Source organism: Piliocolobus tephrosceles, chromosome 6 (assembly GCF_002776525.5).
Source record: "Piliocolobus tephrosceles isolate RC106 chromosome 6, ASM277652v3, whole genome shotgun sequence".
Taxonomy (NCBI): domain Eukaryota; kingdom Metazoa; phylum Chordata; class Mammalia; order Primates; family Cercopithecidae; genus Piliocolobus; species Piliocolobus tephrosceles.
Genome location: NC_045439.1, coordinates 111,628,410 through 111,694,825, shown reverse-complemented (window position 1 = coordinate 111,694,825; position 66,416 = coordinate 111,628,410). Strand labels below are relative to the sequence as shown.

Below are 66,416 nucleotides of genomic sequence, written 5' to 3'. Positions count from 1 at the left end.
TTGAGCCACCGCGTCCTGCCAACTTTTTTTTTTTTTTTTTTTTTTTGAGACGGAATCTCGCTCTGCCCCCAGGCTGGAGTGCAGTGGCGCGATCTCGGCTCACTGCAAACTCTGCCTCCCCAGTTTATGCCATTCTCCTGCCTCAGCCTCCTGAGTAGCTGGGACTACAGGCACGTGCCGCTACGCCCGGCTAATTTTTTTGTATTTTTAGTAGAGATGGGGTTTCACTGTGTTAGCCAGGATGGTCTCGATCTCCTGACCTCGTGATCTGCCCACCTCGGCCTCCCAAAGTGCTGGGATTACAGGTGTGAGCCATCGCGCCCGGCCCAAAAAAAATAAACTTTTAATATGAGTTTCAGTTTTGTTTTTTTTTTCTTTTGAGACAGAGTCTCGCTGGGTGGCCCCCAGGCTGGAGTGCAGTGGCACAATCTGGGCTCACTGCAACCTCCGCCTCCTGGGTTCAAGCTATTCTCCTGCCTCAGCCTCCCGCGTAGCCAGGATTACAGGCACACACCACCATGCCCAGCTAATTTTTGTATTTTTAGTAGAGATGAGGTTTCATCATGTTAGTCAGGCTGGTCTCGAACTCCTGACCTGGTGATCCACTCACCTTGGCTTCCCAAAGTCTTGGGATTACAGGCATGAGCCACCCCACCTGGCTCAATTTTGTTTAAACTTTAAAAATGTATTTAGACTTGAAGCCATTATTCTCAACAAACTAACACTGGAGCAGAAAACCAAATACCTCATGTTCTTATAAGTGGGAGCTGAATGATGAGAACATGTGGACACATGGGGTTGAACAACACACACTGGGGCCTGTTGGACGGTGGAGGGTGTGAGGACAGAGAGCACCAGGATGAACAGCTAATGAATGCTGGGCTTTTTCTAGGTGATGGAATAACCTGTGCAGCAAACCACCATGGCACACGTTTACCTATATAACAAACCTGCACATCTTGCACATGTACCTCTGAACTTAAAATAAAAGTTGGAAATTTAAAAACATGTATTTAGACTTGCTTTATGACCCAGAAAATAGTCAATTTTGATAAATGTTCTGCGTGCCCTTAAAAAAAGAATATGAGAATATGAATATGTACTCTGAGAAGAATATGTATAGAATACAGAGTGTTCTGTAAGTGTCAGTTAGGTCACATTGGTTAATAATGTTGTTCAGTCTTGTCTACTTATTCTTTTAATCATTGAAAGAGGTGTTCAGATCTGTGACTATCATTGTGGATTTATCTGTTTCTCATTGCAGTTCTATCAGTTTTTGCTTCATGTATTTTGAAACTTTGCTGCTAAGTGTATAAACACTTAGAATTACGTCTTCTTGAGGAATTTGACCCCTTTTCCATTATAAAGTGAACCTCTTTATACCTGTTAATATTCTTTGCTCTGAAATCTACTTTGTCTGATATTGATGTAGCCCTTGAAGCTTTCTTTCAAATAGTGTTAGCATGGTATATATTTTACCATCCTTTTCTTTTAACCTGTCTGTATCTTCATATTTGAAATGGCTTTCTCGTTGGATCATATAGTTGGTTCTTGCTTTTGTATCCAACCAATCTTATCCAACCAATTGGTATCCAACCAATCTCTTCCTTTTAATTGGGATGTTTGAACCATTTATATCTAATGTGACTACTGATATGGGATATGTTTGTAATTAAATAAACCATCTTGCTATTTGTTTTCTATTTGTCCTACCTGTTGTCTTTTTCCTTTGTCTCCCTTTTCTGACTTCTTTAGGATCAATTCAGTATTTTTATGAGTCCATCTTAAATCCTTTATTGACTTATTAGTCTTTGTTTTATTTTTTTCTTAGTAGTTGCTTCAGGGTTTGCTACAGTGTGAATGTTTATGTTCCCCCAAACTTCATATGTTGAAATCCTTATCCCCGAAGTGATGGTATTAGGAGATGGGAACTTTGGGAGGTAAGTGACTGAGGCCGAGCTCTCATGAATGGGATTAGTGCCCTTATAAGAGAGACTGGAAGCCGGGCACAGTGGCTCATGCCTGTAATCCCAGCACTTTGGGAGGCTGAGGCAAGTGGATTGCTTAGAGTTCAGGAGTTCGAGACCACCCTGGGCAACATGGTGAGACCTGGACTTTACCAAAAATACGAAAAATTAGCCAGGCATGATGGTGTGTGCTTGTGGTCCCAGCTACTTGGGAGACTGAGGTGGGAGGATCTCTTGAGCTTGGGAGGTAGAGGCTGCAGCGAGCCAAGATCATGCCACTGCACTCCGGCCTGGCCAACAGAGTCAGACCTTGTCTCAAATAAATAAATAAGTAAACAAACGGACAAATAAATTAAAGAGACTTGAGAGAGACCTCTCACCCCTTCTACCATGTGAGGGTAGGGTGAGAAGACCCTGTAAGGAAGTGGCCCCTTCCTACACCCTGAATCTGCCAGCACTTTGATCTTGGACTTTTCAGCCTTCGGAACAGTGAGAAATAAATTTCTTTTGTTTATAAACCACTCAGCCTATGGTACTTTGTAATAGCAGCTCCAATGGATTAAGACAGGATTTATAATATGCATTTTTAACTTATCAATTTGACTTGAAGCTATAGTATACCACTTCACATCTAGTGTTAGGATCTTACAGCAGTATATCTTCATTTCCTCCCTCCTAGCCGTTGTTGTCATACATTTTATTTCCATTCATTACAAACCTCACAGTACGTAAGGCAAAAATAATAAACATTGTTTATTAAAAATTGGCTGGGTGTGGTGGCTCACTCCTGTAATCCTAGCACTTTGGGAGGCCGAGGTGAGTGGATTGCCTGAGCTCAAGAGTTCGAGACCAGCCTGAGCAACATGGTGAAATCCTATCTTTACTAAAAATACTGTAAAAAAAATATTAGCAGGGCATGGTGGCCCACGCCTGTAGTACCAGCTACTCGGGAGGCTGAGGCACAAGAATCACTTGAATCCGGGAGGCAGAGGTTGTAGTGAGCCAACATCGCGCCACTGCACTCCAGCCTGAGCAACAGAGTGAGACTCTGTCTCAAAAATAAATAAATAAATAAATAAATAAATAAATAAATAAATAAATAATGTCTTTTATGTTTACCCTCGTATTTACCATTTCCCATTTTCTTCATCCCTTTGTGTAGATCCTGGTATCCATCTGGTACAATTTTCCTTCTATCTGAAGAACTTCCTTTAACAATTTTGGTAATACTGGCATTCTGCTTATGAATCCTTTTAGCTGTTGTATGTCTTTAAAAATCTCGGCCACGTATGATGATTCACACCTGTAATCCCAGCACTTCGGGAGGCCAAGGTTGGAGGATCACTTGAGCCCAGGAGTTCAAGACCAGTCTGGGCAATATAGTGAGAACTTGCTTCTACAAATTGTTTTTAAAAAATCAGCTAGGTGTAGTAACAGTACTTGGAAGGCTGAGGTGGGAGGATCAATTGAGCCTGGGAGGCAGAGGTTGCAGTGGGTCAAGATTGCACCACTGCACTCCAGCCTGGGCTGTGGCGCAAGAAAGATCCTGTCTCAAAAATAAATAAATAGGGCCGGGCGCGGTGGCTCACGCCTGTAATCCCAGCACTTTGGGAGGCCGAGACGGGCGGATCACGAGGTCAGGAGATCGAGACCATCCTGGCTAACACGGTGAAACCCTGTCTCTACTAAAAATACAAAAAACTAGCCGGGCGAGGTGGCGGGCGCCTGTAGTCCCAGCTACTCCGGAGGCTGAGGCAGGAGAATGGCCTAAACCCGGAAGGCGGAGCTTGCAGTGAGCTGAGATCCGGCCACTGTACTCCAGCCCGGGTGACAGAGCAAGACTCTGCCTCAAAAAAAAATAAATAAATAAATAAATAAATAAATAAATAAAATAAAATAAAATAAAATAAAAAATAAAGCAAAAACTAAAAATATTTCCCATAGCTCACTGGTGCTCTGTCCAATTTTTTTGGTCTTTTTCTCTGTGTGTTTCATTCTGGATACTATGCCTTCAAATTCACCTCCAAATATTTTTCTTCTTCAGGGCATAATTTGCAGTAATCCCATTTAGTGCATTTTTTATCTTAAATATGATATTTTTCCATTTCCAGAAGTTTGATTTGAGTCTTTTTAATATTTTCCATATTTCTAATGAATATTCTCATACTTTCTTCTACCATTTTGAACATATAGAGTATATGATAGCTGTTTCAATGTCCTTGTTTAATATAATAATTCTCTCGTTTGTTTAATTTATGGATTTATATTGGTTTATTTTTCTCTTCAGTATTGGTTATATTTTTCTTCTTCTTTTTTTTTTGAGATGGAGTCTTGCTCTGTCGCCCAGGCTGGAGTGCAGTGGCCGGATCTCAGCTCACTGCAACCTCCGCCTCCCGGGTTCAGGCCATTCTCCTGCCTCAGCCTCCCGAGTAGCTGGGACCACAGGCGCCCGCCACCTCGCCCGGCTAATTTTTTGTATTTTTAGTAGAGACGGGGTTTCACCGTGTTAGCCAGGATGGTCTCGATCTCCTGACCTCGTGATCCGCCCGTCTCGGCCTCCCAAAGTGCTGGGATTACAGGCTTGAGCCACCGCGCCCGGCCTTTTTCTTCTTCTTTTAATAGTCGATTGGATGTCAGACATTATAAATTTTACCTTATTGAGTGCTGGAATTTTTTTTTTTTTTATTTCAATATTCCTTTAAGTATTTTTTAGCTTTGTTTTTGTTTTGGTACACACCCTTCTTCAAATCTTTAGCTTTCTCTCTCTTCCTCCAGCTCTCTCCCCAGGGCTCGGCTCTGTAAGTTCCAGATGCCTTACTGTTTTCAAATTCTCACTTCTGGCTCCTTAACTCAGAGAGACCTCGGGGCTTCGAGACTCTACCCGGGTTCTCTGCTCTGTGCTGCTACCTGGAAACTCCAGACAGTAAGACAACTGTGAGGCTCATCTCTTTTGTTTCCTTTCAGGGACCACCGTCTCCCGCTACCTGTTATCCAATGTCTGACATTGTTGTTTCAGATATTTCTTTCAGTTTAAATTTTTTTTTTTTTTTTTTTTTTTTGAGACCTAGTCTCTCTCACCCCGTCGTCCAGGCTGGAGTGCAGTGGCGCGATCTCAGCTCACTGCAAGCTCCGCCTCCCGGGTTCACGCCATTCTCCTGCCTCAGCCTACTGAGTAGCTGGGACTACAGGCGCCCGCCACCACACCCAGCTAATTTTTTTGTATTTTTAGTAGAGACGGGTTTCACCGTGTTAGCCAGGATGGTCTCCATCTCCTGACCTCGTGATCCGCCCGCCTTGGCCTCCCAAAGTGCGGGGATTACAGGCGTGAGCCACCGCGCCTGGCCCAGTTTAAAAAATTTAGAGGCAAGATGGCAAATTTTTCTTTTCTTTTTCTTCTTTTTCTTTTCTTTTTTTTGAGATGGAGTCTTGCTCTATTGCCCAGGCTGGAGTGCAGTGGTACGATCTCGGCTCCCTGCAACTTCCACCTCACGGGTTCAAGTGATTCTCCCACCTCAGCCTCCCTAGTAGCTGGGATTATAGGCGCCCACTACCATGCCCGGCTAATTTTTGCATTGTTAGTAGAGACGGGTTTTGCCATATTGACCAGGCTGGTCTCAAACTCCTGACCTCAGATGATTGGCCTACCTCGGCCAAAGTGTTAGGATTACAGGTGTGAGACACCGCACGCAGCCGCGATAGCAAATTTCATTTCTCTTGCTCCATTACGGCAGAAAGCAGAAGTCCCAGGAGCCATATTCCAGTTACAGATACGTTACTTTTTCCCTGAGCAAGTCAGTTAATCTCTCAGACCTTACTTCTTCAAATGATTTAAAATTATATTTATACATGTGTAATACATATGTCAGCTTCATAGAGGTTCCCAAGTCCTTTGGAACTCAAATAACATTTGGTTCAAATACCTGTCCCGTTTTCCCAGAGGATACGCTGGGGTTTAGTTTCCTCTCCGCATTCTGTTTCTGAAATCTTGCTTCCAGCAATGCTAGAGCTCTAGTGCTCCGTGTCTCTCCTCTCCTTTCCTCACCTTGTCCTCTCACTGGCACTGGAGACTGCCTCAATCTCTTCTCTGTGAAGCACCACTCATCCAGACTATATTATTATTGAAGGAAGAGAGCCGCAGAAGGGGATGACATTCTGGGGCAGACTGACCTAATTTGGATTTTAACATTTCTTAACTTAAAAATTCCTGGTCCATTCCCATTTATGGAGAAATCATTCTGTGTCTCTTCCATTCAGGCTGTAGCCTCTAGGCATTGTGCTGGGTCCCTCTTAGGGTCACTACTGGTCTTTATAGTGCCTTTGTGGACGTTTAGAAAAAGGCACCCTAGGCTGGGCACTGTGGCTCATGCCTGTAATCCCAGTACTTTAGGAGGCTGAGGCAAACGGATCACCTGAGGTCAGGAGTTCGAGACCAGCCTGGACAACATGGCGAAACTGTCTCTACTAAAAATGCAAATATTAGTCTGGTGTGGTGGCAGGCGGCTGTAATCTCAGCTACTTGAGGCAGGAGAGTTGCTTGAACCCGGGAGGCGGAGGTTGCAGTGGCTGGGCGACAGAGCAAGGTTCTGTCTCAAAAGAAAAAAATAATGAGCACTACATTTGGGAGGCCTCACAACACACGGCCGGATTGCAGCCCCAGTGCCTCCTCACCTGGGTAACTTACTTGTCTCAATCCCTCAGATTCTAATTTATTTCTTATAGAGTAGCTTAGCTCTTTCTTTACTTGCCCCGAGCCATCAAACTTACTCCCAAAGGGCCCCATTTTTATAATTAATTTTTAAAATGTGCTCCTAAACGAAAATAGTTCTAACTAGCACCGGGATCAGTTTTGATTTTTTTCTTCCCCTGCTAAATGTACACCATGATGATGGCAGTGGTGAGGAAGACAATGACAACAATCCTTAAGCTAATATGTTTAAGTTATTACATGAAGAGAAAAAAATACCTTTTTCCAGGAAAATAAATGGTATTTTCTTTGCCATGTAAGAGATTTCTTGTTATACCCCTATTCACTACAGAATAGAAACCAGAGTTTCTAAAGTACTTTAAGCTCTCAAAAATAAAAATGCTTAACTCTGCAGATGCATTTGATAAATGTATCTGTATGGCAGCAAGCCAGCAAGTTCCTGAATGACAACAGGATGTAAGCCCAGCTTTATGAAACATATTTATTGTCAGAGTCATCATATTCTCTAACAGACTATGGGGAAGTAAGAGACATGGGCCACAATTTTGACATCACATGTTTCTGCAATTTAAAAATGCACCAACAGCATTTGGGAGAAACAAAAAAGGCAGGATGTTAAATGTTCACACCAACCATAAGTTACATACTCATTTCAGAATTTTTATATTTTTTATATTTTTTATTTTTTTTGGGACGGAGTCTCGCTCTATCGCCCAGGCTGGAGTGCAGTGGCTGGATCTCAGCTCACTGCAAGCTCCGCCTCCCGGGTTCACGCCATGCTCCTGCCTCAGCCTCCCAAGTAGCTGGGACTACAGGCGCCCGCCACCTCGCCCGGCTAGCTTTTTGTATTTTTATTTTTTTAGTAGAGATGGGGTTTCACCATGTTAGCCAGGATGGTCTCGATCTCCTGACCTCGTGATCCACCCGTCTCGGCCTCCCAAAGTGCTAGAATTACAGGCTTGAGCCACTGCACCTGGCCCAGAATTTTAAAATGAGAACAATAAAAGCATATCACGGAAGCAGAGAGTGTATCTACTTTTTGTTTAGGTCCTCTACGGCACATTTCTCTGTATCTTGAAGAAAAAGTCATTTTGCTAATATTGTTGCTAAATAACTGCACAGTAGTCTTTAAAATAGAAATGCCATTGAGCCACTGCACTCCAGCCTGGGCAACAGAGCAAGACTCTGTCTCAAAAAAAATAAATAAAATAAAAAGTTTAAAAATCAAAACCTTCATTTTAGAGATGAGAAAAATGAGGCCCTGGGGTAAACTACTGATCTGGAATTCAAACTGAAGTCTCCCAGTTTCAAACCCCCTTCCTCTCTTTGTTGCATTGTGTTGTCTCTCTTTAACTCTGTGAAGATTTATTTGGCTCACTTTTGTAATCCCAGCACTTTGGGAGGCCAAGGCAGGCAGATCACCTGAGGTCAGGCGTTCAAGACCAGCCTAGTCAACATGGCAAAACCCCATCTCTACTAAAAATACAAAAAAATTAGGCGGGTGTGGTGGTGGGTGCCTGTAATCCCAGCTACTTGGGAGGCTGAGGCAAGAGAATCGCTTGAACCAGGAGGTGGAGGTTGCAGTGAGCTGAGATCATGCCACCGCACTCCAGCCTGAGCAAAAGAGCAAAACTCCATCCGTCTTAAAAAATTTTTTTAAAAATTAATTAAAAAATAAATTTCAGTTTAGTAAATCAATTGTCTCTTTAGAATCAGATTATGAGCTGGGGCAGTGGCTCACACCTGTAATCCCTAGCACTTTGGGAGGCCAAGGCAGGAGGACAACTTTAGGCCAGAATCAAGATCAGCCTGGGCAACATAGCAAGATCCTGTCTCTGTATTAAAAAATATATAATAAATAAATAAATAAATAAGTAAAATCAGTCAATGTTGCCGATGTCTTATATATACATATATGTATATATATACTTTTATATATATATACTTTTAAATATAGATACTTTTTTTTTTTTTTTTTGAGACAGAGTCTCTCTCTGTTACCCAGGCTGGAGTGTAGTGGCACGATCTCGGCACACTGCAAGCTCTGCCTCCCGGGTTCACGCCATTCTACTGTCTCAGCCTCCCCAGCAGCTGGGACTACAGGCGCCCTCCACCACGCCCGGCTAATTTTTTTGTATTTTTAGTAGAGACAGCGTTTCACCATGTTAGCCAGGATGGTCTCGATCTCCTGATCTCATGATCCGCCCACCTTGGCCTCCCAAAGTGCTAGGATTACAGGCATGAGCCACCGTGCCTGGCCATATATATATATATATATATTTTATATATGTATACTTTTTTTTTTTTTTGAGATGGGAGTCTTGCTCTGTCACTCAGGCTGGAGTACAGTGGTTTGATCTTGGCTCACTGCAACCTCTGCCTCCTGGGTTCAAGCAATTCTCCTGCCTCAGCCTCCTGAGTAGCTGGGACTACAGGTATGAACAACCACGCCCAGTTAATTTTTGTGTTTTCAGTAGAAACAGAGTTTTACCACGCTGGCCAGGTTGGTCTTAAACTCCCAACCTCAAGTGATCCTCTCACCTCATCCTCTCAGAGTGCTGGGATTACAGGCATGAGCCATCATGCCTGGCCTCAGGTAGAGTTGTTTCTAAATGCAGGTCTATGGCTGGTTGCAGTGTCTCATGTCTGTAATCCCAGCACTTTGGGAGGCCATGGCAGGAGGATCACTGGAGCCCAGGAGGTCAAGACCAGCCCTGGCAACATAACAAGACTCCATCTCTACAAAAATTTTAAAAATTAGCCAAGGGTAGTTGTGTGCACCTGTGCTTCCAGCTACGTGAGAGGCAGACGTGGCAGAATCACCTGAGCCCAGGAAGTCAAGGTTGCAGTGAGCCATAATTGTACCACTGCACTCCAGCCTGGGCGACAAGAGTGAGACCCTGTCAAAAATAATAATAATAATAACAATAAATAAAATAAGTAATTAAAAAAACCCAAAAACAAAACAAAACAAAAATTTCTTGAATGAGTCATATCACTCATTCCCATGTCCCATGAGCTATGGGACATTTGTGTGTGTGTGTGTGTTTAATTTTTTAGAGATGGGGGTCTTGCTATATTGCCCAGCCTGACCTTGAACTCCTAGCTTCAAGCAATCCTCCTGCCTTGGCCTCCCAAGTAGCTGAGATTACAGGGGCAAGCCACTGTGCCTGGCTAATGTGTGCATGTACTAGTCTGTTTTCACACTGCTATAAAGATAGTACCCAAGGCTGGGTAATTTATAAAGGAAAGAAGTTTAATTTACTCAGAGTTCTGCATGTCTGGGGAAGCCTCAAGAAACTTACAAGCATGGCAGAAGGCGAAGGGGAAATAAGGTACCTTCTTCATAATGTGGCAGGAGAGAGAAGGAAGAGGAACTTCCAAACACTTAGAAAATCATCAGATCTCTTGAGAACTCACTATCACAAGAAGAGCATGGGGAAAACTGCCCCTTTGATCCAATCACCTCCCTTCCTCGACACATGGAGATGAGATTTGGGTGGGGACACAGAGCCAAACCGGTTAATTTTTAAATTTTTAGTAGACACGAGGTATCACTATGTTGCCCAGGCTGGTCTTGGACTCCTGGGCTCAAGTGATCCTCCTACCTCTGCCTTCCAAAGCACTGGGATTACAGGTGTGAGCCACCATGCCTGGGCTGGGCTACTTTAATTTATTCATCTAAAATGCTAATTACTTTAGATTTTGGGAACCAACAGACATATTTATCACATTTCAGATGGTATCTGGCCAGGCACAGTGGCTCACACCTGTATTCCCAGGATTTTGGGAGGGTTAGGTGGGAGGATACCTTTAGCCCAGGAGATGGAGGCTGTAGTGAGCTATGATTGCACCACTGCACACCATCCTGGGCAACAAAGCAAATCTCTGTCTCTAAAAAGTAAATAAAATAAAATAAGATAAAATGTATCTTAGGCACACTTAAAAAAATTCTACACATGCTGCAGATGTAGCAGACACACTTTTTTTTCTTTTTCTTTTTCCACAGGCTGGTGGGGTGGAATAAGACACTTCTGACTAAGGAATCAAGTTGTTACTAAAGAATAGTCATTTTTCGGCCGGGCGCGGTGGCTCATGCCTGTAATCCCAGCGCTTTGGGAGGCCGAGACAGGCGGATCACGGGGTCAGGAGATCGAGACTATCCTGGCTAACATGGTGAAAACCCGTCTCTACTAAAATACAAAAAAAAAAAAAAAAAAAAAAAAATTAGCCGGGCGTGGTTGCGGGCGCCTGTAGTCCCAGCTACTCGGGAGGCTGAAGCAGGAGAATGGCGTGAACCCGGAAGGCGGAGCTCGCAGTGAGCCGAGATCGTGGCACTGCACTCCAGTCTGGGCGACAGAGCGAGACTCCATCTCAAAACAAAAACAAACAAACAAACAAACAAGAATAGTCATTTTTCTCTCTTTGAGATAAGCCTTCAGAAGGTCACTTGATAAAGAAATCACAGGAGATTAAGGATTATTATTTATGATGTTTTTTCAAAAATAAATGAGTTGAAACCATCGACTGCCTGGTTTTCAGAAGGTAACCAGCAGAGGGCACTCTAGGCTTTATAGACTGCAGAAAATGCAAGTTGATCCCTCCAGAAGTCGGGGGTCAGTGCCTTAATCTTTATCTCCAGAAAAGTACTTTCAGCTTATTATTACTATTATTATTATTATTATTATTATTATTATTATTATTATTATTATTAGACTGAGTCTCGCTCTGTAGCTCAGGCTGGAGTGCCACCTCTGCCTCCCAGGTTCAAGCAATTCTCCTCCCGAGCAGCTGGCATTACCGGTGCCCGCCCCCACTCCCAGCTAATTTTTGTATTCTTAGTAGAGACCGGGTTTCTCCATGTTGGCCAGGCTGGTTTCGGACTCCTGACCTCAAGTGATCCACCCGCCTCGGCCTCCCAAAGTGCGGAGATTAACAGGTGTGAGCCACCCTGCCCGGCCGATACTTTCAGCTTATTATGAGCTCGCCTGTTGAATGACTGTAGAACATTTTCTTGGTAATGAAAACTGAGGCTTCTGAACTCCCAAATAGCCATGTTAATCAACAGTTACAAATAATTTTAAAATAATTTCAAGAGAATGAGAAGATGAGCCACAGACCGGGAAAAAATATTTGCAAAAGACTAATCTAATAAATGACTGTTATTCAAAATATATAAAGACCTCTTAAAACACAAGAATAAGAAAAATAACCTGATTAAATAATGGGCAAAAGATCAGAACAAACTCACCAAAGAAAATATACAGATGGCAAATAAGCATATGAAAAGATTTTCATATGTCACTAGAGATACGCAAATTAAAACAACAATGAGATAGGACCATATACCTATTAGAATGACAAAAATTCACAACACTGACACCACCAAATGCTGGTGAGGATGTGGAACAACAGGAACTCTCATTCATTGCTGTTGGGAATGCCAAATGATACAGCCCCTTTGGAAAACAGTTTGGCTGTTTCTTACAAAACTCAACATCTTACCACAAGATACAGCAATTGTGTTCGTAGGTATTTTTTTTTTTTTTTTTTGAGACGGAGGAGTCTCCCTCTGTCGCCCAGGCTGGAGTGCAGTGGCGCGATCTCGGCTCACTGCAAGCTCCGCCTCCCAGGTTTACGCCATTCTCCTGCCTCAGCCTCCCGAGTAGCTGGGACTACAGGCGCCCGCCATCTCGCCCGGCTAGTTTTTTGTATTTTATAGTAGAGACGGGGTTTCACCGTGTAGACCAGGATGGTCTCGATCTCCTGACCTCGTGATCCACCCGTCTTGGCCTCCCAAAGTGCTGGGATTACAGGCTTGAGCCACCGCGCCCGGCCGTTCATAGGTATTTACCAAATAAGCTGAACACTTATGTCCCCACAAAAACCTGCACATCAATGTTTATAGCAGCTTTGTCCATAATGATCAAAACATGGAAGCAATATGAAAATGTCCTTAGTAGGTGAATGGATAAACTGTGGTACATCCAGATAGTGGAATACTATTCAGCACTGAAAATAAATGAGTTATCAAGCCATGAAAAGATATGGAGGCACCTTATACATATTACTAAGTGAAAGAAGCCAATCTGAAAAGGCTACCTATTGTATGTTTCCAATTATATGACATTCTAGAAAAGGCGGCCAGGCATAGTAGTGTGTGCCTATAGTCCCAGCTACTTGGTAGGCTGAGGCAGGAGGATCACTTAGGCCCAGGAATTTGAGATCAGCCTGGGCAACCTAGTGAGACTGTCTCTAAAAAAGCGAAAGAAAGAAAGAAAAAAAATTTTTTTTTTTCAGATGGAGTTTCACTCTTGTTGCCCAGGCTGGAGTGCAATGGCATGGTCTCAGCTCACTGCAACCTCCGCCTCCCGAGTTCAAGGGATTCTCTTGCCTCAGACTCCCAAGTAGCTGGGATTACAGGTGCCCGAGACCATGCCTGGCTAATGTTTCTAATTTTGTATTCTTAGTAGAGACAGGGTTTCACCATGTTGGTCAGGCTGGTCTTGAACTTCTGACCTCAGGTGATCCACCCATCTCAGCCTCCCAAAGTGTTGTGATTACAGGCGTGAGCCACTGCGCCCGGCCGAAAATGTTTCAATACTAAAAATAAATAAAAATTTAAACAAAATTAAAAAGACAAAAGGAAAAACCAGACATACAGGGGTTGGGGAAAAATAAGTGATGAATAATCAGAGCCTAGAGGGTTTTTAGGGCAGTGAAACTACACTGTATGATACTATGATGATGAATACATGAATACATGTCATTATACATTTGTTAAAACCTATAGAATGTACAAAACTAAGAGTTAACTTTTTTTTTTTGAGACAGAGTCTTGCTCTGTCACCCAGGCTGGAGTGCAGTGGTGCGATCTTGGCTCATTGCAACCTCCACCTCCCAGGTTCAAGTGATTCTCCTAGTGATACTATGAACTTTCTTTTTTTTTTTTTTTGAGACGGAGTCTTGCTCTGTCACCCAGGCTGGAGTGCAGTGGCTGGATCTCAGCTCACTGCAACCTCCGCCTCCTGGGTTCACGCCATTCTCCTGCCTCAGCCTCCCGAGTAGCTGGGACCACAGGCGCCGGCCACCTCGCCCGGCTAATTTTTTTTTGTATTTTTAGTAGAGACGGGGTTTCACCATGTTAGCCAGGATGGTCTCGATCTCCTGACCTCGTGATCCGCCCGTCTCGGCCTCCCAAAGTGCTGGGATTATAGGCTTGAGCCACCGAGCCCGGCCACTATGAACTTTCATAGTTTATGATAATGATGTGTCAATATAGGTTCGTCAATTGTAACAAAGGTACTGCTTTGGTGCAGGATGTTGCTGGGGGGAGGGCTATGCATGTATGTCTAGGAAAGGAGTATATGGGTTATCTCTGTACTTCTTTGTGTGTATGTGTGACAGGGTCTCACTTTGTTGTCCAGGCTGGGGTGCAATGTCTCGGCTCACTGCAACCTCCGCTTCCTGGGTTCAAGTGATTCTCCTGCTTCAGCCTTCTGAGTAGCTGGGATTACAGGCGTGAACCACCGCAGCTGGCTAAGTTTTGTATTTTTAGTAGAGATGGGGTTTCACTGTTTTGGCCAGACTGGTCTCGAACTCCTGACCTCAAGTGATCTACCAGCCGAGGCATGAGCCACCGCACATGGCCATCTCTGTACTTTCAACTTAACATTGCTATGAACCTAGAACTGCTCTAGACAATAGTCTATTAATGGTAGCTCACATCTGTAATCCCAGAACTTTGGGAGGACAAGGCAGGCAGATTTGCTTTGAGTTCAGGAGTTAGGAACCAGCCTGGGTAACATGGCAAAACCCTGTCTCTACTAAAAAAAATATACAAAAATTAGCCAAGCATGGTGTCTTGTGCCTGTAGTCCGAGCTACTCAGGAGGGTGAGGCTGGAAGATCACTTGAGCCCAGGAGGCAGAGGTTGCAGCGAGTTAAGATCGCGCCACTGCATGCCAGTTTGGGTGACAGAGTGAAACTCTGCCTCAGAAAAAAAGAAAAACAAAAAGAAAAGAAAATAGCCTATTAAAAGCAATAATCCATGCTCACTTTAACAGCATGTATACTAAAAATTGGAACAATACAGAGATTAGCACTGACCCTGCCCAGGCTGACATGCACATTTGTGAAATGTTCCGTATTTAAAATAATAATGAGAATCCGATGTTCTTGTATCTGTGTTCCCCATTATTACATTTGTTCTTTTAATGAGTCACCTAGTGATACAGGTTTCTGGGAGATAATATACCCATGATTATCAGGATTTCTTTCTTTCTTTGTTTTATTTTTATTTTTTTTTTATTTTTTATTTTTAGTTTCCTCTGTTGCCCAGGCTGGAGTGCAGTGGTGTGATCTTGGCTCACTGCAGCTTCTGCCTCCCAAGACAAGCGCTTCTCCTGCCTCAGCCTCCTGAATAGCTGGGACTACAAGCACATGCCACCACACCCAGCTGATTTTTGTATTTTTAGTAGAGACAGGGGTTCACGATGTTAGCCAGGGTGGTCTCAAACTCCTGACCTCAGGTGGTCTGCCCACTTTGGCCTCCCAAAGTGCTGGGATTACAGGTATGAGCCACTGTGCCTGGCCAGGATTTCTTTTATTAATTTTTATTTTTGAGACAGGGCCTTGCTGTTACCCAGGTTCGAGTGCAGTGGCAAAATAATAGCTCACTGCAGCCCCAGGCAATCCTCCCACCTCAGCCTCCTGAGTAGCTGGGAATACAGGTGCACCCTAGCACACCTGGCTAATTTTTAAAAAATTGTTTGTAGAGACTGGGCAGGGGGGTGATTTCTCTACCTTACCCAGGCCGGTCTTGAACTCCATTACCCAGGCTGGCCTTGAACTCCTGGGCTCAAGCGATCCACCCACCTTGGGTGAGCCACCACATCTGGCCTACCAGGATTTACAGGCGTGAGCCACCACATCTGGCCTACCAGGATTTCTTTTCTTTTCTTTTTTTTTTGAGGCAGAGTCTCACTCTGTTCCCCAGGCTGGAGTGCAGTGGCGTGATCTCGGCTCACTGCAAGCTCCGCCTCCCGGGTTCACGCCATTTTCCTGCCTCAGCCTCCCGAGTAGCTGGGACTTTAGGCGCCCACCACTGCGCCCGGCTAATTTTTTGTATTTTTAGTGGAGACGGGGTTTCACCGTGTTAGCCAGGATGGTCTAGATCTCCTGACCTCATGATCCGCCCGTCTCGGCCTCCCAAAGTGCAGGGATTACAGGCGTGAGCCACCGCGCCGGGCTACCAGGATTTCTTAATCCTCAACACTCTTGTCTGAATCCACATTCATTGCCGGAACCCAAATGTAGTGGAGACTTATTTTCACATCAGCCTTTAATTAACCCTGCAAAACACTGACATGCTCTGAGCAGTCTGGCAGGACAGCAAACCATGCTCTTTTTCACCTTTTATAACCAGTGTACAAAATAGGATTATCATTTCCCCACCAACATCCAGAAATAACTAGAACTTTACCAGGAATTAACTGTTAGGTGCCTTACATGCAGCAAAGTTCTTCTGAGGTCAGAGGAAAACTAATATTTGCCGAAGACCTAGTATTCAGGCATTTGACAGGTGTTTTGTACACACAATCTCATTTCATGCCTCTGTGACCATGTCTACCTTATGGCTAGGGAAACTAAAGTTGCCCAAGGATAGCTGGCTAGATAGTGGCAGAGGTAGAAATAAGTAAACCCAGATATTTTTGGCTCCACGTGCCTTTTCTTCAGAGGGGCTACCTCGACCTGCATTCAAACACTGCCACAATTTTCCCTGGCGCTTGCCTGGGGTATGCTCCACAGTGGGGTCCATTTGCAGTGATTTCTGATTTTCCATATTTTAGAATTTTCCTGTTACTTGCAATATGTCTTCTGTTCTTATGAAACTGCCCAAAACCAGGGCAATGGAGGTTTTATTTTCTTGAAAAAAAAGATCTTTTTTGTAGGGCCTTGATGGTGGGGGTGGAGGTTGGGTGAGGGCAATGAAGGGAGACTGGCTTTTTATTCTTCGTACTTCCATAATGTTTGATTATTTTATGGTTAGAATGTATTCATGCATTACCTTTTTTTGAAAAACAGAGAAGGGGCCAGGTGTGGTGGCCGACGCCTATAATCCCAGCACTTTGGAAGGCCGAGGCGGGTGGATCACAAGGTCAGGAGTTCAAGACCAGCCTGATCAACATGGGGAAACCCCGTCTCAATTAAAAATCCAAAAATTAGTCAGGCATGGTGGCGCGCACCTATAATCCCAGCTACTCAGCAGGCTGAGGCAGGAGAATTTCTTTTTCTTTTTTTTTTTTTGAGACAGAGTCTCACTCTGTCGCCGGGGCTGGAGTGCAGTGGCTGGATCTCGGCTCACTGCAAGCTCCGCCTCCCGGGTTTATGCCATTCTCCTGCCTCAGCCTCCCGAGTAGCTGGGACTACAGGCGCCCGCCACCTCGCCTGGCTAACTTTTTGTATTTTTTAGTAGAGACGGGGTTTCACCGTGTTAGCCAGGATGGTCTCGAACTCCTGACCTCGTGATCCGCCCGTCTCGGCCTCCCAAAGTGCTGGGAGTACAGGCTTGAGCCACCGCGCCCGGCCGGCAGCAGAATTTCTTGAACCCAGGAGGCGGAGGTTGCAGTGAGCCTAGATCACACCACTACACTCCAGCCTGGGCAACAGAGCAAGAGAGATTCCATCTCAAAAAAAAAAGAGAGAGAGAAGGAAAACAAGCAGCTTTCTAGGCAAATACATGAAAACAATGTAGAAAAAGCCACAATGCAGTATATATTCTATTTTTATGTTATATTTATAGTAATTTGAAGATAAAGACCGCTGTTGAGAGGGAAAAAAGAGGACCAAAATTTCACTTTATGAATATTTGCTTCTCTTTGTCCCTCACACCCTACACACAGAAACACAAACAAAAGCCTCTCATTGTTTCCCCTGATGGAACAACGATGACTAAGTGGCTGCATAAATCATCCAGAGTTACCAAAACTTCATTCCCAGTCATTTGACACCATTTAGGGAGGACTGTGTTGGAAATGTGCAGCTGTTAAAGTCCCCACAACTCCCACTTAAGAATTAGGAGGCGTAAGAACAGGAAAGTGGTCAATGCTACAGTCTCTAAGTGGAATATGGGTATTTCATTTAAACAGTTATTCTCTCAGTTTGAGGGTGAAAATATACTTCTCCCTTCCTTTGTCATAACTCGGGAACAGACTGTTTTCAAACTAAATTGAAGGCAAAAAGATTGAAAATTTTAGAGTTTGACTTGCAAATTAGAACTCGATGAATTTATTCACAATCCTATAAACAACTCTACAGTAAGGTTTGTACTGGTAAACTGCAGTGCTGTGGGGTTAATTTCACAGAGATGAAGAAGGGGTTAATAATCTCACCCTGATTATTCAGTATCTACTGAGAAGAGTTTACCACAGAGACACAAGACAATAGAGACTGCATGCCACGTCCCCCTCTGCTATGACGTACTCACATTGCTTTCAAACCATATTAATACCATGTATTGTGAATGCACTACTCATTCTAGTTATTCAGGCAAAAAATATCTTGTTAATTGGCAAGAGCACCTCAAACCTCTTTTCAACCATCAGCAGTTAGTACTCTACTTTCCCTTGCTCACACCACCTGAATAATCAGGAATGCCTCCATATTCATCAGTGCCTCCTTCATGGGGCAAATTGTGTATACTATACATACATACATACATATATACACACATATGCCCATATATGTGTATATACATATATAGAGCTATATACTTATATGTGCATGTGTGTGTGCGTGTGTGCACATGTGTGTGCATGTGTGTGTGCGTGTGTGTGTGTGTATATAGTGGCATGCACCATATAACATTTCCGTGAACCACAAACCACATATACAACAGTGGTCCCATAAGATTATAACACCATAGGCTGGGCTCAGTGCCTCACGCCTGTAATCCCAGCACTTTGGGAGGCCGAGGTGGGCGGATCACCTGAGGTCAGAATTTTGAGACCAGCCTGGCCAACATGGTGAAACCCCATCTCTACTAAAAATACAAAAATTAGCTTGGTGTGGTGGCGCATGCCTATAATCCCAGCTACTCGGGAGGCAGGAGAATCGCTTGAACCTGGGAGGCGGAGGTTGCACCGAGCCGAGATCACGCCACTGCACTCCAGCCTGGGCAGCAGAGTGAGACTCCGTCTCTAAAATAAATAAATAAATAGATTATAACACCATATTTTTACTGCACTTTTTCTGTTTTTAGATATGTTTAGATACGCAAATACCATTGTGTGACCACTGCCTACAGTATTTACTACAGTAACATGGTGCACAGGTTTGCGGCCTAGGAGCAATCAGCTGCACTGTATAGCCTAGGTGTGTAGTAGCCATACCATCTAGGTTTGTGGTAAGTACACTTGATGATGCGCGCACAATGATGAAATTGCCTAACGCTTTACTCGGAATGTATTCTCCATGGTTAAGTAATACATGACCGTGTGTGTGTGTGTGTGTGTGTGTGTGTGTATTCATGTGTCTTAAGAAACTGAGAGTTATATACATTTTCTCTCTTTTTTTTGAGACAGAGTCTTGCTCTGTTGCCCAGGCTGGAGTGCAGTGGCAGGATCTCAGCTCACTGCAACCTCTGCCTCCAGGTTCAAGCGATTCTCCTGTGTCAACCTCCCAAGTTGCTGGTAGTACAGACACCTGCCACCATGCCTGGCTAATTTTTGTGTTTTTAGTAGAGACAGGGTTTCACCATGTTGGCCAGTCTGGTCTCGAACTCCTGACCTCAGGTGATCCACCTGCCTTGGCTTCCCAAAGTGTTGGGATTACAGGCGTGAGCCACTGTGTCCGGCCAGATTTTCCTTTTGCCTGCCTTTCTGTTTTTTTATCTGATCTTTTAAAAATCAAATTATTCACTGACAGCCTTGTTCTTTATCAACATTTAAATCTAATTATACATTTAAGATCTGCTCAACAAGTTGAGTAGATTTGCTATAATTATTGTAACTACATTATGTTCACCTATTTGATATTTTTACTTCATTTTCTTGGCTCTTTTTTTTTTTTTTTTTTTTTTTGAGACGGAGTCTCGCTCTGTCGCCCAGGCTGGAGTGCAGTGGCCGGATCTCAGCTCACTGCAAGCTCCGCCTCCTGGGTTTACGCCATTCTCCTGCCTCAGCCTCCCGAGTAGCTGGGACTACAGGCGCCCGCCACCTCGCCCGGCTACTTTTTTGTATTTTTTAGTAGAGACGGGGTTTCACCGTGTTAGCCAGGATGGTCTCGATCGCCTGACCTTGTGATCCGCCCGTCTCGGCCTCCCAAAGTGCTGGGAGTACAGGCTTGAGCCACCGCGCCCGGCCCTTTCTTGGCTCTTAAGACTTTTTTTTTAAAACTGTGCTTTTTTGGGAGTTTCTTAATTTATTGATTTAGTTTGCCTTTTTTTAAAACAATACAGACATTTATTATTTTACATAACAAGAAGTAGTACAGCAGTGGGGCGGTTTTGCAGTTGGTTAACTCAGTGGTTCAGTGTTGTCAAGGACACAGATTCTTTCCATTTGTTCCCTGGTCATCCCAACCGAATTGGCTTTTGTCCTCCAGTTTGTCCCTTCATGTGCTCCTCAGCAACTTCTCTTCCTGATGATTATGCTTGAGTTTCTCCCTCTCTGCAGTTCCCAGTGCCTATTCCTGTTTGCTTACCTAAAGGAGTCTTGCCTCAGGAGATCTGAGGTCTGGTGCTTGAAGCTTCTGGCCTGGCCTCCACCCTGCCTCTCCAGAAGGTTATCTGATCTGACTCCAGCTAGCATAGCGCTGGGCCCCAGTGCCCCTCTCCTGGCCTCGTCTTGATAATTAATTCACATCTTTTTTTTTTCTTTTCTTTTTTTTTTTTTTGTCAGAGTTTCGCTCTTGTTGCCCAGGCTGGAGTGCAATGGCACAATCTTGGCTCACTGGCTCACTGCAGCCTCCGTCTCCTGGGTTCAAGCAATTCTCCTACATGAGCCTCCCAAGTAGCTGAGATTACAGGCATATACCATGGGGTTTCACCATGTTGGCCAGGCTGGTCTTGAACTCCTGACCTCATGTGATCCACCCGCCTCAGCCTCCCAAGGTGTTGGGATTACAGGCGTGAGCCGTGGCACCTGACCTAATTCACATCTTGAATTAAAAACCATAAGCAGCTCAGGGATGAAATTCGTTGTCTATTCCTCATTATCTGTGCACTCCATTCCTTCCTTGCCTCCGAGGACACCCCACTACCCTGGTTTTTCTGGATCTCCAGCATACCCTGCTGCTTCTTTTCTGGCCTGGAAATCTCCCAACATTCAGAAGGTTCTTCTCGCAAAATATTCTCTCCCCTGGGAAAAGTTATCCATTTGTGGCTTCTCCTCTCACTCTTTGTATATCCTTCTTTACCTTACCTAGGGAGAGATTCAGGTCTCATCTCCAACCACAGTTTGTTACCTGAATATTCGGTCATTACTGTGACTTGAATGTGCCCTTAGCTGAATGCCTCCACCTTCCCTGCCCAGATCTGTCATTGTGCACATGCTGTTAACATTACAATTCTATTCAAATATTGTTTAAAGCTAAGAACTGAGAAATGGTGGGATTATATTCATTAAGTCACTTTTTTTAAGTACATGGATCAAAAGTGAAGAAGTAAAATTACTGGGGCTTGCGTTTAGTTATAAGACCCACTGAAGTGGATAAAATTAATGGGAAAACAATAGCTCTAGCTCCAAAAAGGAAAGGGCTGAATTTCAGAAATCGACTGGATAAGACATGACAATTAAATGAAATGTGTGATTTTTTTTCCTTTTTTCTTTTCTTTTTTTTTTTTTTTTTTGAGAAGGAGTCTTGCTCTGTCACCCAGGCTGGAGTGCAGTGGCCGGATCTCAGCTCACTGCAAGCTCCGCCTCCCGGGTTTACGCCATTCTCCTGCCTCAGCCTCCCAAGTAGCTGGGACCACAGGTGCCCGCCACCTTGCCCAGCTAGTTTTTTGTATTTTTTAGTAGAGACGGGGTTTCACCATGTTAGCCAGGATGGTCTCGATCTCCTGACCTCGTGATCCGCCCGTCTCAGCCTCCCAAAGTGCTGGGATTACAGGCTTGAGCCATGGCGCCCGACCTTTCCTTTTTTCTTCTGGATCCTGTATATTAAAAACCTACAAAGGGTATTATTGGAATAACTGGGAAATTCTGAATATGAACTGTATTTTCAATACTACTATTGTATTAATGTAAAATTTCCTGAGTGAGATACTTATTTTATAGTTACATAGGATGAATATTTTTATTCTTAAGAGATACATGCCGAAGTATTTTTGGGTGAAGTGTCACAGTGTCTATAGTTAACTCTTAAATGGTTCAGCAAACGATTTTTTAAAAATAGAATGTAAATGCAGTAAAATTTAATTGATAAATCTGAGTGAACATCTGGTGACATATGGTGTCCACTGTACTACTTACAACTTTTCTATCTTTGAAATTTTTCAAAATAAAAAGTTGTGAAAAAGCCGTGACGGGTGGACAGTCACCACTCTGACATAAGGACTGTGTGTGTGTGTATGTAGGGGGTATCATAGTTTAAGTTTATATTTAGAAACTTTAGCTGTATAATCATTCAAGAAAGAAGATCACGTCATTTTCTATTTAAAACCTCCATTAACAGTCTAGTGGGTGAAAGGGCTGGTGAGTGATGCTGCTTCCTGAAGGCAGAGGCTGCCTCTATCCCCTCCCTGAAGCCTCCACCACTTGCACAGAAGCCTGTTTGCAGGGTACAGGCCCCACAGATGAAGCTGGCCGTGACTCTCACTGCCGTAACTGCTCAGGTACAGGCACAGTTCAGTTACTTGTATCTCTTGGGTTGGGTCATCCTAGGACGTGGGGAGTAACATGTCAGTCCTGCCAGTTGTCAGGCTCTGGTCTAGACTCTCACATATGTTATCACATTCCATCTGCACAGCCTCCTGGTGAGGGAGGAATTATCATCCCCATCTACAAATGAGAAAACGAAGCCCAGGAGTGGTTTTCAGCCAAAGTCACAAAGCTGGTAAGTGGTGGAGCTGGGATTCCACTGGAGTCTTTCCACCAGAGAAAACCTAACAAATACAGTAACAAAGCTGGTCTGTCTCACTCCACATGTCCTAACTGGAACACGACATGTCAATCCCAGATAATTTACAAAGTTATCAACTGGGTTTCAGAACAAATTTGCCCGTTTGCTATGGAGAAGCTGAAGTCCTCTAAGCCTGTGTTCATCAACTAGAGGGTTGTCCAGATCCCACTGCTGCCCACTGTGCTTTTGACACAAGTCAAATCAGTTTGGCTACGTTGTTTGCTGCTGGCTATCACCGTATTGAAGATTTGTGAGGGGCTCTGCTATTGCAGCTGTACTTCAGGGTATGAATCCATTCAGTGTTTGCTTTCTCACCTCTCTCTAGGTTGGCAATGTTAGGTGTTCATTGTGGTTGTTGTTTGGGTTTATTTTTAGAAAGTGACTCAGGAATTAATTTCCTGAATTTCAATTACCTTGCTTCTTACAGTTGGTCCTTCAGGTCCAGTAATGTCAACATTCTGTATATTTTTTCTTTGTGAAAATATAATTGAAACTAGATATGAACTTTATTTTCATTTTTTTTCTTTCCCAAAGAAAGGCTATTTTAAAAATTTAAAGTAATACATTTATTTATTTGTTTTATTTATTTATTTAGTTTATTATTGTTATTATTTTTTGAGATGGAATCTCGCTCTGTGGCCCAGCCTGCAGTGCAGTGGTGCAACCTCGGCTCATTGCAATCTCCGCCTCCTGAGTTCAAGCAATTCTCCTGCCTCAGTCTCCCAAGTAAATGGGATTACAGGCGCCTGCCACAACGCCCAGCTAATTTTTGTATTTTCAGTTTAGATGGGGTTTCACCATGTTGGCCAGGCTGGTCTCGAACTCCTGACCTCAAGTGATCCACCCACCTTGGCTTCCCAAAGTGCTGGGATTATAGGCGTGAGCCGCTGCACCCAGTCTATTTATTTGTTTTAATTTTGATTGACTTATTTTTTTTTTAGAGTGACTGCTCCTTGTGGAGCAGGACTAACCCATAGGCAGTGAGCCCAGAGTTGCCTAAAAGTAACATTATTTTAATCAGATCAAAATCTATAATAAGAGCTACTACTAATGATATGCCAGAAATGGTGCTAAGTGATTTCTATGTATTGTGTCATTTGTTTCTTGCAACAACCTTGTGGGTAGGTATTCTTCTGAGCCTTAGGGGAGGTTAAGGAACTTGCCCAGGTCAGTCAGCTAATACACAGCCGAGGTAGAGCTGAGACTGGAACTCAAATCTAGCTAACACCAAAGTGTAAGTTCTTAATCATAGCTGTCTCCTAATTATAAAAACATATGTGCTCACTGTAAAAATATTTGGAATATATGGAAAGTCTGAAGAAGAAATAAAATTCCTCTGAAATCCTATCTACCAAAAGCAATCACCAGTAACATTGTCGTTCAACCTTTTTCTCTGCACATACATCTTTTGCCTATATATGGTATACATTTTTGCATATAATGTTCAGTCAAAAGCAGGAAACAAGACAACACTGAATAATCCTGCTTCTTAAAAATACGTGGAAATGATATATAAATAAGAATTTTACTCCACATTAATATTTATTTATTTATTTATTTGAGATGGAGTCTCGCTCTGTTGCCCAGGCTGGAGTGCAGTGGCATGATCTTGGCTCACTGCAACCTCTACCTCTTGGGTTCAGGTGATTCTCCTGCCTCAGCCTCCTGAGTAGCTGGGATTACAAGAGCCCGCCACCACACGCAGCTATCTTTTGTATTTTTAGTAGAGATGGGGTTTCACCATCTCGGCCAGGCTGGTCTGGAACTCCTGACCTCAAGTGATCTGCCTGTTTTGGCCTCCCAAAGTGCTGGGCTTACAGGCATGAGCTATCACGCCTGGCCCTTCATCATGTTTTTTAAACTTAACATTTAACATAACATTTAAATTATATATATAATATATTATTTATAGATATATATATATAATATATATATACACACACAGAGAGAGAGAGAGAGAGAGTGCTCCTACTACATGCCAGCTAAAGTGCTAGGCACAAGGAGAGTGGTGAGCAAAAGAGGCACAGTCGCATCCTTCAGTGGGTGAGCAATCTAGTGGGGGAGATAAGCATTAATCCACTGATCACAAAAAAATTAATCCATACTGTGATAAGAAGGGAAGACACATGATGCTGACAGCACACACCACGGGAGAGACCTGTCCTGGTCTGAGAGATTAAGGACAATATCTCTGAGAAAATGATTCTGGGTTTGAGATCTGAGTGAAATGTAGAAGCTAGCTGAGCAAACAGGCTGCATAAGAGCATTGGCAGCAGTGGGAACAATGAGTGCAAAGGTCCTGTGCCAGGAAAGAGCACAAGACATTTGAGGAACAGTCAGTGTTGCTATAGCAGCTGTAGCACAGAAAGCAAGAGGGTATAGGAGCTGGGAGGAAGGAGTTCTGGATTAGCCCCTGCAGACCTCATTGAAGATCTTAATCTTTATGCTAAAATGCAAAGCAATTGAAGGATTGTACACAGGATGAGCTCTGAGCTTGGCAAAGATTTCTCTGTCTACAATGTGGAGAACAAGCACGAGGTGGGCAAGACTATAAGAACTGTAATATCCCTGGTGAGAGATGACAGCAGCCCAGACCAGGGAGATAAAAAAAGTGAACAAGTCTGATATATGCTAGAGGATAAAATTTTGAGGACTGGTGATCAATTGGCTAAGAAAGGGTGAGAATGAAGAAGAAGGAGGTGGCAGGATGCTGCCTGGTTTCTGGCTTGCAGGACTAGAGACCCAGTCTCTGCATCAGGAATACTGGTGGAGAAGCAAGTTTGGAGGAGAGAGTCCAATCATAAAGCTGGGTTAGAACATCTTTTATTTTTATTTTTTTATTTTTAGACAGTCTCGCTCTGTTGCCCAAGCAGGAGTGCAGTGGTGCGACTTCCACTTACTACAACCTCTGCCTACTGAGTTCAAGTGATTCTAATGCCTCAGCCTCTCAAGTAGCTGGGATTACAGGCGTGTGCTAACATGCCTGGCTAATTTTTAGTGGAGACAGGGTTTTGCCATGTTGGCTAGGTTGGTCTCAAACTCCTGGCCTCAAGCCTTCCCAAAGTACTGGGATTACAAGTGTGAGCCACCATGCCTCATCCAATTTTTACAATCTTGTTTATTTGTCTGTTTGTTTCGAAACAGAGTCTTGCTCTGTCCCCCAGGCTGGAATGCAGTGGTGCAATCTTGGGTCATTGTAACCTCCGCCTCCCAAGTTCAAGTGATTCTCCTGCCTCAGTCTCCTGAGTAGCTAGGACTACAGGCATGTGCCACTACACCCAGCTAATTTTTGTATTTTTAGTAGAGATGGAGTTTTATCATGTTGGTCAGGCTGGTCTTGAACTCCTGACCTCAGGTGATCCACTCACCTTGGCCTCCCAAAGTGCTGGAATTACAGGTGTGAGCCACTGCGCCTGGCCTCAATCTTGGCTTAATTAAAAATTAGAAATGTAGGAGTTAGGCCAGGAGCGGAGGCTCACGCGTGTAATCCCAGCACTTTGGGAGGCTGAGGCAGGTGGATCACCTGAAGTCAGGAGTTCGAGGCCAGCCTGGCCAACATGGTGAAACTCGGTTTCTACTAAAACTAACAGAAATTAGCCAGGCGTGGTGGCGGGAGCTTGTAGTCCCAGCTACTCGGGAGGCTGAGGCAGGAGAATCTCTTGAATCCAGGAGGCGGAGGTTGCGGTGAGCCGAGATCGCGCCATTGCACTCCAGCCTGGTCAACAAGAGCAAAACGCTGTCTAAAAAAAAAAAAAGTAGGAGTTAATTTCCAAATATTTGTGAATTTCCTAAATTTCATTCTATTATTCTAATTTCACTCCAGTCAATCAGAGAACATTGTATGATTTCAATCTACTGATTCAAACCAGAAAAGAAAATATAATTATTTATTTAGTTAGTTTTCCCTTTTATCTTCCAGGTTGTAAGCATGGCACATGGTGGTGGTAAATAAAAGGACCAAAGGGCAGTCCACAGATTAATTTACTGGTCAAAGGGGGAAACACAACTTTGTAATGGGAGACATCAGACTGTGACCATTTGACTGCACTGATCAATCTTGGCCTCACTATCAGTAGAGCAACCAGATATTTTGTGCACCTGATATAATTCAGTAAGAAGGACACAGCATAACCTATAAAATTTCTTACCAAAATTGTGTAACCTGAATCTAAGCAACCATTTAGATCTAACTACCAGCTTACAGGAAATACAAGAAATAGAGGAACAGGGCCAGGTCATCACAAGGAAACCATCAGACAAATCCAGAATGTAGGACATTCTACAGGACAAACTGACTTAGTTTCTTCATCAAGTCAATGGCATTAAGAAAAAGTAGGGGGGCTGGGGGTATTTAAGATTGTTCTATTATTATAAGAGACTTAAGAATAAAAAACAAACAGTGTGTGGACTTTGTTGGACTCTAGTTTGAACATACAAGCTGTAAAATGACATTATGGAGACAATTGGGAAAATCTGAATACAGATTAGGTATTAGATTATATTAAGAAATTGTTAATTTAGCTAGAAGTGATAATGGTCTTTCTCGATGCACAGCCGGGGTTCAGAATCTCTGGACTGAATCTAGTAGGACTCAGGCAGCAGAACTGGGTGTTTGCAAGACCAAAAGTATTCATAATCTCGCTAGATTGATCTCGGCAATGGGGAGAAAAACTCTGCTACAGGGATATCTCTGGATAAGAAGTGGCTGCTAGCCGGGCATGGTGGCTCACGCCTGTAATTCCAGCACTTTGGGAGGCTGAGGCAGGCAGATCACGAGGTCAGGAGATCGAGACCATCTTGGCTAACCTGGTGAAACCTCGTCTCGACTAAAAATACAAAAACAATTAGCTGAGTGTGGTGGGCAGGCACCTGTAGTCCCACCTACTCGGGAGGCTGAGGCAGGAGAATGGCGTGAACCTGGGAGGTGAGCTAGCAGTGAGCTGAGATGGCACCACTGCACTCCAGCCTGGGTGACAGAGCGAGACTCTGTCTCAAAAAAAAAAAAAGAGGTGGCTGCTAAAGTTCTGATGCCTGAAAATTAGGATTGGCAGGTTTGGAATTCATAACATTTCCAGCAAGCCCAACAGCTTCTTGTAAGCATGTGGATTTCATGGGAGTGAAAGTTGTTCTGGGGACCCCAAGGATCTAAAGTTATGGTTCTTTTCAAAAATCAGTGAATGAGCTGCCATACTTTTCACCTGCTCAATATCACTGTCCAGAAAGAAACTGACCCTTTCTGTTGGTGTTTTGGTAAAACTTCAGCACTGGTCAGTTCATTTATACAGTTCCTTCCTTATGTCCAGGCACTCAGTGGGGGGAATGTGAAAAAGTTTGCATTAGTACATGAGGTTTTAAATTTTGCTTTAGAATAGGTTTGTTTGCATATGTGTGAGCTGAAGTTCCTGCTACCTTGAAATAAAAAATAGTTGTGATGGTTTGGACTCTTTTTTTTTTCCCCTGCTAATTTAACTATTCATAAAATATATTTTGCCCTTCCTAATTATCTCACCCTAGTAAAATCAACCAGCAATTGAACTGCTGGATCATCACAGTTTGGATGGCCACTTTCCTAGTTCCACTGACCTTGGTCCAGGAACACTGTGGACAGTGAGGTTCATGAATCTAATTCAGTTTTCACTTCTCTCATCTTGATGTAGAGCTTACAGCCCCAGATCCTACATTTCTAAGTACTGAGGAAAGGAGGAGAGGAGGGAATTTATGTTATTGAGTAGCCATTATTGCTCAAGCATTATACTATTTTACTTATGTTCACTCATTTAATTGGGGACAAATGTAATTTAGTAGTTAAGAGTATTGGCTCTAAAAAATGAAATCAGAGAGAGAAATGGGGATGTGAATCTGGAAAAATGTCAATAATTATTGACTTTAAATGGAGAGAGACAGGTACTGTGTACCATTCTTTCAACTTTTGAAAATGTTCATAATAAACATAATGTCCTCAAACAGTTAAACTGGCCAGGCACGGTGGCTCACACCTGTAATCCCAGCACTTGGGGAGGTCAAGGTGGGAAACTCGCTTGAGCCTAGGAGTTGGAATCTGCAGGGAGCTATGGCTGTACCTTTGCACTCCAGTCTGGGTGACAGAGCAAGACCCTGTCTCTTAAAAAAAAAAGTTAAACATAATTATCACATTATTAGCATATGACAACTAGGTACATATATTTTTAAGAAAAATGAAAACATACAACCACACATACAAACTTGTACACAAAGATTCATAACAGCATTGTTTATGTATTTATATATGTATTTATTTATTTATTTTGAGACGGACTCTCCTTACCTTGTGATCTGCCCTCCTCGGCCTCCCAAAGTGCTGGGATTACAGGTGTAATCGTGCCACTGCGCCCGGCCGTATTTATTTTTTAACATTTAAAAGAGACAACAGGTTGGGTGCAGTGGCTCATGCCTGTAATGCCAGCACTTTGGGAGGCTGAGTTGGGTGGATCACCTGAGGTCAGGAGTTTGAGACCAGCCTGGCCAACATGGTGAAACCCCATCTTTACTAAAAATACTAAAATTAGCCGGGCATGGTGGGGCACACCTGTACTCCCAGCTACTTGGGAGGCTGAGGCATGGAGAATTGTTTGAACCCCAGAGGCGGAGGTTACAGTGAGCCGAGATCATGCCACTGCACTCCAGCTTGGGGAACAGAGCAAGAATTCATCTCAAAAAACAAAAAACAAAACAAACCCCCCCCAAAAAAGCAGTTGATCAAAACAAACAAACAAACAAAAAAAAAACAGTGGCACCATCTCAGCTCACTACAGCGTCAACCTCCTGGCCTCATGCAATCCTCCCACCTCAGCCTCTCCAAGTAGCTTGGACGACAGGTGCATGCCATCATCGCCAGCTAACTTTTTAACTTTTTGTAGAGATGGGGTCTCTCTATGTTTCCCAGGCTGGTCTCCAACTCCTGGGATCAAGTGATCCTCTAGAGTCCACCTCTTGAATTGCTGGGATTACAGGTGTAAGCCATGACACTCAGCCAATGTGTCAATTTTTTTAAAAAGTTAGCTATTATTGATTATCCAACAACCCTAGAGGTAGTACTATTTCTGTTTTCAGATAAGGACTCTGACACCCAGAAAAGCTGACACTTTGTCCGAGGTCATGCACCTAGTACAAAGCAGGAGCAAGTTTTTCTTTTTTTTTTTTTTAGACGGAGTCTGACTCTGTTGCCCAGGCTGGAGTGCAGTGGCGCGATCTCGGTTCACTGCAAGCTCCACTTCCCGGGTTCACACCATTCTCCTGCCTCAGCCTCCTGAGTAGCTGGGACTACAGGTGCCCACCACCATGCCCAGTTAATTTTTTTTTGTATTTTTAGTAGAGACGGGGTTTCATGGTGTTAGCCAGAATGGTCTTGATCTCCTGACCTCATGATCCGCCTGTTTCAGCTTCCCAAAGTGCTGGGATTACAGGCGTGAGCCACCACACCTGGCCAAGCAGGAGCAAGCATTCTAATAACACATCTGACTGCAAAAGCCAGGCTTCTCTACCATGTGATTTTGCCTGCTGGTGTAGACATGTCTTTTGTGGTATAACAAGTCTTCATAGAAGGTGCTCTAAGAATTGAGTAACTGCATGCAAAAAATCAATACGCTACAAAAATACACTTCTAATGTGACATAGCCTTTTATGCCAAAGTGATATTTATTTAATATTCCCCCAGTTTCTCTAGCTTGATCATTTGCTACAAAGGGGATCAATAAGATCCCAATTTGTCTTTGTGAAAAATAAATGAAGTGGACTTTCCCTCTATTCATGTGGTATTTCTAAATGGCCTTGAGCTATTTACAGTCAAGTTAATGGAATTAATACTATACCATCAAAAACATATAGCATATTATCTAAAGTGTAGCACGAACACTTTCCTCTTTCTGTTACAGTCATTGACATATACAGATGCTCCTCCATTTACGATGGTGTTATGTTCAGATAAACCCATCATATTGAAAATATCATAAGTCAAAAACTTTCAATTTATGATGGATTTATCTGAATGCAATACTATCATAAATCTAGAAAGGTTCTGAATGCATGTCACTTTCACCATCGTAAAAGTTGAAAAATCCACTTTGGGAGGCCGAGGCGGGCAGATCACGAGGTCAGGAGATCGAGGCCATCCTGGTTAACACGGTGAAACCTCATCTCTACTAAAAAAAATACAAAGAATTAGCCAGGTGTGGTGGCGGGCACCTGTAGTCACAGCTACTCGGGAGGCTGAGGCAGGAGAATGGCGTGAACCTGGGAGGCGGAGCTTGCAGTGAGCTGAGATCCGGCCACTGCACCTCCAGCCTGGGCGGCAGAGCGAGACTCCATCTCAAAAAAGAAAGAAAAAAAAAAAAGGTTGAAAAATTGTTGGGACCATCTGCATTTCTTTTCTTCTCTGAAAGCTCTTTTAGGGCAGTTGAGGATGCTACACAGAGAATGTATTCACTAAATTGTTTTTAAATGAATGGACAAATACATGCGCACCACACACTTCAACAATCATCACCTCTAATATGGCAATACATTTTTCTACAGATTAAGTACTTTGTTTTTTTTTCTTCCGAGATGGAGTCTTGCTCTGTCACCCAGGCTAGAGTGCAGTGGTGCAATCTCAGCTCACTGCAACCTCTGCCTCCCAGGTTTAAGAGATTCTCCTGCCTTAGCCTCCGGAGTAGCTGGGATTACAGGCGCGCACCACCATGCCCGGATATTTTTCGTATTTTTAATAGAGACTGGATTTCACCATGTTGGCCAGGCTGGTCTCGAACTCCTGACCTCATGATCCGCCTGCCTCAGCCTCCCAAAGTACTGGGATTACAGGCGTGAGCCACCGTGCAGGGCCCAGAGTAAGTACTTTATGCTAAGGACCAGATGCAGAGTAAGGGTTGAGGTCTTCCTTACCCCAGAACAGGGCAAAAAAGCCAAAATAACCCTTATTGATTAAGCCATAAATTCAACCACCAGTTATTTCCAAAAGGTATGAAAGCTAGCATTTAATCACCTTCCCCGACCCCTTTCCCAAACCAGACACACACACACACACACACACACACACACACACACACACACATCCCGCTGGGATTTTCCTGTTTTCCTGCTTCTTCTTTAAACCTGTTAAACAATGTCTGTTTAAGGTTCACAATCTACTATAGGATGTGCTTTAGCTATGTAAATGGTGAACGAGGGAAACTACACACTTCGGAGTCAGTGCCGTGTTCAACAATGTTTGTATTCAACAAATGTTTGTCCAATCAGTGACTGAAATTGTCCACTTTTCTTTGACTCCTGATCATGTTGCCCACACTGTATGTATTGTATGTATGTATGTATTTACTTGAGACAGGGTCTCACTCTGTTGGCCCAATTTTCATATTTATTGTAGAGGTGGAGTTTCACCATGATGCCCAGGCTGGTTTCGAACTCTTGAGCTCAAGCGATCCACCGCTTCAGCCTCCCAAAGTGCTAGGATTGCAGGCGTGAGCCACCACGTCCAGCCATTGCTCACATTTTATATTACCATTCTCACTTTTTCCAGGGACAGATTTGAGTTCCACTGTTTGGCCTAGGGCCAATGCTTTAGATGAGAAAAGAAGAGGTATGTTTGAAAATCAGTCCAGTTAGAGAAAGAAGAAAGTGAAGAGATTTATGAACCACTCGAGTCTTTTTATGCTAAAATATTATCTTAAGGTTTGAGCTCTATGGAGGTCAATTCTCTTTCTTCTGTGGTTATGGTGATATGGAAGTGGAGTGCTGGGAAGGGAAGAGCATGGTCCCTTTAAATGACACAGAAGAAGGGAAGGGAAGTGCTGCGGGGGAGGAGGCGTGGTCTCTCGCTAGGGCTCCACCCCCAGGGACCTAGGTGAGGACAGGCATTTCCTGCCCAATTGTTACGTTTCTTAAGACCACCCAGGCCTGCCACGCCCCCATTCTGTGCCAGTAAAAACCCCGAGACCCTAGCAAGGCAGAGACAGAAGCAGCTGGACCCAGAGAAGAGCACCTCGGTGGAGAAATACACAGGCAGCTGGACATCTAGAGGTAGGCACCTACAGGCACCAGCATGCAGGCAGGACACTGGCCAGCAAAATAAGGTGGAGTTTAGCTGGGGTAGTCGGAGGAGCGTGCGCCAGACTCCAGGGGAAAATCATCTCCCTTCTGGCTCCCCCATCTGCCGAGAGCACTTCCACTCAATAAAACCTTGCACTCATTCTCCAGGCCCACTTGTGATCCGATTCTTCCCTTACACCAAGGCAAGAACCTGGGATACAGAAAGCCCTCTGTCCTTGCGACAAGGTAGAGGGTCTAATTGAGCTGGTTAACACAAGCTGCCTAGAGATAGCAAAACTAAAAGAGCAAAACTAAAAGAGCATCCTGTAACACACGCCCACTGGGGCTTCAGGAGCTGTAAATATTCATCCCTAGACACTGCTGTGGGATCGGAGCCCCACAGCCTGCCCATTTGTATGCTTCCCGAGAAGTCTGAGCGTGGTGGCACTGAAGAAGCGAGTCACACCCCCATTGCACGTCCTGTGAGGGGGACAAGGGAACTTTCCCCGTTTCAATGGCTTGGTCCCAAACCTGATAGTCCTTCGTTAATGTATGCCCTTGAAGAGGGAAAGGAAGGTAAACCAAGAGACAAATCCATTACCAATTTTGAAAGAAAATCCTCACAGTTCCTATTGAGAGCAAAGGTCAGTGATATAATTTTTGAAAACAGGACCCTTTTCACAAGATGGCGCCGAAAGCGAAGAAGGAAGCGCCTGCCCCTCCTAAAGCTGAAGCCAAAGCCAAGGCTTTAAAGGCCAAGAAGACAGTGTTGAAAGGTGTCCACATCCACACAAAAAAGAAGACTCGCACGTCACCCACCTTCCAGAGGCCCAAGACACTGTGACTCTGGAGGCAGCCCAAATATCCTCGGAAGAGCGCCCCCAGGAGAAACAAGCTTGACCACTATGCCATCATCAAGTTTCTGCAGACCATTGAGTCCGCAGTAAAGAAGACAGAAGACAACACCACACTTGTGTTCATGGTGAATGTTAAAGCCAACAAGCACCAGATCAAACAGGCTGTGAAGAAGGTCTGTGACATTGATGTGGCCAATGTCAACACCCTGATTCGGCCTGATGGAGAGAAGAAGGCATATGTTTGACTGGCTCCTGATTACGATGTTTTGGATGTTGCCAAAAAATTGGGATCATCTAAATTGAGCCCAGCTGGCTAATTCTAAAGTACATGTATATCTTTTCACCCTAAAAACAATTTTTTTTTTTTTAAACAGAGGGGAACACTTTAATGCACTCAAAGACTGTGAAAAAATGATGGGCCTCCCAGATGATTTCTCCCTGAGAAATCTCTGCCTAGAGGCAAAATACAGGGGCTAAGTGAGGCAGGATTTTCTACTGTAAAATCTAGAAACACAGGACCTCTTCCTCCATAGTTCACATGAAACTTCACTCATTTCTTCAAAAATCTTTTAATTTGAATACCTTCTATGTACCAAAAACTATTTTAGGTGCTGGAGATCCAAATTAAGGGTTGAAAAGGATGCAAAGCATGAAGAACATCAGGAGATACTCAGAGAAAGTAGCCACCTGGCGTGGTGGCTCATGTCTGTAATCCCAGCACTTTGGGAGGCCAAGGTGGGAGAATCACCTGAGGTCAGGAGTTCGAGACCAGCCTGGCCAACATGGTGAAACCTGCATTTCAAGGCTGGGTGCAGTGGCTCATGCCTGTAATCACAGAACTTTGAGAGGCTGAGGCGGGTGGATCACCTGAGGTCAGGAGTTCAAGACCAGCCTTGCCAACATGGTGAAACACCATCTCAAGGCTGGGCACAGTGGCTCATGCCTGTAATCCCAGCACTTTGAGAGGCCAAGGTGGGTAGATCGCCTGAGGTCAGGATTTTGAGACCAGCCTGGCCAACATGGTGAAAACCCATCTCTACTAAAAATACAAAAATTCTTCGGGAGGCCGAGGCAGGCGGATCACCTGAGGTCGGGAGTTCGAGACCAGCCTGACCAACATGGAGAAACCCCATCTCTACTAAAAATACAAAATTAGTCGGGTGTGGTGGCATGTGCCTGTAATCCCAGCTACCCAGGAGGCTGAGGCAGGAGAATTGCTTGAACCCAGGAGGTGGAGGTTGCAGTGAGCTGAGATTACACCACTGCACTCCAGTCTGGGTGACAGCGAGACTCCGTCTCAAAACAAAAAAAACCCACAAGATAAACTTCTTAAAATAAAACCTCTGCTACTGTACAGAGTTGACAATAAGCATTTAGAAACTTTTACAGCCATTTGACATGGCCGTGACATCCAAACCTGAAACCAGTGGACTTGTCAGGTTGAACAGACTATAGACCAATTTGATTGTTGCCCAGCTCTAGGGATACGTTGCATCTGGTGCAAGCTGCATATTAGTCATGAACAGTAGGACCCTGTTGTCAATCTATGACAGATTGAAAATTAAAGATGTGCTTCATCATAGACATTTGAAAAGCACTGGTCTACACCACACTGTTCTGCTTCATCTCTTATTCAGTCTTCAAGCCATTTCAGCCTGGTATCTGCCCTTCACCTGCTGAAAATACCACAGGAAAGGTCACTGACCTTCGTAGGGCTAAATTCAGTGTATTATTTTTTTGTCCCCATTGTATGTGACATCTCTGCAGCATTTGGCACCCTCTGCTTTATAACATCACAGAAGGTATGTTCTCCTCCTACCTCTTTGACAATTCTTTCTTTTTTCTAGGCTTCTCTTCCTTTGCCCACTCTTGGACTGTTTCTCTTCTTCTATGATACAGATTTTTTCTGGGTGTCTTATTCATGCGCCACGATTTTAACTATATACTGTTGATTTCCAATCTCTATTTCCAGGGTTATAAACTTGATGGTACACTAATGTGCTTAAGACATTTACGAAAGAAATCAGTTTAAAGGTGGATTTTTGTTTGTTTGTTTTTGTTTTGCAAGATAAGCAGAGAATCAGTTTTTTTTTTTTTTTTCACTTATCTTTTTAAAAAGTGCTTACTTATTTTGTAAGAGAAGGGGTCTCACGCTGTCACCAAGGCTGCAGAATAGTGATGCAATACTAGCTCACTGCAGCCTCTGACTCCTGGGCTCAAGTGATCCTCCCACCTCAGCCTTCCAAGTAGCTGGGACTAGAGGTGGATGTGACCACATTGGCTAATTTTTTAGGTTTTGTGGAGACAGGGACTCATTATGTTGCCCAGGTTGGTCTTGAGGAGGATTACCTGAGCCCAGGAATATAATCCTCCCACCTCAGCCTCCCAAAGTGTTGGGATTATAGGCGTGAGCCACTGATCCTGGCCTATGATTGTTTTCAAAATTATACATTATTTAGCTCCAGAAATCATTTTTATTCCAAATAAAATCATATATGGAATTCTATATATAAAATGTAATAAAAGCAATTGTTTTAAACTGGAATGAATTTGAGAGGTCCTGAGCTCTATCCACTCAGTCTTTTACTTTCTGGGGCTTCTCAGGTAATTGCTAAGCCACAGAGATTCTTAACTTAGGGTCTCTGGACCACCAAGGAATCCATGGAAATAATTACATCAAAAATTCCATCTTGCTGGGCATGGTGGCTCATGCCTGTAATCCCAACACTTTAGGAAGCCAAGGCAGGAACATTGCTGAAGCCCAGCAGTTTGAGACCAGCCTGGGCAACAGTGAGACCCCTGTCTCTACACATAATTTAAAAAATTAGCCAGGCGTGGCACCACACTCCAGCCTGGGTGACAGAAGGAGACCCTGTCTCAAACAGACAAACAAAAATCCCCACAAAAATTACATCTTTATTTTAATTAACTACTGACCAAAACCTAGCTTTCCTTAAATTATGTGTATAGGCAATAAGCCACAGCTATCAGTAGTACCTATGGTTCCCTCATGGATAGAAATCCCTGACACAGGCCAGGTGCAGTGGCTCACACCTGTAATGCTAGCAATTTGGGAGGCTGAGGTGGGTGAACTGCTTGAGCCCAGGAGTTCAACACCAGCCTGGGCAACATAGTGAAACCCCATCTCTACCAAAATAAATAAAATAAAATAAAATAAATATAAAAATTAGCCAGGTGTGGTAGCACACACCTGCAGTCCTAGCTACTCGGGAGGCTGAGGTGGCAAGATCACTTGAGCCCAGGAGGTGGAGGCTGCAGTGAGCTATGATTATGCCACTGCACTCCAGCCTGGGTGACAGGCAAGATCCTATCTCAAACAAAAAAAGAAAAAAATGAAATCTCTGACATACTCATGTCATGTTATGTTGTTGCAGAGTATCTCCAAGTATTATTTACGTTCATCCACATATTAATGGTAGTTATCAGGACTGCCACTAAATATTATGTAATTTGTTAAAGAAACATACGTATTGTGGTATCACAAGTTTTATATATTAATATAAAAATGTATATTATTCAAAAACATTATTCTGAAGAGGAGTTCATAGTCTTTATCAGATGGCCAAAGGATCTTTGGAAAAAGGTTAGGAAGGCCTGTAGAAACTCATGCCTCCTTGACAATACCCATGTGGAACACAGAGCTCCCAATTGGTTTTTACTGTGGCCCTAAGCCTTCTCCCAAATGATTCAATGGAAGTGGTGGTAAAAAGGTCCTTTTTGTTCTTGATAATAAGGAGATTCTTAGTGAAGAAAGCCTGTTGGAACATTTCAAATAACAATTCTAGGCTGGGGTCAGTGGCTCATGCCTGTAATTCCAGCACTTTGGGAGGCCAAGGTGGGTGGATCACTTGAGGCCAGGAGTTCAAGACCAGCCTGGCCAACATAGCAAAACTTTGTCTCTACTAAAAATACAAAAATCAGCTGGGCATGGCAGTGCTCACCTGTGGTCCCAGCTATTTGGGACAGTGAGGCGTGAGAATCGCTTGAACCTAGGGGGCGGAGTTTGCAATGAACCAAGATGTAGCCACTGCACTCCAGCCTGGGGGACAGAGTGAGACTCTGTCTCAATAAATAAATAAGTAAATAAATAAATATTTGATATTTGAAGGGAAATGCCATTTATTTCCTCTATGTGCTGTTTAACACTCACTTCTAGGCTGGGTGCGGTGGCTCAAGCCTATAATCCCAGCACTTTGGGAGGCTGAGGTAGGAGGATTGCTTGAGCCCAGGAGTTCAAGACCAGCCTGGGCAACAAAGTGAGACCCCATCTCTAAAAAAATAAAATATAAAATTAGCCAGGCATAGTGGTGGACTTATAGTCCCAGCTACTCAGGAGGCTGAGGTGGGAGGATCGCTTGAGCCCAGTTTTAGGTTGCAGTGAGCTGTGATGGCACAATCACACTTTAGCTTGAGTGATAGAGCAAGACCCTGTTTCAAAAAATTAGAAAATAATAATAAAATAAAACTCAGTTCTAGAAAATCTTTTCTCTTTTGGATCCTTTTCTTTTTTTTTTTTTTCTTGCATTCCATTGCTGCTTTTATTGCTTATCACTGTATACTTGTTAGTTTACAGGTCTATTTTGTCTCTGGAACTGGATTATAAAAGTGCCCTTGAGAAGTTTATTTCTCAGGATGACCAGGACAATGTTCTACAAATAGACACTCAATAAATGCTTCCTGATGAGTGCAAGGCCTTTCAGAAAAGTGAACTTATTTATCATAAAAGCAAGATGAAAAAACAATAAGGTTAATTACAAGGAGGTAAAAAAGAGGCACCTTTGATTCTGGATGGGACTTGTGAAAGGAATTGTGTATTTATAAACATTGTGTTTATAAATAGCTTATATTTACTAGTGAGGATTAAAAATCTTCTTTAATAGAAAGTGATCTTTTAAATGACCTGAAAATTCCATTTTCTGTCACCAGCGAAGAGTAGGCCAGGTTTTGTCTAACGAGCAGATTGTATGATGAAAGAACATTGCTAAATTAAGTTCTTTCTAAAATATTTGATACAGGGGCTGGGCACGGTGGCTCGTGCCTGTAATCCCAGCACTTTGGGAGGCCAACGCGGGTGGATTACTTGAGGTCAGAGTTCGAGACCAGCCTGGTCAATATTGTGAAACAGTGTCTCTACTAAAAATACAAAAATTAGCTGGGCATCGTGGTGGGTGCCTGTAATCCTACCTACTTGGAAGATTGAGGGAGGAGAACCACTTGGATCTGGGAGATGGAGGTTGTAGTGAGCTGACAGCGGGCCACTGCACTCCAGCCTGGGTGACAGAGCAAGACTTGTCTCAAAAAACAAACAAACAAACAAACAAACAAAAAAATCAAGTTTCTGAAAATTTCACCAGATGGGGAAATGCTGACAATATGCTAGTTAAATTTAGTATTCATCTCAATGTAAAATCTGTATTAATCTCCATGATGTTAAAAATGCATAAAAAAATTTGATAGAGGAATTCGGCCATGCCTTATATGTGGACAGACAAATTTTACAGTAAAAGTAAAAGCATAGAATAACAGAAAATATAACCGTGACTTTTTAAACTATAGGATATTCCATTTCAAAGATGCTATAGCTATGGTAGTTTTAAAAATTTCTTATCTATTGAAACCATTGTTACATGTTGCTGCAAAGCAGGCTTACCAATCTAAATTCAGATACAACACATGATTTTCCTAGTCAATAATTTATTTCATGCCATCAAAATGTTATCTTCATTAAAAATGTTTTTTGGCCGGGCCCGGTGGCTCACGCCTGTAATCCCAGCACTTTGGGAGGCAGAGACGGGCGGATCATGAGGTCAGGAGATCGAGACCATCCTGGCTAACATGGTGAAACCCCGTCTCTACTAAAAAAAAAAATACAAAAAAGTAGCTGGGAGAGGTGGTGGGCGCCTGTAGTCCCAGCTACTCGGGAGGCTGAGGCAGGAGAATCGCTTGAACCCAGCAGGTGAAGGTTGTGGTGAGTTGAGATTGCGCCATTGCACTCCAGCCTGGACAACAAGAGCGAAAACTCCAAGCCCATCTCAAGTCCAAAGTTAAGCACTCCCTCTTCTAAATCTAGTAGTAATATATGGTTGTACTTATCACATTGTATTGTATCATAATTATTTGTTTATATGCTTGCTTGCCTTCCCTATATCATGGAAAGCTTTTTGAGACCAAGAAAGGTGCTTCATGTTTGTTGAACTGAACTGAATCTGATCTAATGATCTGAGCTGAGTAATTGGGAAACAGATGGGATGTTTCCAGAGTGATTCATAGTAGCCAGGATGATCATGTTTCTCCACAGCAAACATAAATCATGTTTCTTTAATCACAAGGATTACCAGACTTTGTTGGAATAGCACACAACATGCAAACTCTCTCTTAGTTAAATGAAGACTGAATATCCACGAGCCAATTAGTCAATGTATGATCTGCATAATTTGAGCCAAATTAGTAAATATCACTTTTTCATCAAATATAGATTGAGTGCTTCTGGCTTAGTGCAAAATATATACATTTTATCTTACATTTTTATATGAAAGGGACAAAGTAGATTAGAGGATGGATTATTTACACTGTGCACCAGGAACTAGCAACTATTAAATTTTATCATACAAATACAAGTGGAAAAGTAGAAACCTGATATATTGGAAACTATTTATTTTGTAAAATAATTCCTTTGGGAAACAGTAAAAATAATGTATATTATCAATTCCCAATGTAACAAAAGCAGGTGGCACAAGAAACAGAAGAAAATTTTGTGGTTTCAGATATTAATGGTAGATGGCACTAAGTCATGCAGCGAGCATTCAGGTATGTGCAATGCATAATTTTCAAGATTCAAATCTGTTGTGACTAGAGCCATAACAGTTCTTTCTGGGATGAAAAACACTAAGGAATCTGTACAAAGAATATTTGAGTAAAGTTTCTCTCTTACCAGCATATACTGATAACTTAAAACCAGTTTTAACTACAGGAATCTTCCTATTAGTCATAATAGCTTAACACAAGTAATTTGTAGTGTTTAAAGCTAACTCATGATTTAGCTTTCTTATTTGTTCTTTTCTATATTTTGCAGAGGTTCCCTACCAAACATGTTATTTTTGAAATAAAAATAAATACAATTTTCTGAGAAATATGAATGATATTCTTTCATATTATCATTCATATTACTTAATGATAGTAATCATATCAATCAGCCCATTTTTAGGATGTTATGAGAATGTCATTAGGCTGTGTTTTTAACTCAAGGGTCATTTTCCTTTTTTTTCTTTTTTTGAGACGGAGGTCTCACTTTGTCGTCCAGGCTGGAGTGCAATGATGCAGGATCTCGGCTCACTGCAACCTCTGCCTCCTGGGTTCAAGCGGTTCTTCCACCTCAGCCTCCTGAGTAGCTGGGATTACAGGTGTTCACCACCATGCCTGGCTAATTTTTGTATTTTTAGTAGAGATGGGGTTTCACCATGTTGGCCAGGGTGGTCTCGAACTCCTGGCCTCAGGTGATTTGCCTGCCTTGGCCTTCCAAAGTGCTGGGATTACAGGCGCGAGACACCACACCCGGCCCATTTTCTAGAACTCTGTTTACTTATTTCATATATTGCAAAGAGGAAATCAGAAAGAAAACATCCAGTTCAGAACAGGAAGCTGTTTTGTTTGTAGTGGCAATGATACTGAATGACACTTGAATTAACTCCAAAACATTTTCTTACAACTAGAGCACAAGACACCTATCTAAATCAGTCACATGGTATTTCTTAAGAACTGCTATACTGTGATAAATATAATACAAAACATTTTCCTCTAGCAGGTAGATTAAAACAAGTATTTAAATGCTTTCAAAATAAAAATAAACAGAATCTGTTTTGAAGTTAAAAAAATAAGGAGACGGCCAAGCACCGTGGCTCATGCCTGTAATCCCAGCATTTTGGGAGGCCGAGGTTGGCGGATCACTTGAGGTCAGGAGTTTGAGACCAGCCTGGCCAACATAGTGAAACCCCGTCTCTACTAAAAAATAAAAAAAAAATCATCTGGGCATGGTGGTGCACACCTGTAATCCCAGCTACTTAGGAAGGCCGAGGCAGGAGAATCGCTTGAACCTGGGAGGTGGAGGTTGCAGTGAGCTGAGATCATGCGACTGCACTCCAGCAAGGCTCCATCTCAAAATGGTAATAATAATAATGAGATGGCCGGGTGTGGTAGATCATGCCTGTAATCCTAGCACTTTGGGAGCCCCAGGTGGGTGGATCATGAGGTCAGGAGTTCAAGACCAGCCTGGCCAACATAGTGAAACCCTGTCTCTACCAAAAAACACAAAAAGTAGGCAGGCGTGGTGGCGCGTGCCTGTGGTCCCACCTACTCGGGAAGCTGAAGTGGGAGGATCTTCTGAGCCCTTGGAAGTGAAGGTTGCAGTGAGCCGAGATCACACCATTTTACTCCAGCAGCCTGGGTCACAGAGTAAGACTCCATCTCAGAAAAAAAAAAAAAAAGAAGGCTAGGCACAGTGGTTCATGCCTGTAATCCCAGCACTTTGGGAGGCTGAGGCGGGCAAATCATGAGGTCAGGAGTTTGACACAAGCCTGGTCAACATGGTGAAACCCCATCTCTACTAAAAATACAGAAAAATAGCTGGGCGTAGTGGTGGGCTCCTGTAATCCCAGCTACTTGGGAGGCTGAGGCAGGAGAATCGCTGAAACCCAGAAGGCAGAGGTTGCAGTGAGCTGAGATGATGCCACTGTACTCCAGCCAGGGGGACAGAGTTAGACTCCGTCTAAAAAATAATAATAATAATAATAATAATAATAATGAGAGAAGTATTGCAGTCAACTTCCTAATAATAAATAATTCTACTATGGCAAATATTGAAAGTAGACACATTACTCAATACATGATAGTATTTTTTAAAATTATTAATCAACAATTTTGTTTTCCTTTTCTTTTAAGCCTAAAAAAAAGGAAACCCACATACTTTTTTGCTTTTTATTTTTATTTTTTTTAAGACAGTCTCACTCTGTTGCCCAGGCTGGAGTGCAGTGGGGCCAGCTCAGCTCATGACAACCTCCACCTCCTGGGTTCCAGTGATTCTTGTGCCTCAGTCTCCCGAGTAGACGGCCAAGCACCGTGGCTCATGCCTGTAATCCCAGCATTTTGGGAGGCCGAGGTTGGCGGATCACTTGAGGTCAGGAGTTTGAGACCAGCCTGGCCAACATAGTGAAACCCCGTCTGGCCAACATAGTGAAACCCCGTCTCTACTAAAAAATAAAAAAAAATCATCTGGGCATGGTGGTGCACACCTGTAATCCCAGCTACTTAGGAAGGCCAAGGCAGGAGAATCGCTTGAACCTGGGAGGTGGAGGATTACAGGTGAGCACCACCGTGCCTGGCTAATTTTTGTATTTTTAGTAGAGATGGGGGTTTCGCCATGTTGGTCAGGCTGGTCTCAAACTCCTGGCCTCAAGTGATCTGCCTGCCTTGGCCTCCCAAAATGCTAGGATTACAGGTGTGAGCCACCGTGCCTGGTCCCCAGGTACCTTTTTAAAACTTTTTTTTTTTTTGAGATGGAGTCTCACTCTATTGCCCAGGCTGGAGTGCAGTGGCATGATCTCAGGTAACTGCAACCTCCGCCACCTGGGTTCAAGGGAGTCTCATGCCTCAGCCTCCCGAGTAGCTACGATTACAGGCATGTGCCACCATACCCAGCTAATTTTTGTATTTTCAGTAGAGATGGCGTTTCACCATGTTGGCCAGGCTAGTCTTGAACTCCTGACCTCATGTGATCCGCCCACCTAGGCCTCCCAAAGTGCTGGGATTGCAGGCCTGAGCCACCATACCCAGCCACATTTTAAAATCTAAATATAACCAGGTGCGGTGGCTCATGCCTATAATCCCAGCACTTTGGGAGGCCTAGGCGGGTGTATTGCTTGAGCTCAGGAGTATAAGACTAGCCTAGGCAATATGGTGAAACCCTATCTCTATTAAAAACAAAAAAACAAAAATAATAAAATCTGAATATATTTCAAATTAGGAAAATTATTAACACCAGTTTTGTTAATTATCCCTTTCCCTCTTACGTGTCTGTATATTCCTTCATAATATAATTGTCATCAATAAGCAGTCATGAATAAAGGGAATCTCACTTTTTCTCTCCATGTTTGATCTATTACTATTTTACACATAAAAGGTTAAAACATTAATCTTCACATAAAACTCTATTCCACTTATTTCATGAGTCAGGACATAAGACACCTTTCGTATCTTCTTATTTCTTGTGTGGTATAGTAAAGTTTTATAATTTCTGGAACAAAATACTCTGTTGCCATTTCTACCTTTTATATTTATTTATTTATTATTTTTATTTATTTATTTTGGGATGGAATCTCACTCTGTGGCCCAGGCTGTAGTGCAGTGGTGTGATCTCGGCTCCCTGCAACCTCCACCTCCCAGGTTTAAGTGATTCTCCTGCCTCAGCCTCCTGAGTAGCTGGGATTACAGGCACAGGCCACCACACCCAGCTAATTTTTGTATTTTTAGTAGAGACAGGGTTTCGCCATGTTCCCCAGGCTGGTCTCAAACTTCTGACCTCAGGAGATCCACCTGTCTTCTGAGTAGCTGGAATTACAGGCATGAGCCACCACACCTGGCCCGTTTCTACCTTTTGTAAAACTAGGTCTAGGCCGGGCATGGTGGCTCACGCCTGTAACCCCAGCACTTTGGGAGGCCAAGGTGGGCGGATCACCTGAGGTCAGGAGTGGTGGCGTGCACCTGTCATCCCAGCTACTCGGGAGGCTGAGGCAGAAGAATTGCTTGAACCTGGGAGGCAGAGGTTGCAGTGAGCTGAGATCGGGCCATTGCACTCTAATTTGGGTGACCCAACAAGAGCAAAACTCTGTCTCAAATAAATAAATAAAAATTTAAAAAATAAAAATTAGAACTAAAACTAGGTCTAATTATGCCAATTTGAGAACTGCCTTTCTCTTTGCCTGGTGATTTAGTTTGCAGTTAAAAAAAAAATAAAGTCCTCATCAGCTCACAGGAACACATATTAAGGAGGCTTTGGGTTACATGCCCAAGATTTTTGTAATTCACTCAGTAACTATCAAGTTTCCAAGGGAAATACTTGAAATTCTACTATTAAGAACACAGAAAATGAGAGAAAATGTGCCCCAATAATATACCATTAACATAAGTGCTTTTTTGTATGTAAGGGAAAAATGGCTACTCATTTGAATGAAAATCTGTTTCAAATTTTTTTGTAATGCCAGATAAACTACTAAATTGCTCTGTATGCATAATCAAATTAGCTGTCAGAAGTCAAGAGTAAATGAAAAATGTCTAGATAAAGGGTAATCAAAACTACTTCCCGGTGAACACGTCCAGAGTACGTGTAAGAAAATCTAGGCCTGGCGAGGTGGTTAATGCCTATAATCCCAGCACTTTGGGAGGCCGAGGTGGGTGGATCACTTGAGGTCAGGAGTTTTAGACCAGCCTGGCCAACATGGTGAAACCCTGTCTCTACTAAAAATACAAAAATTAGCTGGGCGTGTTGGCGGGTTCCTGTAATCCCAGCGACTTGGGAGGCTGAGGCAGGAGAATCGCTTGAACCTGGGAGGTGGAGATTGCAGTGAGCCGAGATCACGCCACTGTACTCCAGCCTGGGCAATAGAGCGAGACTCAGTCTCAAAATAAATAAATAAACTTAATAAATAAAAATACAAAAATTGGCCGGGCGCGATGGCTCACGCCTGTAATCCCAGCACTTTGGGAGGCCCAGGCGGGTGGATCACGAGGTCAGGAGATTGAGACCATCCTGGCTAACATGATGAAACCCTATCTCTACTAAAAATATACAGAATTAGCCAGGCATGGTGGCGGGCGCCTGTAGTCCCAGCTACTCGGGAGGCTGAGGAAGGAGAATGGCGTGAACCCAGGAGTCGGAGCTTGCAGTGAGCAGAGATCGTGCCACTGCACTCCAGCCTGGGCAACACAACGAGACTCTGTCTAAAAAAAAAAAAAAAAAATTGGCCAGGCGTGGTGGCGCAGGCTTGTAATCCCAGCTACTCCAGAGGCTGAGGCATGAGAGATGCTTGAACCCAGAGGCGGAGGTTGCAGTGAGCCGAGATCACACCACTGCACTCCAGCCTGGGCAACACGGCGAGATTCTGTCTCAAAAAAAATAAAAGAAAATCTAATAAACTAAACTAAAAAAAAAGTCAACTGGCTTTTTTTTTTTTTTTTTTCTGAAACAGGGTCTCGCTTTGTTGCCCAGGCTAGAGTACAGTGGCACAATCTGGCTCGCCTGGGCTCAAGTGATCCTCCTGGCTTAGCCTCCCAAGTAGCTGGGACCATAGGTGTGTGCCACCTCACCCAGCTAATTTCTGTATTTTTTGTAGAGATGGGGTTTTGCCATGTTGCCTATGCTGTTCTTGAACTCCTGAACTCAAGCAATCCACCCACCTCGGCTTCCCAAAGTGCCGGGATTACAGTTGTTAGCCATCGTGCCCAGCTGGCATTTAATTTTTTTTAGAGTACTTTGCCTATCAAATTCTTGTTCTTACAACTTATTACTTGTTTCAATAATGTAAAAAAAAATAGTTTGGGAGGCTGAGGTGGGCAGATCACAAGGTCAGGAGATCGAGACCATCCTGGCTAACACAGTGAACCCTCTACTAGAAATACAAAAAAATTAGCCGGGCGTGGTGGCGGGCACCTGTAGTCCCAGCTACTCGGGAGGCTGAGGCAGGAGAATGTCATGAACCCAGAAGGCGGAGCTTGCAGTGACCTGAGATTGTGCCACTGCACTCCAGGCTGAGCAACAGAGTGAGACTCCGTCTCAAAAAAAAAAAAAAAAAAAAAAAAACAAAAAATTAGCTGGGTGTGGTGGCGGGTACCTGTAATCCCAGCTACTCAGCTACTCAGCTACTCACGAGGCTGAGGCAGGAGAATCGCTTGAACCCGGGAGGTGGAGGTTGCATGAGGTGAGATCACACCACTGCACTCCAGTCTGGGTGACACAGCGAGACTCCCATCTGAAAAAAAAAAAAGGAACAAATTTCCTTGTGAGCCTTTAATGATACAGGTACTGTAATGATACAGGTACTGTCAACGGCAAGTATGATTTCCTTAAATACTAATAATACTGCAGACACCTCCCTGAGATACAGTAATGCCTAGTTACAGTTCAGCTCTTTTATATACCTTTTACTTAAAACAAAAACAAAAACCAAATCCTGAAAGTACACCACAAAGTTATTTAAACAGCGCCAAAAAAAGTTCATGTGTTCAGGCATTTTGCTCTCAAGCTTTCACTCTGGGCCTATTTTTTGCTTATACACAATTATAACAAAGCTGGTTTTCCAAATCCACATGAGACGAAAAGCAACTATTAGCAGAAGCTGCTATAGACAAAATATAGTATCTGACAGTTTACAATTATGAAAGCCAAAAGGAGGTTCACGCCTGTAATTCCAGCACTCTGGGAGGCCGAGGCGGGCGGATCATGAGGTCAGGAGATCGAGATCATCCTGGCTAACATGGTGAAACCCTATCTCTACTAAAAATACAAAAAATTATCCGGGCGTGGTGGGGGGCACCTGTATAGTCCCAGCTACTCGGGAGACTGAGGCAGGAGAATGGTGTGAACCCGGGAGGTGGAGCTTGCAGTGAGCTGAGATCGTGCCACTGCACTCCAGCCTGGGCGACAGAGTGAGACTCCATCTCAAAAAAAAAAAAAAAAAAGTCAAAAGGAAAACTATTAAAAAGGCTTAAAAAGCCAAATTCAATCTTTCTGAGGTTTACTTAAGACCACTCATATACTTCGTGAGATCCTCAAGTCAGTATGCTAATACATTATATAATTAAAATTAATGATATTTAGTCTTTAATATAGTTCATTCTATTTAAGTATTACATTTTAATGTTAGCCTATACTTCTGGACACCTCCTGGTTTACTTGGGATTGGCCTATCTCAAGCCTGTTGTCTTGGCATAATTAATGGCTCCCCCTTTCGTTTTCAAAAAGTGTTCTGGTTTGGACTGTAAATCTTAGGATCATCCTACTGAGCCCTTATGATGTGCTAGGAACTATTCCAAGTGCTTTCAGTTATGCTCACAATCTTATGAGATGTAGTACAATTATCCCCATTTTATAGATGTAGTAACTAAGCTTCCAAGAGGTTATATGATTTGTCAAATCTATCCAATTACTAAGTGTTAAAGGGCTCTATGTAAACAACCAGGCAATCGAATACCAAAGTCCTAGGACTTAACCACTATAACATAAAGTACTATGTCTTCTTAGAAAGATGGGTAGGGGAGGGAGATATCCAAGTTTCTGGAAAAGGATTAAGAGACACCAGATTTCTGTGTCTATACAATCCTTGTTTCCCAGATTCCATAAGTTTACAATACTGAAACATTTCAGAACATCTTTGAAATAAAAAACTTTTTAGATTTTTATGAGCATGAGTTTTAGAAAACAATCTTAGGATTGTTTTTCAAATATTCTTGAAAGATGCTACTTTTAAAATATACTAAATAGGGCTGGTGCAGTGGCTCAAGCCCGTAATTCCAGCACTTTGGGAGGCCAAGGTGGGCGGATCTCCTGAGGTCAGGAGTTCAAGACCAGCCTGGCCAACATGGTGAAACTCCATCTCTATATATACACTAAATAGGCTCTGCCCAATGGTTCACACCTATAATCCCAGTGCTTTGGGAGGTTGAGATGGGTGGATTGCTTAAGGCCAGGAATTCAAGACTGATCTAGACAACACAGTGAGACTCCATCTCAATAAATTAAAAAAAAAAAAATTAGTTGGGCAGGCCGGGCGTGGTGGCTCATGCCTGTAATCCCAGCACTTTGGGAGGCTGAGGCAGGCAGACCACCTGAGGTCAGGAGTTTGAGACCAGCCTGGCCAACATGGTGAAACCCTATCTTTACTAAAAATACAAAAATTAGCTAGGTGTGGTGGCATATGCCTGTAGTCCCAGCTATTTGGGAGACTGAGACAGAATTGCTTGAAGCCAGGAGGCAGAGGTTGCAGTGAGCCGAGATCACACCACTGCACTCCAGCCTGAGTGATAGAGTGAGACTCTGTCTCAAAAAAAAAAAAAAAAAAAAAAAAATTAGCTGAGCATAGTGGTGCATGTCTATAATCCCAGCTGCTCAGGAGGTTGAGGTGGGAGGATCACTTGAGCCCAGGAGTTCAAGGTTATAGTGAGCTATGATTGTGCCACTGCACAGCAGCCTGGGCAATAGAGTGAAACCCTGTCCAAAAAAAGAAAAGTGTATATATATGTATACATATGTGTATGTGTGTATATATATATGTACACACACACATAAGTTATAAAAATAGAGGTTCAATGATTTATAATACATCTTACTTTTAACGAAAACATTTAATATTTATCTACTTACATACAGTTATTAACAATGAATAAACATATTATTACATTTACATAGCATTTTCCTGTTTTCAAAAACCATTTCCATATTTAGTGCTCAGGAAACATATGGTAAACAGATATTATCGTTCCCATACTATGGGTTAAAAAACTGAGGCTTAGAGATTTAATTTGCCCAACTGCATTATGAGAGGAAAATTAAGTGGAGAGATGATTCCTCTAATTCTACACGGAAATAAAGCAATTAGTTGGATGCTCCAGAGCAAAAGAAAAGCCTCAGACTTCTTTATGGGCTAAGAGGAGACAGAACATCCATAAACTCATGCTGTCTTCAAAAGCAGTATTTGAGCAGGGCGTGGGAGCTCACGCATGCAATCCCAGCACTTTTGGGAGGCGGAGGTCAGAGGACAGCTTGAGCCCAGGAGTTGGAGATCAGCCTGGGCAACATGGTGAAACTCAGTCTCTACAAAAGAGATACCAAAAAAAAAAAAAAAAAAAAAATTAGGCCTGGTGGTGCATGCCTGTAGTCGCAGCTACTTGCGAGGCTGAGGTGGGAGGATTATCTGAGCCGAGGAGGTTGAGTTTGAAGTGAGTTGAAATTTTGCCACTGCACTCCAGCCTGGGCAATACAGTGAGACCCTGTCTCAAAAAAAAAAGGGCAACATTTACTGGGACCTGCCCGCACATCTCTAGTAGCTTTAATACTATTCATAGAAAAATGAACATTCACATTGTTTTGCATCTCCACTTACTATTAAATTTGCAAGCAAAAACAGGAACTATGAAGAGCAAAATGAGATTGTTTTTTCTGAGTGGCAAACCTAATGGAGTGTTCTTAACCTCCTGATGATTTACAATTGTTGAGATTGTTCCTTAACAAGAAAACACTTTTAAAAGAATTTCCTCCCAAAGCTTATTTGCCAGATTCCATAAATTAGCTGCTACAAATGTTCTGTATCAAAGAAACTCAAACCCGGTAAGAGGCTTCTCTTCCAATGTACGAAAAAGGTACATTTCAATACACAATGCTGGCCACACTATTTTAGATAATGATGGAAAATGACAGCTGACAGCCAGTTTGGGACACATGCCAACTGTTCCTATTTGTCTGAAAATGCTAAAATTAATTGCTGTAATAATTTTTAAAGAAAATTGGTATTGATAAATGAGAAATTATCAACTAAAATCCTTAAAAACAGAATATAGATGATGCCTCTTTGATCTGAAACACCAGTTTTTAAACTTTTAATGTTCTGAAGTGTAAGTAAACACATCTCAACAGCTTTAAATATTTTCATATATTTTATTTTTTAAACTCTTCATATATTTTATTTTTTAAACTCTCATAACTTTGCAAGCTAGCAGTAAAATATTGCCTTCAATATTTTACTAATTAGCACCGTATACCTTTTAAAGCTAACTGGAACATTGATTCATTATAAATGATTGTAAAATAAAATGATCATTTCAAATGCCAAATTAATCTCAAATAACAAGGGAACTATTATTAATTTTATCTCTTTTTTTTGGCTCTACGCACAAAGATGTATTTCAAAGAACTTAACTATATTAGTATCAGTTTTGCCAATCTAGCAAATCAAAGTATCACAATTTAAAGCAATATTTAATCTCTGAAATTACTCAAGAGGCATACAAGAAAGTTAAGGAATCAGCTACAAAAACAAAAGATACTACATAACTGATTTATAGTCCCTTATTTTTTGAAAGAATGAGGAAATAACTCAATGAAAAATTTCATGGTGCAAGTATCAGTTACAGATATGGTTAAGTATACATCAGTATTCTCTGTTTTGCTTATTAGAGTTTGGCCTTACCAAAAACCACCGAAATGTCCAGGATAACTCACATGGACAACTGGAAGCCTGAAATAAAATTGCTCAGTGCAAAAAGATCCCAAACCATTCATATAATTTTAAATGGAAGCCTATTTTTAATGTTCACATCTGAAAAATCTTTCAAAAATATGGGAAAAAATCTAATTATACTAAAATTATTCCACACATTCAAAAAAGCTTTTTAAGGGATATTTTCTTTCCTGTTTTCTGATAAAAGCATTCCTCTGAGCTATGGGGTTAAGTTCTGAGCCACGACTGACTGCTTACTAGCATGCCTGTTTTGCATACCAGTAGAATCAAGTCCAGTTTTGCCATTTGTGGATAACTATGACAAGATACAAAAGCATGTGTTTGCCATAAATAGCCCTGGCTAACAGCAAACCGCTCACACTGAGCAGATCAAATTCTCTATAAGGAGCACAGTCTGGACCATAGCCAAATCCCACTACTAATGTTTAAGACTGCTATATCAATTCCTATTCCAATTCAATTTGCAAAATATATTCAGAAATAGTAGGTGAAATGACTGTTCTGAAACATCAGAAGTATCATTAAACTTTTAAAGGAATTTTACAAATTATTTTCATTATGACCAAATAAGCAATAAGAGCTTCCTGCTTCTACTACACAACTACTTAGAAATGTTAATATGAATAAAAAAATAACTATGCTAATTTATCCAGAGAACAAATCAGATATTGAAAAGTATTTATGCCAAAGTGCAAAAAATAATTTCTGATCTTCATATTAACACATAGGAAATAAATAATGTTTATAAAAGTACCATTCTTTAACAATGGTATTTTATATTAGTTGGCTTTAAGATAGAATATTTTTTAAACCAAATAAATCCAACAAATCTGGAAAATATCACACATGAATGTTGTACAAAAAAAATTCTCAAATGACCAGTGCAGAGATTAATAATATTACCCTAGAAGTTGTTTCACATAACATTTTGCAAAATTTCCAAGGAAAACAAGGCAACGTTCTCTAATATGCCACAATTTTTATTGCAACGTGGCCATTTTTGTAAGGGTGGGGAGTTTGATCTCAAAACAATGTTCCATTTAAGGCTCTTTTATACAGAAATTGCCATCATGACTGATATTCAAAATATCTTTAGTGTTGCAGGACTCATATGGTAAACATAAAAGTCCTACACTTATTCAGTAGTGTACACTCAATGGAAAACAAAAAGGCATTAATAACAGCTATTTCTTTTAAGAAGGTATGCAGGTAACAGGAATGAACACTGAGGTACTAGGATAAGTTGATGACACAGTTAACAAAACTTAATTGGCATTCCTTTTAGGATATTAAACTTGTTACAAAAAGTGCTTTTAATGCATAGTGTTATATCCGTGCTGCCATGTCACAAAAATAGGCTTGCCAAGGCAGGTGAGGTGTATGAATGCTCAAGCCTCACAGAACTGCAATCAAGTGCAACTATAAATAATACTGAAAAAAGTTGACCATCTGACCAGTGGATAATACTTTCAAGGCATTCAATTAGCTTATCCTTTGCAGTATTCTAAGCTATTCACATTGACGATCACATACATTGTAGTGCTTGCTGCAAGGGAGGCATATAACCAGTTGTTTTGGCTAAAATATGACAGGAAGGCATTCCTTGGGTTCTACATAAAACAGTATTAAACAGTCTAATGGCAATCACTGATAGGCTGCTTAAATAAATGATACTTCCTTCATTCATTGTGTTGGAAGGGCCCAGTGGAAAGGGGGAAAAAAACCAAAAAAACAAAACCTAATACTATTCCAATGGACTGAGCTGGAGAAATGCAAGCTCCTTAAGATCCAGATGGCACCTGACTGTCATTTTATAATGGTTTTCCTTCAAGTGAAACTACTACATTGCCTCCCAATTTCTCTCCAAGTGTCGAACGGTCCTTAATATCATCCAAGCCATTTACTTGCCACTCATGTTTAATACCTAAAAAGAAAAAACATTATGCTATTACTTTATTATAATGAATAAAGAATAATTTCTCTGCACAAAATAATCAAGATTGTACCTGTAAATTTCTTTTTAATGGCATCTTTAGAGCTAGCATAAATCATCTTGCTTTTTAAAGGTGCACTTTCAGGAGCCCTACAGAAAAAAAAAATTATTGAATCCCATTTATAAGAAAAACAAAGGTAAGACTGACTATGATAACAACAATCCTTGCATTTTAAAAGTACTTTTTTCTTTTGTTTTTACACACCAGAATATAAATACTAGGTCTTCTTTCTTAGACTCTTTTGTTTCGTATGTGGCATCGTACAAAGCATATCGGCAATCATTCAGAGGTAGCAACTTCACAAAAGATGTGTAGGGGTCCTCTACAGTATCACCAATGTCACCCACCAAGATCTGCTTTGCTTCCTCTACAATTATTTGTCTTTTGTCATCGCTTAAACAGAAGAGAACTGCTTTCTTTCTCTTTTTGATCTCCTCTTGTGTAGAAGATTTCCTTACTTTCATATCATTAAAAACTTTTATGACTTCATCATTCACTGTAACTCCAGAAGCCTGAAAATAAACACAGAACAGTAATTCAGAACACGTATTTTGGTTTTAACCAAAATTACTGTTTGCCTAGAGAAGACTCACTTTAGTCTGGACATCAAAAATTGCACCGTACCATGTAAGTCGTCCAATCAGATTTGTCACATTTTAAGAATCAGTAGACGATACAGCGAAGGAGTCTAACTCATCCTGCCCATTCATCCTTCTTAAAGGGGTTTGGACGTGGAAGCGAAAGGGACAAATACAAGTTGTCCCATCCCTGAAATGTTTCCTATTTCACTGGGTGATGTCAGAGCTTCAGGACCGGCAGCAAAAATACCTTCTGTATTGTGTCAACTCGGCTGGCCTTAAAAAAACACTTTTGGATTTCAGTTAATGCTTCTACTATTTTTTTCTTTAAAGTCATCCTAGCCACTGACGTTTCCTCATAAGGAAAGAGAATCAAGTGTAAACTCCAAACCGCCCACGGCCCACAGCTCACATGCAGACACTCCAAAACTAACGGAACGAGTGTAAAAGCATTTACGGCGAGAAAGCATTTTAAAAAGTGTTTTCCCTCTTCCCTAATCTCCCCGTAAGGGTTTCATTACAGGCCGTCCAGACCCTGACCCACACAGCGTTCGCAGCACGTACCAATTTTAAAGCCTCGCGTGTTAAGTAAAATTAGGAAGCGAAGGGCAAAGGCGGCGCGAGCGGCTGCAGTCCGCAGACCCTCTCGCGCCCCAGCCCGCCCGGACCCGACCCCGACCCCGACCCCCAACCTGCGCCGGCGCCCGGGCCCTCCCCGCTCCCCAAAATCCAAAGAGCAGCAGGGCAGGGCCTGACGGCCGGAGGGCAGGCCGGTCGGCTGGAGAGCAGCGGAGCCGCAGAGCAGAAGCGCCCACCTTGGAGGCCAAAATCAGGTTAAAATGGCGGCCCCACTCCCGGGGCCGTGCGGGGCCGCGCGGGGGGCTTTTCTCGCCACGCCGCGGCCTCCCGGCCAGCGCGCTCGTCTTACCATAGTGCCCTCGGCTGTGGCTGCGGCGGCAGCTCGGGCTCCGGCTCTGTGGCACTGGGAGGAGAAGGAGGGGCGGGCGAGCGGGTGGGCAGCGGAGAGTGCGGGGCACGCCGGGAGCTGCAGCCCGAGGGAGGCGGCGGGGCTCGGCGGGCCGCAGGCGGCGGGCGGGGCGGTCACGTGGGCACGCCCGGTCCCTAGCCGGCGCCGCCCGCTCGCAGGCCGGCCCTCTGTCTCGCGGCCCGGGCCCCCCGGCTGCCCGCGTCCTCAGCCTGACCCCAGAGCGCGAGCCCTGCAGGCCCGGGGGGCGGCGCGGCGGTAGCGAAGCCCGGGAGCCTGGCAGAGTCGCCTCCAGCCCCCGGGCACCACCCGTCAGTCGGCGGGGAAAAGTGCTGGGCTCCCAGAGGGGCGTTTCCACCGCCTCTGTAGGGCCCTGCGCCAGGGGTGGGTGCGTGTGAGGGGAACTCCTGCGAAGGTATCTTTCCTTAGTTACCTGTGGTTTCCCCGAAAGAGGCTGGATTTCGTCATTTTGAGCCTTTTTGGAAAACCCCCAGTTGTTTAGAGATAAATGAGAATAAACACTGCACGGGATTGCCCCAGTTGATAGTACTTAGCAAAAACAAAATGATACGCAGTTTTGGTAAATCACTTTTCAAAACTCTAGTTGAAATAATGATGGTAAAAAAAAAAAAATTGGGTGGTAGCATTCCTTAGTAATATCCTTTTACATTTTAGACTTCATAGGAAATGGATTGTACTCTCTCTTAATAGACATTTCATGAAGCTCCGTGACAGCTGACATCAAATAAGCCGAGGCAGCCTCTTCTAGCAAAGTCCATACAACTGCGCCAACGCAGTTTCTCTCTCTCTCTCTCTCTCTTTTTTAATCTTAACTCCTCCATACCTCAGGGTTCTTCATCTGTAAAACAAACTGTTATTAAATTATCGTTAAGGCCCTTTCCAGCTTTAGATTTCAGTTTCTGAGTATATCAAAGTTCAGTAGGAAATGGTGTGTTTGTGGTGGTCTCAGGATTGAGGTTAGGCAGGAAAATCATGAGATGGTGTTTGCCCTAGATTGTGTGATAAGTGCTTTCAGCCAAAATTTACTGTATTTTAAATGGAACATGCTAGGCTTTGAAACATAGACCTACTTTTCTGTCTATATCTTGGGTTTGTTTTCTTAATTGGAAGATAGACTTCGTTTAGCGACAAAAATTGAGAAGGAATTTCCCAGTGTCTAAGCATGAATCCCAAGCAAGTGGATAATACTTTGTATCTAGCTGGTACATTGCAATTTATGGAGCCTTTCACTTTATCTGTTGAACTTCCAAGAAGTCATGGAGAATGTCTCTCCAGAGCTCTGATCATCTGCTATGTGTAGGTATTAGCAAATTCCTTTTCGCTTCATCCTGGGATCACCTTCCCTTCCCAACCTCAGAGATTTGCTGCAGCCTCAGCAGAGACCAGGTCTGATGACACTGGGACCTACAGTGGGTATCAGAACTTTACTCACTAAAGCTGGGGATTCCAAAGATATTAGTCACCCCCTAGCTCAGACTTCAACCCTTTCCAAGCCTCTCATTACCTCTTACCCTCCCCAGGCGGAGATGGTAATTCCTATGTTCTGGGATTCTTTTCCTGAAGGTATTTTTGTCTTGCATATATTTTGTTACCTTATAATAACTTGTTTATGTCTTCTGCCACCCTACTGTGCTGTAAGCTCCTTAAGGATCTGAGTCCTAGTTACCTTTGAATTTCTGGAACCTGACACATAGTAGGTGCTTAATAGATGCTGAAATAATAAATTTAAGATGCTTTAGTGCTATAAAGAGAATGAAGAGGAAGCTTCTGAAGGTTGTGAAGGCTTTCTACATGCCTTTGTGAGGATGGCTCTGAGAATGTCAGGGTCAGTAGCAACTTCCTGCCTTCACCCCTGTGAGTTATAACCAGAACTTACCACCACTTGGTAAAGGGGCAGCATTGCCAATCATCGCTGCATGAATTTTGGTCACTGTGTAGTGGAGGGATCTGAGTGTCAGATACGACGTGTATTAGTGTTCGATTTTTGCTATAACAAATTACCACAAAATTACTTGCTTAAAACAACAAAAATTTATTATTTATTGTCTTACAGAGTCAGAGAAATAAGTCTCTCTCTATATATACATATGTTTTTAAGAGATAGTCTCTGGTTCTGTTGCCCACCCAGGCTGCTGAAGTACAGGGTGTGATCATAGGTCACTGCAGCCTCAAACTCCTGGCCTCAAGTGAGCCTCCCACCTCAGCCTCCCGAGTAGTTGGGATTACAGGCATGAGCCACCACAACTGGCAGAAATAAGCCTGATGGGGCTAAAGCCCAGAGACTGTAGTGGGATACTCCTTTGCCTCTTCCAACGTCTAGAGGCTGCCCATCTTTTTTTTTTTTTTTTTTTTTTTTGAGATAGTCTCACTCTGTCACCCAGGCTGGAGTGCAGTGGCGCGATCTTGGCTCACTGCAAGCTCCGCCTCCAGGGTTCACGCCATTCTCCTGCCTCAGCCTCCTGAGTAGCTGGGACTACAGGCATCCGCTACCATGCCTGGCTAATTTTTTGTATTTTTAGTAGAGATGGGGTTTCACCGTGTTAGCCAGGATGGTCTTGATCTCTTGATCTTGTGATCCGCCTACCTCGGCCTCCCAAAGTGCTGGCATTATAGGTGTGAGCCTCCGTGCTCCACCTGCCCATCATCTTTGGTCTGTGGCCCCAGGCAGCAATTGCATCACTCTGACTTGTGCTTCAGTCACCACGTTTCCTCTGACTCTGTCTCTCCTGCCTCCATCTTTCACTTATAAGGACCATTATGGTTACCTTGTACCCCACTTGGTAGTTTAGGATAATTCCGCCTCTCAAGATCCTTAACTTAATCACATCTGCAAAGTCCCTTTTGTCATATAAGTTAACATTCAAAGACTTTGGAGGTTAGGACAGGAACATCTTGGTGAGGAGGGGTTGCATTATTCTGCCTACCATACAACTGCCCTGAGCAATTTCACGCTCAAGCAAACAATTAACAGGTGTGACAGAAGGACACCAAACAATCTAGTACTAGATACTTTTGTGCTGTAAACAACTAAGCTATAATTATCCACTTACCAGACCACACATGGATGGCAGTAACAACTATTAGGAACTTTGTGAGAGTAACCTCTGAATGTAATCTCAGCTCAGACACTAGTAGTGGCGCAGTTTCAGGCCATTGATTTAGCTGCCGTAAGGCTCAGTTTCCAAATCATGTGTAAAATAGGGATTTTATGACCTCTTCCCTCTCAGGACTATGGGGAGGATCAAGAGAGATAATGTATGTGAAGCCCTTGTCCAGCACAGAAATAGGAACCCTGGAGCTATTATTACCACCAGTGCAGAGTGAAGATGAAAGCAGTGATTTTATCAACTCATGGGCAATAGTCATGAAGCTGTCCCAATCCTCATTGATTCTGAAGGCTCAGCTAAAGTTTGTTTACTCAAGATTCTTTAAAAAATTGGAAAGGTGATCATCCCTTAATACATATAATATATTCCTCCCAAAACAATCTATTTTTATTACATAAGTATTTATTTACTTCCTCACTTGTGGAGATGGGGGTCTTACTGTGTTGCCCAAGCTGGCCTCAACTCCTGGGCTCAATCCTCCCGCCTCAGCCTCCTAAAGTGCAGTAATTACAGGCGTGAGCCACCACACCTGAGAAACAATGTGGATGGAGTTTCTGTGGCGTGTAAAAGTTTGAAAGAACTATCTAAAACAATGAATCTGGAAGATTATGGTGTAAGCCCTACTCCCTGTCAAGAGACCTCACATTCTCAGCTCCCACAGCCACTTCCTGACAAAGACAAATGTAAGCATAAAGACACTACCACTTCAAAATGTACCTTTCTACTAACATGCCTTCCTAACTCTGACATATCCTTCCTAACCCACGCCTGAGCTAAAAGACTGATGAGGAGTCAAGTCGTATATTTTTCTAAATCCAAGTTTGAATTTAGACCTAGAAAATAAACACAGTGGGAGGTGTTTTTTGGAGTCCAATCACTGTGACTCACTCACTGATCCACAAACTCAACTTTGGGTCTTACATGTCCCGTCTCTGGTTCTTTCTAATTTAGGAGAATGACCTCACAATAAAGGAATTTATTAGTAATCTGTGTCACATGAAGTGGTAATGAAGAGGTAGCAGTATTGAAATGCAGTAATTAGTGAAATGTAGTTCAAAATGGTCTCAAACTATAATTACCAACTTCAATGGTATAATACATACCAGCTTCAATTTATTAACTCAGACACAATTTATCAGATTCACCCACCAGTTATTTGTAAAACCTCAATCACAATGTTAATTAATAATGCATTGATAGTAATTGAATTGTGATAGTAGATAGTAACTGGTTACCTAAATTATACAATCCATATAAAACATCATCTGATAAAAGAAACTTGCTAATAATTTATTAAACACTCCTTTGTTTAACTTACTTTTTTACAAAAGCGGTAGATTTTGTAATGGATAACAGGGATGGCTCATGCCTATTATCCTAGCACTTTGGGAGACCAAGGTGGGCAGATTGCTTGAGTTCGCGACCAGCCTGGGCAACATGGTGAGACCTTCGTCTCTACAAAAAATAAAAAATATTAACTGGGTGTAGTGGTGCGTGCTTATAGTTCCAGCTACTTGGGAGGGCTGAGGCAGGAGGATGGCTTGAACCCAGAAGGTCGAGGCTGCAGTGAGCTGAGATTGAACCACTGCACTCCAGCTGGAGTGAGACTCTGAAAAAAAAGTAGATTTTATTTTTGTTTTTATTTTTAAAATTTATTTATTTATTTATTTGAGACAGGGTCTTACCATCACCCAGGCTGGAGTGCAATGGTGCAATAATGGCTTACTGCAGGCTTGAGCTCCCTGGGCTCAGGTGATGCTCCCACCTCAGTCTCCTGAGTAGCTGGGACTACAAGCGTGTGCTACCACGCCCAGCTAATTTTCGTATTTTTTGTAAAGATGGAGTCTCCCTCTGTTGCCTAGGCTGGTCTTGAACTCCTGGGCTCAACGGATCCTCCTGCCTCAGCCTCCCAAAATACTGGGATTACAGGCATGAGCCATGACACCTAGCCAAAAGCTGTATATTTTAAAACCATAGGCTAATCATACAGACATGAAAAATGTAACATATAAAAACTATATGTTAAGAGACATGAGTAAGAGTTGAAGAGAGATCATAAAAGGAATACAGGCATGAAGAGTTTATTGATTCCATTCATTAATTCCTTTATTTCGTTTATTGAGCACCTCTGCTGGGTGTTGGGAATGCAAAGATAAACATAACATAGTCCCTGCCTTGAAGAAAGTCAGTCCTGTGAGAGCAGAGCAAGGAAGCTGACATTTATGAAACAGTCCCATGTATGCTACAATGGCATATGCACAGGATGTCTTGTGAGCACTAAAGAGGGCCACCAGTGCAGTGTGGAGTGAGTTTGGTCTTAAGGGACAAGTGGGCATTTACTAGGCAGATGAAGGAAGGGTACTCAAAGCAAAGAGAACCAAATGTACAAAGCTACAGTGCATAAGTGAAGCAGAAGAAACCCCAAGTAGTTTGTTGGAGCTTCTGGGTTTGGAGGGAATAAAGAAGGAGTAGTAGGAAGCATCAGGTCTTATGAGCCTTATAGACAATCTTACAGTCAGAACTTTATTCTGCAGATCATGAAGGAGACATGATTTTTCAAATGTTTTTAAAATAATAGGTATATTGAGATACTCACAGACCAAGAAATTTGCCTTTTTAAGCATACCATTCCTTTTTTTTTAGTGTTGTGCAACCCCATCACAACTATCTAATTTTGAACCTTTTTATCACCCCCAAAAAGAAAACCCCATACCTATTAGCAGTCACTTTACATTCTGTCTTCCTCTGAGCTCCTGGCAACCATTAGTCTACTATCTTTGCAGATTTCCCTGTTCTGGACATTTTATATGAGTGGAATTTTATAATATGTGATCTTTGTGACTGGCTTCTCTGACTTAGCCTGATGTTTTCAAGATTCGTCTAAGTTGTAGCATGTATCACTACTTCATTTTTATAATCAAATCATATTCTGTTGCATAGAAATACCACACTTCCTTTATTCATCAGTTGATGGACATTTCAGTTGTTTGTACTTTTTGGCTATTATGAATAATGCTGCCATGAACATTCATGTACGAATTTTTGTGTGAACATATATTTTCATTTCTTTGGGTATATCCCTGTCAGTAGAATTACTGGGTCATATGGTAACTTTATATTTTAACATTTTGGAGAGGTCTCAAACTGTTTTCCAAAGTGACTGCCCCATTTTATAATCTCATTCATACATTTTATAATCCCGTTCATACATTTTATAATCCCAGTGTATGAGGATTTCAATTTCTCTACATCCTTGTCAACATTTGTTATTGTCTGTCTTTTTTATTTTAGCCATCCTAATGGCTGTGAAGTAGTATCTCATGGTGGTTTTGATTTGCATTTCCCTAATGTCTAATGATGCTGAGCATCTTTTCATGTGCTTCTTGTATCTTCTTTGGAGACATTCCTATCTTTGCTCCATGTTTAAATTGAGTTATTTGTCTTTTTATTCATTTGTAAAAGTTCATCATATATGCTGGATACAAGTCCCTTACTGGATATTTAATTTGCAAAAAATTTTTCCATTTTGTGGGCTGTCTTTTCACTTTCTTAATGGTGTGCTTTGAAACTAAAAAGTTTTGAATTTTGATGGAGTTTATCTAATTTTTCTTCTGTTGCTTGTGCTTTTGGTGTTACATCAAATAAATCATTGCCTAATCTAAGGTTATAAAAATTTATTCACATATTAAGGGTTTTAGAGTTTTAGCGCTTATATTTAAGTCTATAGTCTATTTTGCATTAATTTTTTAATATGGTCAGGTAGTGGGCCAACTTCATTCTTTTGCATATGGATATCCAGTTGTTCTAGCACCATTTATTGAAAAGACTATTTTTTCTCTAATTTTTTTTTTTTTTTTTTTGGAGAAGGAGTCTCACTCTGTTGCCCAGGGTGGAGTGCAGTGGCGGGATCTTGGCTCACTGCAACCTCTCCCTCCTAGGCTCAAGTGATTCTCCTGCCTCAGCCTCATGAGTAGCTGGGACTACAGGCACGTGCCACCACATCTGGGTCATTTTTATATTTTTAGTATTTTTAGTTGAGATGGGGTTTCACCATGTTAGCCAGGCTGGTCTCGAACTCCTGGCCTCAAGTGATCCACGCACCTCAGTCTCCTAAAGTGCTGGGATTACAGGCATGAGTCACTGTGCCTGTCCTCTAATTTGTTTTTTAAAATGTCATTATAAGTATGCTGGCAATCACATTCTAAGATGCCATGAATTTTTAGATTTATAATTGCTTATTGACGAACTGAACTGCTAACAAGAAAGGAATTTCTCTTGTATTTCACAACTGGATTACTTATGCATCTGGAGATTAACTTATTAATAAATGTCAGTGGAAACATGTATTTTAATTAATTTATTTATTTTGTTGTTTTTTTTTTGAGGTGGAGTCTCTCTCTGTTGCCCAGGCTGGAGTGCAGCAGTGTGATCTTGGCTCACTGCAACCTCTGTCTCCTGGGTTCAAGCAATTCTCCTGCCACAGCCTCCCAAGAAGCTGGATTACAGGTGCATACCACCACGTCCAGCTAATATTTTGGATTTTTAGTAGAGACGGAGTTTCACTATGTTGGCCAGGCTAGTCTCAAACTCTGGACCTCAGGCGATCCACCCGCCTCGGACTCCCAAAGTGCTGGGATTACAGGCATGAGCCACTGCGCCTGGCCAGAAACGTATGTTTTTAAACCACTTGAGTTTCCACTGTGTGCCAGGAACTGTGCTAGACACTGGGTGTAAGATGGTCTAGAAAACAGACATGGTCCCTGCCTTCGTGGAGCCTGTAGGCTAGTAAGAGAATAACAGGGGTCCCTGATATAAACTAGAAGAAGTAAAGAAAGCTTTTCCAGTTGAAAAGTCCTCCAAATGAAGGCAAAGCATGAAAAAAGACTAAGAAGGAGCTTGGCTCTTTTGGGAAAATAAAAGGCCAGTAGAACTGGAGTGTAGTGAACAAGGAGAACAGTGGCAGATAAGGCTGAAGAAATGGTCAGGGGCCAGTTAATGCAAGGCCTTATAAACCATGTCCCAAACTGTGTTTTGAGGCTCCCTGGGATGCCTCAGCAAACTCACCAGGATGCCTTGGATATTTTTAAAATTTGAGGGAAACACAGCGACATCTGTCGAACATCACAGGAGCGACTACCTCGAGCTAGTTTCCACTTTAAATCCAGTTACGTTCCTTTGGATGTGTTTTTCCCTCCTTGCTGTGATAAAAAGCAAGACCTAAGGGAAAATCGATGTGGAGCAAAAGATGAGGATGGCTGTGTCCAATACAGTTCTAAGGTTTGAAAAGTTATGCAGTGCCCAGTAGATGCTAAGTTGTTAGGACATGAATATTTATTGTTTGGATCTAACACTTAATAGACCAAAATGTTAGTTATTTCTTTTGGCCTGAGTGGGCCTTGAAAAAAACTGCTGAGACACTGTGAGCACCTTGAGCCAAGAAAATGTGGGAGTCTTTACTGTTAAGGATTTTGGGGTTTTGTTCCAAGGGTTACAGGACGTTCTGGAAAGGTATATATGTATGTATGTTTTATTTATTTGACACAGTCTCACTCTGTCACCCAGGCTGGAGTGCAGTGGTATGCTCTTGGCTCACTGCATGCAACCTCTTCCTCCTGGGCTCAAGCCATCCTCCTGCCTCAGCCTCCCGAGTAGCTGGAATTACAGACGAGTGCCACCATGCCTGGCTAATTTTTGTATTTTTAGTAGAAACAGAGTTTCACTATGTTGCCTAGGCTGGTCTTCAGACTCAGTGATCTGCCTGCCTCGCCTCCCAGAGTACTGGGATTACAGGCATAAGCCACCATGCCATGCCTGGCCTGGAAAGGTTTTGAAAAGAGGAGAGTGCTGTGGAGGCTTTAATATTTTCTAGTAAAACAATATTTTTAAAATCTGGACATTTTACCTAAAGTGATTTTTTCTTTCACTTATTTGTTCAATTATCACAATGTCTTACTTAGGCTTGAATTTCAATACTCTAATTAAAGGCTGTAATGTTTTCCTCCTTAACAGATAATTTTGCCCCACAGCTAGTTAGAGACCAATCAAGAATGGAAGCAGAGTCGACTTAACTGGCTTTTAAATTGTTTCTTCTTCCACAAACTGCCTACAAAAGGGTGAGGGGGATGTGGGAAGGACTCACTACTTTTCTGATGTCCCTGGGGTCACTTAAAGTTGGAAAGGATGGAACAGATTTGCTAGGCTGACAAAGCTGTCTCCTTTCCAAGGTGCTTGACATTTTTATCCTCTCAAATGGTTTTTTTTTTTGTTTTGTTTTGTTTTTTAAAGGCAGCGTCTTCCTCTGTTGCCCAGGCTGGAATGCAGTGGTGTGATTATACCTCACTGCAGCCTTGCTCTCCTGGGCTCAAGTAATCCTCCCACATCAGCCTCCCCAGTAGCTGGGACTACAGGTACATGCCGTCACACCTGGCTAATTATTAATTTTTTGTAGAGACGGGGTCTCACTGTGTTGCCCTAGCTGGTCTCAAATTCCTAGTCTCAAGCAATCCTCCCACCTCGGCTCCCAAGGTGCTGAGATTGCAGGCGTGAGCCACTTTGCCCAGCCTTTCTCACATGGGTTTGAAACACTATAGCAGAGATTGCCAGGGCCACCAATGTCCATTCTTCCCTTGCACTTTAGTAAAAGAATGTCAGTCCCCACTTTATTTGGAGCTTATGTCCCCAGCTAGAAGATTGAAGTTTTCCTCCTCTCTGACAAGAGATATGGCTATGTGACTAATTCTACCAATATCAAGTCAACTTCCTAGGAGGCTGCTTTAAAAGGAGCTGACTCAGTCCAGGTGCTGTGGCTCCTGCCTGTAATCCCAGCACTTTGGGAGGCCGAGGTGGGCGGATTACGAGGTCAGGAGATCGAGACCATTCTGGTTAACACGGTGAAACCTCGTCTCTACTAAAAATACAAAAAAAATTAGCCGGGCATGGTGGCAGGCGCCCGTAGTCCCAGCTACTTGGGAGGCTGAGGCAGGAGAATGGTGTGAACCCTGGAGGCGGAGCTTGCAGTGAGCCGAGATCACACCACTGCACTCCAGCCTTGGTGACAGAGTGAGACTCTGTCTCTCAAAAAAAAAAAAAAAAAAAAAAGAGCTGACTCAGCTGGCAGGTGTGTTTTCTCTTGCCTTTCTGTTGTTCCCTTCTTTTGGCTTGTGTCACAGACTTGATGGTTAGAGGGCCATCAGCCCTCTTGGACCATGAGGTGATCTTGAGAATCAGTGCCAGTTGTTAGGATGATGGAGCAGAAAGAGAGAGGGGACCCTGGATCTCAGATGATTATGGAGCCACCATGCCAGTCCTGGACAGTCTTCCTGTGGACTTTAATGTGATAGGGAAATTTCTTTCTTTTTTTTTTTTTTTTGGCAGGTGGGGAAGGGAGGACAAAGTTTCGCTCTTGTTGCCTAGGCTGGAGTGCAGTGGCGCAATCTCAGCTCACTGCAACCTTTGCCTCCCGAGTTCAAGCAATTCTCCTGTCTCAGTCTCCCAAGTAGCTGGGATTACAGGCATGTGCCACTGCACCTAGCTAATTTTTTGTATTTAGTGGAGATGGGATTTCACCATGTTGGCTAGGCTGGTCTTGAACTCCTGACCTGAGGTGATCTACCTGCCTTGGCCTCCCAAAGCGCTGGGATTACAGGCATGAGACACTGCACCCAGCCAGGAAATTTTTTAATTTTTATTTTTTTCACTCCTTGCAGAACTTCCAGTGTATGAAAGATAAATTTCTGTCTCATTCAAGACACTATTACTTGGCTTGAACTACTCTTTGTTTTATGTAAGCAGCTTTATCTTAATAGTTGTGATTACCTGAAATAAGGTTCTAGCCATTGAGCCCTCTGTCCAGGGTGGGGACTGACACCTGAACAGATGATTTATTTTGTATTAAAGGATAATTTTTTCTTTGGGCACAATTTCAGCCCCAAATTTATTCTCAACATTTTTAGCCAGGGCCCTTCTTTGGCATTACTTAGGCAGTTAATAGCAGAGTAAATTTTTTCCTCTCTCTTCCCTACCCCCATTTATATATATCCTGACCATAAAAATAATTTCTCAATTTATAGATTTTATAATCAATATCCAATAACAATAATTCTATAGCCCTCTTGAACCAGAAATGGAATTATAAATTGTCATGGATAGGAAAGGTAGAGAGAGATGTAATATGTATCAGTATCATGTGGAAAGTGCAAAAGGAAAAACAAGTAAAGAACAGCTAAGGTAATCTCAAAGTGAGCACATTCAATCCTAACAAGGTAAATATTGTTATTTCCATTTTCATAGATGAAGAAACAGGCTCAGGCAGTTAAGTAACTTGTCCATAAGATAAATGTCCATAAAAATCTTAAACTCAAGACTTGTTGATTCTAAAACTTATAAACTTTTTTTTTTTTTTGGAGACAGAGTCTTGCTCTGTTGCCCAGGCTGGAGTGCAGTGGCGAGATCTCGGCTCACTGCAAGCTCTGCCTCCCAGGTTCACGCCATTCTCCTGCCTCAGCCTCCCCAGTAGCTGGGACTACAGGCTCCCGCCACCACGCCTGGCTAATTTTTTTGTATTTTTAGTGGAGACGGGGTTTCACCGTGTTAGCCAGGATGGTCTCCATCTCTTGACCTCGTGAGCCACCCGTCTCAGCCTCCCAGAGTGCTGGGATTACAGGTGTGAGCCATCACTCCTGGTCTAAAACCTATGAACTTTTTAATGTGTTAGTCATGTGTT

The 66,416-nt window shown here is 42.7% G+C and overlaps 1 protein-coding gene, 1 non-coding gene and 1 pseudogene across 3 annotated transcripts; 2 read left to right on the top strand and 1 right to left on the bottom strand.

Annotated features, from left to right (window-relative positions):
* The first annotated feature begins 14,721 nt into the window (after window positions 1–14,721).
* Window positions 14,722–14,825, top strand: LOC111552953. Its single transcript, XR_002734782.1, has one exon. It is a non-coding gene; the product is annotated as a U6 spliceosomal RNA (small nuclear RNA).
* Window positions 14,826–33,392: 18,567 nt separating this feature from the next.
* On the top strand, window positions 33,393–34,478 carry LOC111552841 (annotated as a pseudogene).
* A 15,963-nt stretch (window positions 34,479–50,441) lies between these two features.
* Window positions 50,442–54,791, bottom strand: CFL2 (cofilin 2). 2 transcript variants are annotated; one of them, XM_023227389.2, is made up of 4 exons: window positions 54,510–54,791; window positions 53,208–53,515; window positions 53,016–53,092; window positions 50,442–52,933 (listed from the first exon to the last, which is right to left on the bottom strand). In XM_023227389.2, the coding sequence occupies exons 1-4, from the start codon at window positions 54,510–54,512 to the stop codon at window positions 52,821–52,823; spliced, it is 501 nt and encodes a 166-aa protein (XP_023083157.1). In that variant the 5' UTR covers window positions 54,513–54,791; the 3' UTR covers window positions 50,442–52,820. The 2 variants fall into 2 exon arrangements, with proteins under 2 accessions (XP_023083157.1, XP_023083158.1); XM_023227390.1 differs by lacking the exon at window positions 54,510–54,791 and adding an exon at window positions 53,628–54,461.
* Between the last annotated feature and the right edge of the window lie 11,625 nt (window positions 54,792–66,416).

Bases quoted from the DNA above. Each gene is read 5' to 3' on its own strand.
- CFL2 (XM_023227389.2), bottom strand. The intron at 53,093-53,207 runs GTGTGTAAAAAC...TTTTTTCTGTAG, and splicing joins GACCTAGTATTTATATTCTG to GGCTCCTGAAAGTGCACCTT. The intron at 52,934-53,015 runs GTACAATCTTGA...TTTTCTTTTTAG, and splicing joins CATTAAAAAGAAATTTACAG to GTATTAAACATGAGTGGCAA.